General features: G+C 36.9%; 3 protein-coding genes and 1 long non-coding RNA gene across 6 annotated transcripts; 1 reads left to right on the forward strand and 3 right to left on the reverse strand.

Annotated features, from left to right (window-relative positions):
- Positions 1-24,584: 24,584 nt before the first annotated feature.
- Positions 24,585-26,493, reverse strand: LOC116189838 (berberine bridge enzyme-like 26). The gene has a single exon (XM_031519577.1). The coding sequence runs from the start codon at positions 26,379-26,381 to the stop codon at positions 24,759-24,761; it is 1,623 nt and encodes a 540-aa protein (XP_031375437.1). The 5' UTR covers positions 26,382-26,493; the 3' UTR covers positions 24,585-24,758.
- Positions 26,494-29,322: 2,829 nt separating this feature from the next.
- LOC116189841 lies at positions 29,323-31,873 on the reverse strand. 2 transcript variants are annotated; one of them, XM_031519579.1, is made up of 4 exons: positions 31,213-31,873; positions 30,910-31,137; positions 30,100-30,469; positions 29,323-30,005 (listed from the first exon to the last, which is right to left on the reverse strand). In XM_031519579.1, the coding sequence occupies exons 3-4, from the start codon at positions 30,274-30,276 to the stop codon at positions 29,415-29,417; spliced, it is 768 nt and encodes a 255-aa protein (XP_031375439.1). In that variant the 5' UTR covers positions 30,277-30,469; positions 30,910-31,137; positions 31,213-31,873; the 3' UTR covers positions 29,323-29,414. The 2 variants fall into 2 exon arrangements, with proteins under 2 accessions (XP_031375439.1, XP_031375440.1); XM_031519580.1 differs by having other exon boundaries at positions 30,100-31,137.
- Positions 31,874-32,865: 992 nt separating this feature from the next.
- LOC116189839 lies at positions 32,866-36,157 on the reverse strand. 2 transcript variants are annotated; one of them, XR_004152490.1, is made up of 3 exons: positions 35,629-36,039; positions 35,120-35,533; positions 32,866-33,377 (listed from the first exon to the last, which is right to left on the reverse strand). It is a non-coding gene; the product is annotated as an uncharacterized LOC116189839 (long non-coding RNA). The 2 variants fall into 2 exon arrangements; XR_004152489.1 differs by lacking the exon at positions 32,866-33,377 and adding an exon at positions 36,062-36,157 and having other exon boundaries at positions 33,953-35,533; positions 35,629-35,950.
- Positions 36,158-46,421: 10,264 nt separating this feature from the next.
- On the forward strand, positions 46,422-48,294 carry LOC116189840 (cytokinin dehydrogenase 7-like). Its single transcript, XM_031519578.1, has one exon. The coding sequence runs from the start codon at positions 46,466-46,468 to the stop codon at positions 48,002-48,004; it is 1,539 nt and encodes a 512-aa protein (XP_031375438.1). The 5' UTR covers positions 46,422-46,465; the 3' UTR covers positions 48,005-48,294.
- The last annotated feature ends 23,795 nt before the right edge of the window (positions 48,295-72,089 follow it).

Here is a 72,089-nt window from a genome sequence, read left to right on the forward strand (position 1 = left end):
CTTGCGTGAACCGGAACCGCGAGATCTTGGGATTACTCTTGTATGAACAAGCATTGAACCGATTCGATTAGTTCAACTCTCGGACCATTCGCTCACCGATTGGGATTCTTACAGAATGAATGTATAAAATAAATCCTTACAATGCTCTCAAAACAATAAATACAAATTACAAATGATTGAATCCCAGTCGATTCGCGATCGGTTATTATTCCGCTTCGACATGCCGTGAGTTCAGGGAAAAACCGAAAAACTAAAATTCAATTGAGCCCTCAGTGAATAGGGCGTTGGACCCCGTGACTGATGGTTAGGGCATTGAACCCTAAGTGCAATGCGTCCTATGGGTCGGGCTCGACTCGCATGGACAAACAATAGAAGAAAAGTAACAAACAACATGCAGATTGCAGACAATGTGTTTGTTATTGCCAAATGTACGTAGATTAACAGATTATTAACCCAAGGGTAGTTTTGCAAGCAAATGCCATATGTTAAACAGGCAAACGTGTACAAAGCATTTTGCATTCGGCTTTATTTCAAGGACCTGACAGACATGGTGTCTGTAGTCAAGTCCTTTGTGTGTGGATTGCTTTTAAAAATTATTATGTACTGTGACACTGAATTACCACTGAATTAGCCAAACTCATGTTTTGACTCTAGATTTGGAACCTAGAGTTCCCGTAACCATTATCTAGTGTTTGGTTAGGCGAGTGAAAGGTTAATCCGCATTTTGCATGTTTTGTGACAGATATAACCGTTCTAGTTACCCGAGTCTACGATAGGATGACATAAACTCATCAGTAGATAAGAAAAAGCTTTGCAGATGAACTTGCACCTGAACAGGTAGCCTATTCTTATTCTGATACCGTAGTGTTTCTGTCAAGCTATCCCTAGGGGTGTCGCTAAATTGTGAAAAGACCATTTTGCCCTTTATTTGAAAATTATTCTCAGAAAAGGAAAACATCGCAGTGCGGGCCACCTCAGCCTGTAGCCGGTGTCTACCAATTCCCTGAATCGTCCAGGGTTATGCAAGAACCTCGAAAAAGTCAAAGAACCAGTCGATCTTACCGGAAGTGATCTAAAAAAATCTTCTGTATCCTGACCCGAGTTTATAAATCTTATGTAAAAACTCAAGTTGAGACGCATAAGTCCTTTCTAGACGTCCATGCTACATCAGACTATGCATTTCGAGTTTTAAAATAGAAAAGTTTTGAAAAGGGCATTAACGTCATTTGACAACTCATCGACACGAGTTATCAGTTAGTTGCCGATTCATGCAAACTTATCAGTGCCAAGTGGATTTAATCGTGTGAACGTCCTGATTAACCCTTGGTGGATTTATAGCTTAAAATTAAATGCCGAATGCAGTAAATGTGCAGGTTACAGACAATTAGATAGATTATGGATTGATCCACTGAATGAAGTCCGAGTACCCGAAAAGCTTAATTTAATAAAAACAATTCATGACACGGCGACCAAGACGGGTCCAGGAAAGTCGAGGATAATTTGGTCAAAATGACCAAAATACCCTCGGAACCCAAATGGCCCCGAAAGAGTCACCGATACATGAACCCATGCATTTTACTTTAAAAACAATGTTTTAAAGTTGTTAGCATGCGGGATTTGCGACAATATTGAAATTTACAATTTGCACAAAATTCGAGAAATGAATATCATCGAGGCAAAGAGACCGTTCTTGACCCGAATAAGGTTGAGGAACCTTCGGCTCTTTCCACTTGGGAATAGCCGTGAGTTTCCTTGACCCGTTTCGGGTTTCAAACGTTCTCTTTAACACAATTTCGACTATTTGTTGCATGCTCAAATGTTAAACACAATAAATGACACGTATTTAACAAAGCCGGTATCGCCATGAGTTTGAAAAACGCATTTAAACATACAAACATGCACAAACACGTTATTTATGGAATCGATAAAACAATACCGGCTCCATGGATGTGGGAAAACATAAAGATTCGGGAAACAACTCTAATCGGGGCAATGAAACCAGTTATAACCCGAAGAACCAATAAAGGGCCACGATTACCTTTCCTCAAGTGGAACCCGTGAGTTTCTTTGGTTGTTTGGGTTTAAATCGGTCTCTTCGACTTCGATTTAAACATTTCCCGACATGCTAGCACGTCAAATGATGATAATCATGCATAATATAACATGGAGATTGCATAAAAATTAAATCTTGCAAGAAAATCATGCATGGAATCAACTTATAACTCCATAAACACAACAAAAATTGTAAAAGTCATAGCTCCTCTAAATCGAGAATGTTTATACCAGTCCCGGGATGCGGGATGGGACTGTTAGAAGTTGGGTTAGACCGTTGGTAGGTCGGGTTTGGGCTGTTTTGACTTGAACAGACCCGAATGGCAGCAACAGACCCGACTGAAAATTTCTGACCCGACTGAGCAATTTTCGGGTCGAACGTCACCACGGTGGCTCCCGATGGAAATTTGATGCAAGGTCAGTGGCTCCTGACTCCTAAGAGACCCCCGAAGGTGGCTGTGGTGGTCGTTTGGCAAAAAGAAACTCGGGTCGACCCATATAGCCCTGCAAAGATCAAACAAAACAGAGCGCGCCCAGGAACAAACCCGACTGGGCAAGTTTCGGGTTGGACGTCATCACGGTGGCTCCCAATGGAATTTTGATGCAAGATCGGTGGCTCTTGACTCCTAAGAGACCCCCGGAGGTGGCTGTTGTGGTTTTTTGGTCCTAGAGTTATCGGGTTGACCCGTATAGCCCTGCAAAGATCACGGAAAGAGAGTACGTCCTGGAAACAGACCCGACTGAACAGTGTTCGAGTCGGACGGCACCGCGGTGGCTTTCGATGGAATTTTGAGGGAAGGTCAACGGTTCCCGACTCCTAACTGACCTCCAGAGGTGACTGTGATGGTCGTTTGGCGAAAAGGGTCTCGGATTGACCCGATCTGCAAGAAAATCGCAAGATGAGACAGAAAATCCGACCCAATTGGGCAGTAGGGCTGTTTCTTCGTGCTGGGTTAAAACCAACGGGTTTTTTCTGGATTTCTCGACTCCTTGACACCCTAGGGTCGTGTGCGGAGGTGTTTGATGGGTTTTGAAAACTCAAATCGGTCTGGAAATGCTTGAAACCCAGGTTGACATTTTTGACCCGAAAAGGGCAAAAAACTGTTTAGTTCTGTACTGAGCTGGTTCTATGGCTTAGATGCTTCAAAATTACAATCTAAGCTCGGAAATGGATAGAGGGCGTTGAAAACATGTGAGATATGAAGTTTGGTGAAGTTTGGATTTAAGCCGGGATGGTGAATACCATGATTCCGACTTAAGTCTTGAGGGTTTTTGCTTTGCTGAAGCTTTCTGCGGTTTCTTCAAGTCTTGGAGAGCATTTGAAGAGTGAGAAAGCTTGAGAGAGATGGCATGAAGGTGAATGATTAAGTTAATGACATTTGGACAATATATAGGCGAAGTTTAAGTGCAATTAAGTGAGAAAAAGAACAATTAAGAGCAAGAATTAGGGGGATCCGAATTTTTAATCAAGATAGGGATGAAGACTTCTTCAATATGCATTAATGAGGAAGAGCCAAATGTATTGATGGTGAGTTGAAGTTGGAGTGTAAAATTGAAAGACTTATATATTTTTTTGGGCAAGTTGATCAAGAGAAGACAAGAGGCAATGGAGAGGCCGGTCATGGAGAATTACGGCTGTCCTAGGGCAGCCCGTGCGTCATTCGGGACGAAGTTTGGGTCTCGATTGATTCCGTGTTCGAGGTTCGTGGCTCAAACAAACGTCGAATTGTCAATGTCCGCGCGAAAACAATTCAAACGAGCCCGAAATCATCCATTTTGCCCAAAGGAATGTCCGTGTGGTTTTTTGGGCTCGAAAGCCGGTTTTGCTCATTTCAGGCGATTAGAGCAAAGTTAACCATTTCTGAATGCACATCTCGTGTCTACGTTCCGTGTTGGTCGTTTTGACATGCATTGTCGTTCAGACTGAATAGTTGACCCTTAAGCCAGTATTGCAAATGTGGAGCTGGAAACGTCCTAAGAGTCCGCAACCGAATTTATCAAAATGCTTTATGAGTTGCTTGGATGATCCGGAGATCGTTTCGATCTCTGTTCGTTGAGAACAGACCTCGAAAGATTAGAAAAATGCATCTGGGACACTAAAAGCACTGTTCAGGAGGTCTAGCTGAATTGTGTAGTTCTATCTGAGGATTTCACATTGAGCCTTAGCACTAGGTTGGCCAATCATCCGGCGTCAATTTTCCGCGAAAAGGACATTCGGTTATGAATTTCCGTTAAAAACGGTCTTTTCTGCTCTTTGGAGGTCATTCGCGAAACTGAAAGGGATTCTGCAGTTCGATTTACCTAATTGCGTTTGTCCATTGTAGTTTTTGGGGGCAATGCATGGCTAACTTGGATTGTCGATGTTCTGTCAGATCAGTCTCCGGATATGGTTTTCAGTTGAAAGGTATGCTTGTTATATCGTTCGGAAGTCATTCGAGGAGTCTATATGACTTCCGAGAGACAATCTGAAGCAATGATCATGCTTTGTATAATTGCTAGATGTGACTGCATCTGACATCGGGTATTAACTTTTCTTTGGTGAACCGGCGTTTTTGGACTCCCACTAAAAAGTTGTCTGTATTCAGAAAATTGCTTTGTATAGAGCAGATGATCTGCGAAATGTGATTGAAGACACTTTTCATCTGTTTGGCACCGCGAGGGATTTTTGGAGTCTAATATTGACTATCTTCTGATGGCTGAGTGAACCAGCGAAAAATAGCACTTTCGGCGTTGTATTCTATAAAATGCCGACTTGGGGATTGTTTGGGCTCTTTGATTGCTCTGCATGAATGTGATGACCAATGAAGTTCTTCTGTTGTGCGCTCGAATCATCTGACTGTCTCTGCTGACTTAAAGATGAATAGTGACTCGCTGCTCTGTCGAGTCTTCTTCTGTATCGGTACTCAAGTCATGGTCTGAGTTGCTGCTGATGCACATTACTTGAACTAGTTGACCAAAATGGGGTGCTAACACTCATGTGTAGAATATTTTCTCTTTAATAATTTCTTATTGTATATTATATGCTCTGTATTTGTACCTCTTAAGAACAGTAATGAAGTTGAGTTGAAAACAAATTCACAAATACTCAGTTTTCTCGCGTTCATTTGGCATCAGAGCCATAGGAGAAGATATCTTCTTCCTTTTTACTCATTTAATGGCCAATGCAAATAGCCCTTACCCTTAATGAAGACAATTATTTGCTATGGGAAACACATGTTGTGTCTCTAATTTAAAGTTAGAACCTTCTTGGTTTTCTCATCGGAAAGACTACAGCACTAGCATAGACCATTTCGGGAGCCGATGAAAGCGTTGTTGTTGCAAATCTAGATTTTTCTGCCTGGGTTCGTACGTATAGGCCTATAAAGTCGTGGCTTGTGGGGACTTTATTTGAAGAAGTGTTAGGGCTTGAAGTTAGGTTAAAAACCACTGCACAAGTATGGAAGGCTCTAACTGAGCGTTTTGCTTAGCACTCTATCACACAAGAGTTTGATTTGCTTAATCAACTTCAGCATATTGAGAAAGAAGATCTTACACTGAGTAAATATCTTAGTAATTTTAATTCTATCTGTGATCAGCTCTCTGCTGATGGAAAGCCAATTTCAGACGTTAATAAGGTATTTGGGCTATTGGAAGGGCTCGGAGACAAATATGAGTCTTTCAAGACTACCATGCTCCGTCCACCGCTCTCGAATTATGCTGATCTTGTCTCATGGCTCAAGGGTTATAAGTTGCGCAACAAGCACGTACTCTATGCCACTCCTTCTTACCTTGTTGACTTTGTGTCTCAAATTATGAGTGATTATCGCAGCTCTGACAAAGGCAAGGGTTACTCTCGTGGAAAGGGCTCTTCCAACCGTGTAGGGCAATCTCAACAGACTTAACAAAAGAATCAGGGAGGCTCGAGTTAGAGAAGCCCTCACAAGCTCGGGATTCCTACTTGTCCAATCTGCAAGAGACGAGGGCATACTGTATTGAAGTGCTATCACAGGTTTGACAATAGCTATCAAGCTAACAACATCCCTCAGGCCTTGGTTGCCTTACATATCTCCGATGTGGCTGATGAGGACTCGCACCTGGATACTGGAGCCAATGTTCATGTTACTAATGATCTAGGTAAACTCCATGATCTGACTTCTTATTGTGGCTTGGATCACTTAATGGTTGGAAACAGTGCTGCTCTCTCTATTACAGATACTGGAATAAGTTTTATAGGCCAATCGTCGTATCAGCTCAAATTGAAAAATGTTCTAGTGGTACCCGAGATTAAGAAGAATTTGCTGTTAGTCTCTCAATTAACACATGATTATCCTTGTTACTTTATCTTTGATAATGCTGGATTTTTTTTTATCAAGGATTTGAAGACAAATCGGGTCCTAGTAACGGGAACTAAAGATCGTGGGCTTTACACAGACAAGAACAATGGATGGGCAGCTTTCTTCTCACATCGAAATAAGTCTGTATTCGTTGACATGTGGCACCAACGCTTGGGACACTCCCATGACCACATCCTGCAACATCTATGGAAGTTCGGACAAATTTCTAATTCGTCCCAGATTTTTAATCACAGATTTTTATGATTGTTGTCAAATAAGCAAGAGCTCTAAGTTGCCCTTTAGTTGTAGTAATTCCTAAAGTGAATTTCCATTAAAGAAACTTCATTGTGATTTATGGGGGCCTGTCCCCATTCCATCTATGCAAGGGTTCCAGTATTATGCTATTGTTGTTGATTATTTCTCACATTATTGTTGGATTTATCCCTTAAAGAGGAAGTCCGATTCTTGCCAGAATATTTTCTCTTTTCAAAAGATGGTTGAGAATCAAATCATCGCAAAATTAATATTTTTCAATATGATGGTGGAGGAGAATTCATCGGATTAGATTTTCAGTCACAATTAACCAATTGTGATATTCAACATTTTATCTCATGTCCAAATACACCAAAACAGAATGCCATGGTTGAACAAAGACATCGACAAATTGTTGAACTTGGCCTTGCAATGATGTATGATTCTTTTATGCCACTAAGTTATTGGGTTGAGGCTTTCACCACAGTTGTCTTCATTATTAATCGACTCCCTTCTGCCTCCTTGATGATGAAGAGTCTGTACATGGTGTTATTCAGCAAAAATCCCGATTATTCCATGCTTCGAGTATTTGGTTCTTGATGTTATCCACATCTTCGACATTACTTGAAGAACAAATTTGAGTAGCAGTCTCTTCCATGTGTTTTCTTGGGATATAGTGAGAAGCACAAAGGTTATTGGTGCTTGCATATTTCTAGTGGCCGAGTCTATATCTCACGTCATGTTATATTTGACAAATGCTCTTTCCCTTTCAAGCATATCTCACAGGGGGAGAAAACTACTTCTCAAGAGGAGTCTTTGACATGGACAACATCACGAGAATGGGCTCGACTTTTTAATTCAACAAATTTATCATTTGATACAACTCCAACTGGGCCGCCTTCTCCAAGTATAATTCCTGCTGATCAGCCTGCTGCTCCTAAATCCTCTAATGAAGAACAAGCTGTAGTGACCTTTCTAATTGAGCCAAGTAATTTGACCAATGTTCTTCCAACTCCAGATCCTCTCGGATCAGCCTCTTTTGGTGATTCCACTGCTGACATTGCTGATCACAACATACCCGAGGCATCCACTAAGCAGCAAGCTATTCAGCCTCCTCTTCCATCTACTGCAAGTTTGCACCCGATGATAAGTGTGCCAAGGCGAGCATATCCAAACCTAACCTCAAGTTTGCTAATCTTTCTCTCTTAGATATTCCAGTAGAACCTCAGAGCGTCAAAAGTGCTCTCAAATATCCTGGGGTGGGAAGAGGCAATGCTTGACGAATTGAAGGCTCTTCGTCAAAATCACACTTGGGAGCTCGTTCCTCATACTGATCGGATGAACGTTGTTGGTTGCAAATGGGTCTTCAAGACCAAACTTTGGGTGGATGGCACTCTGGATCGCCTTAAAGCACGACTAGTGGCTATGGGATTTCATCAAGAAGAACGGGTCGATTATTTTGAAACCTTTAGTTCAGTCATTATACCAGGTACAATCCGTATTGTCCTCACTCTAGTTGTCCTTTGGAATTGGCCCATTCGACAGCTTGATGTTGAAAATGCATTCTAGCATGGAAATTTGGATGTAGCTATCTATATAGAGCAACCCCCGACTTTCATGATTATACACGATCTGATCGTGTATGTCTTCTACACTGAGCACTCTATGGGCTTAAACAAGCTCCAAGGGCCTGGTTTGAAAAATTCAACGATTTTATTCTTCAATATGGGTTCTAATGCAGTTTGGCCAACCCCTCCCTATTTGTGTGTCATTGTGATCAGCACATTCTTATTCTTCTTTTATATGTTGACGATATAATCTTCACTAGGAATTTTGATTAATTAATACAAGACTTAATTGTCTCTCTTGGCCGTATCTTCTCAATGAAGGATCTCGGCCCCTTACATTACTTCTTGGGTGTTGAGGTTATTCGTACTTCTTATGGCATTTTTCCCTCATAAAGGAAATATGCATGTGATATGCTTGATTGTGCTCTCATCGGACAATGCAAAGCTATTGTGACTCCAATAGCATTCAAACACCCTCTCGGGAAATTAGATGACTAACCTTATTCGGAGGCTTCTTACTATAGAAGCTTTGTTGGAGCTCTACAATATTTGACTCTTACTAGGCCTGACATATATTACTGTGTAAATATTGTCTCTCAAAAAATGCATTCCCCGACTTTGGCTCACTTCCAGCGTGTCAAACGTATACTATATTATATTCGGGGTTCAGTTATCTTGGCCTTCGCATTCTATCGTCTAACAATCCTGATCTTCATGCATTTGCAAATGCCGATTGGGCCGAGTGTAAGGAAACAAGATCAACCACTGGGAGCTAACTGTATTTCCTAGGGACTCAAGAGGCAACCAATTGTTGCTCGTTCTACAGCTGAAGTTGAATATAGGGCTCTCGCAGTAGCTGCTACATAACTCATGTGGATTTCCTATATACTTTGGGACCTTGGAGTGTATCAACCGCGACCCTCATTGCTCTTCACAAACAACATTTCTACACTACATCTAACGTCAAATCCTATCTTCCATGCTTGTACGAAGCATGTGGAAATCGACTACCATTTTGTGCGGGAGAAAGTGGCTCTTGGGTCCATCGTCATGCAATTTGTTTCGACATCACTTCAAGTAGCAGATATTTCACTAAACCATTGGTTCGAGTAATTTTCTTGACATTCGAAACAAACTCAGTCTTTGGAAGTTATTAGCGGCCGGTTTGAGGGGGAGTGTAAGGGAAATAAATCACGAAGATACGAACGGGCAAGAAGGCATATCAGTTCCCGATCCTAATGCACCAAATCTCACCTAATTAAACAGCTCATGTGTAGAATATTTTTTCTTTAATACTTTCTTATTGTATATTGTATGCTCTGTATATGTACCTTTTAAGGGCAGTAATGAAGTTGAGCTGAAAACATATTCACAAACATTCAGTTTTCTCACGTTTATTAACCCTTTACCTTAATAACATAACAGTTCTACCTCCTTCTTCCCATATTGGTTACTTGTACAACAAAACAAAAACAGAACTCCTCTAGCCTAGTTAGAAGAAGAAAATTAAGCAGCCCACTTTATGTCCCGCTTTCCACTCTCCTCTTCGCAACTCAATTTATCTCTGCAGGGAGAAATAATCTAAAAGCAGAATGAGCGCATAAACTTGAAACCAATTAAAATACACCACCAGCGTTCGGCTAGCTCATTGATGGTCATAATCTGCAGAAGTGCAGATTGCAACTGTCCATGAAAGGAAACTGCAAATATCTAACATTCGAGCGCACAATTATCTGCTAACCATGATGAAGTTACGTAAGGAAACCCAGATGTACACCTGATGCCGATGCCACAGCAACCATGAAATGAAGTGAAGGCATATAGAATGTTGTGTATAAATGTAGAATGTTGTCTAAGAGAGCAATTCCATGCCATGTGCTCTTACTTACTTTGACCAAGTTCACCTGAGCTGAACCTGCAATTGAAGCTCAAAAGGAGAGAAAACTAGAGCATGTATGGTTAAAATAAGAACAAGTTTACATCTCTGCTCCGTTTCAAGCTTCGTTGGAAAAGGAAACACCTCAGACTATTGAGTTTACGTTTTCCCTCTTCTCCTCCACCATGAACGATCAGTCACCACACCAGCACGACACCCTTCTTGGTCAAGAGTGCAAGGACGGGGAGACTGGACAAAGGGGAGAGAGAGAGAGATGGTAGAGTGCGGAGTTTTTAGAGAGAGAAAGGAAGAGAGCCATCACAGTTGCAGAGAAGGGGGGAAGGAGTGGGTCCCAGACGTGTCCAAGGTGGCGTCCAGGTGTTCTCGGTTTGCCCCCAAAAACATGAACCACGTTAGCATTTTGTCAAGGATTTCACGGAATGGTGACGGAATGCTGCGGCAAGATAAAAAAAGAAAATTTTGTGTTGTCTCGTGAAATTATTTTGTTTTGTACTGCAGTGTGAAATACGAAAAAAATTACGTGCTGTGTGGCATTATTTTTCTTACTATTTATTATCCACATATATTATCAATGTTATTTAAAATTTTTAAATTTTTAGTTAAAAGATGAAATAAAATATATGAAGATATTGTTGCAATTTTGATGTAATAAAGTGACTCAGTCAATACAAAATTTCTTTCTTCAAGAAAAAAATACAAAATTTCTTTTAAAAAATATATATATATTATATATATATATATATATATTGTTTTGAAAATGTTGTACCTATCAAGCAATACAAGTAGCCGAAAATAAAATAATAAACAGTTCCTGTAACAATATTAAATTTGAGTTATATTTAGTCAATAATCTATAATCTATAATCTATAACGCATAATGCAAAGAACAATTTGTACATTAATTGTGCATAAAATAAATTACAAAGAATATTAATTTATTTTCTATAAGATAAAACTTTAACCACAACTAGTTTTGTTCTCTAGGAAATGATTCATATAAATAATCTCGAAATTTTTTCAACCAAAATAAATATAAGTTTTTGTAACATAAGTTCAATCCCTAAAATATTTTGAGATAATTTATGTAAATTTTTTGTTCTTTTATTATTACACCAATTTAAGAATATATACATAATAATATAATATATTATCAGTAGTGTAATAATGACGAAATTCATATGTAGCATATTTATTTAAATCGTCTTTATAATTCATTATAGAAAATTTTGAACATTAATATTTTTCAATAGAAAATTGAGATATTAATTTCTTTATTATTACATGTATTAAATCTTATTTTATATAAGTTGTTTGATTGTTTATATTTGAAATTGAAAGGCGAGTGAATGGTTCGCATAAAGTTTTAATAATACATATTCTATTAAGTTTTCTCATTATTTTGATCACTTTTTTTTCCATTTTATTGCTAAAATATTGCTAAGCCCTTTACCTTGTGCATTATCCTCAAGTTACAATGTACTTGGTTTACTTTTTAATTGATGAAATAGAACACAAAAAGGATTGACTTTGATATTCGGGTTTAAGTAATTTGGGTATTTCAAGTTTTAATAACTTACGAAACTACTTTTTTAGTATCTGAATTATCAAAATTGTGCCTTTGGGTAATCATATTTTAATTTTTATAATTTATCGAATGTAACCGTTCAAAATTCTTAATCAAATAAATGTATTACCTGCCTTTTTCCATATTTTAATTATATATATTGACAAATTGAAAACTAATTAATGTAGCAATATTCTTTTTATAGAAAAGTGGTGAAATGTTTTTGGAAAAGTGGTGAGTACCAATTTTCTTTCACTATATCTATTTTAAATTAAGATTATATGTTAAATGGAACACAAAACTAATCTTATTACACAAAAAATTATTGTTTTATTTTTGGATAAATTATAGATTCTTGATAATTATAATATTTTCAAAAAATTATTGGTAAAAGAACTTATCCATTGAGTGATCGACTTTATATAAAAATTACGGATAGTATTGTTGTATATTTTATTTCATCTTTTAATTACATTTACATAACAATTTTGATAATATATATTGATAATAAATGTTATAATCCTTTAAATCAAATTAAAAGATTGAACTTTTATATTTACATTTAAGTGGCTTAGGTATTTCTACTTTTAGTTACTTAAGCAACCTATTTTAATTTTTATTAATTAAGTGGTCTTTACCTTCAGGTAATTATACTTATATTTCTTTTCATTTTTATGATTTATCTAGTATAATCGTTAAGAATTCTTAATCAAATATATAATACATGTATTTTTTTAATTGTACTTACATATAATAATAAATTGAAAACTAATTAATGCATAATTAATTTAACGATTCTCCCTTATGATATGTAATAGATTATTATCATGTGCATTGCATGGGTTTATTTCAAATATTAGTAACTTTGTATCTTATGATAATTAAGTTAAAATGTTTAAATAATATAATTTTATTACCAATAATTTAATAACGGGAAAATGACACTAGTAGTCCTATAAGTTTGTCAATTTTTGACATCGAGTCCTAAATGTTTCACTTCGAAAAAACAAGTCCTAAAAAGGTTTGGAAAAGTGTCAGCGTTGGTATTAAATATGACTGACCGGTATTGTCACGCCTACATAGAGATAACGCCGTTAAGGCCGTCCATGTGGCCGTTAAATGCTGACGTGGCGCTTCATGAGTGGTCACAAGTTGGTTCGAGTCCGGATGTCGAGTACTACTCAGAATCAGGTCGGGTTCGGGTCCGGATGTCTCATTCTTCAACCGACTCCCTCCCCATGCCGGAAACCTTACCGCGGCTCCTCTCCTCCATGCAACCCAGCGCCGCCCCAGCAATCCGCCGATCACGAACACCGTAGCACCTCGAGCAGCCCCGCCAGAGCCCGATCAATTCCGTCAGGTTCGATCTCGTCTCCTCCCTATTGGATCTGGGTTTGCTTCATTTCTTTCGTCAACCTTTATACTTGTTTGCGATGCTTTTGAAAGTTTGGCTGAAGAAAGATGTTAAATTTTGTTTGCCCATATGTCTGATTTGATCTTGATGGAAGAATTGACAATATTGATTGGAACCTTGGATTCTCTTTCTGCAATTAATTTTATTCCCTTGTCTGCTTAATTGACCAGTAGAGGAAAATCCGAAAATGGGTTCTGGCCACTTTGAAGAGATTTGAAGAAGAAGAAATGTAGCAAAAAGGTGCGAAACAGAGCAGAATGTTTGGAGGAGACGTCTTCTATAGCTGCTACTGCTTGTTCTTCTTATCGATCCTTTCATTTCCGGTAAGCAAAACAATGATCTGTTCGTCTTGTGGGGAGGGGTTGGTCCTTCATAATTGTAAAGGGATGGCAAGTATGGCTGAATCCTCACTCAAGGTAAGGTGAGTGTATTCTATTATATAGACATTGTACAACATTGTTAAAGGAAAGTACATAAATGTATATTAATACATGCCTGGAATACAATAATTATAAATGGAAATCTTTGATTATATATCATCCTCTATTACTCCCCGGCAAGCCGAACGGGGAAGTCTCCACGTGAAGCTTGAAATGTATATCAGCAAAGTGGGATGAGGATAAACCTTTGGTTAGTCCATCAGCCAACTGATCACCGGAGTTGATAAAGCGAATAAGAAGTTGCTTGTTCATGAATCTCTCGCGTACAAAGTGATAATCAATCTCAATATGCTTAGTTCTGGCGTGAAAGATGGGATTCGCTGTAAGGTAAATAGCCGAAATATTGTCACACCAGAGAGTGGGAGAATGACGTTGTGATATTCCCAGTTCGCTAAGAAGAGACTATAGCCATAAAATCTCCGCAGTGGCATTGGCAAGACTTTTATACTCTGACTCAGTACTAGACCGAGCTACAGTCTGCTGTTTCTTGGAGCTCCAGGAGACTGGATTGTGTCCAAGAAAAATCACAAATCCACTGACTGAGCGACGATCATCAGGATTTCCTGCCCAATCAGCATCAGAGAAACCATGAATAGATGATGTAGGACTGGGATGGAGATGAAGACCATGAGTAATGGTTCCCTTGAGATACCGTAAGATTCGTTTCACGGCCTGCCAATGAGTAGTGGTGGGACAGTGCATGAACTGACAGACCTGATTAACGGCATAGGCAATGTCAGGCCTAGTCAAAGAAAGATACTGCAAACTACCCACTACACTTCTGTAGAGTGAGGGATCCTCAAAAGAACCTCCATCGTAAAGAGAGAGCCGCGATCCTGGAGTAACAGGAGAACTAATAGGCTTGCAATCTAACATAGAGGTGCGAGCAAGGATGTCATGAATATACTTGGACTGAGTGAGATAAAGTCCAGTGAGATCCCTGTGAGCCTCCATGCCAAGAAAGAAATGAAGTGAGCCAAGATCTTTCATAGCAAACTCCCTTTGCAAGGCAGTGATTATCGACTGAAAAGGTGCTCCTGGAGTCCCAGTCAGAATGATGTCATCAACATAGACTAGGAGGTAAACGATGTGTTGTGATCCCCGGAGTATGAAAAGAGATGAGTCAGCCTTGGAACCTGAGAAGCCAAGATGCTGAAGATAGGTGCTGAGTCGCTGAAACCAAGCTCTGGGAGCTTGCTTAAGCCCATACAAAGAACGACGGAGTTTGCATATATGATCAGGACGAGAGGGATCAACAAAACCAGGAGGTTGGGCCATATAAACTTCTTCAGTAAGATAACCATGAAGAAACACATTCTTGACATCCAGTTGTCGAATAGGCCATTGAGAAGAGACATCAATAGATAGAATTGTCCGAATGGTGACCGGCTTGATAACTGGACTGAATGTCTCTGAGTAATCTACCCATTCCCTCTGATTAAACCCTTTCGCCACCAATCGAGCCTTGTAGCGATCGATGGTGCCATCAGCTTTCTGTTTGATACGATAGACCCACTTACAACCAACGATATTCTGAGCAGGAGTTGGTGGAACAAGATCCCACGTATGATTTTGTCGTAGTGCCGTATACTCCTCCTGCATTGCTGCTCGCCAAACTGAATGTTTGCATGCTTGAGCAAACGTCTGTGGCTCCTGTAATTCTGCAGACACAGTAAAGGCAGAAGGGTGACGTGATATCACAAAACGAGGAGGGGGAAGAGTTCCATCCTTGGATCGTGTTGTCATCCTGTGCATATTCTGAGGAGCAGGCGCAGCGTCAGAACCCACAGTTTCCTCATCCGGCACTGTAGGACCTACAAACTGGTCAGGATTCTCAGGAGGAGGGATTGGTGGATGAGCGGGAGTAGTGAGAGAGTTATGAGGAGTATGAAGTGGTAGCGAAATAGATGAAGGAACAGGAATATTAGTGATGGTGGTGCCAGAAGAAAAGGGAACAGACGTACCAGTAGCACATACGGGCCCATAGGAGGATCCTAGAGCTCCCCCTGAGATAGGCAACATTGTCCTGTAAGGAAAGGAATGCTCATCAAAGACTACCTTAGTTGACAGGAAAATTCGACCTGTGATGGGATTAAGACACCTATATCCCTGATAGTGATAGGGATACCCCAGAAAGACACATGGTTGAGACCGAGGGTCTAACTTATGACGAGTGTAGGAACGAAGATATGGATAACAAAGACACCCAAACACTCGTAAATTGGAGTAATCAGGAGTTTGACCATGAAGGACTTCATACGGTGATTTAAAATTAAGGGACTTGGTAGGCAGACGATTGATAATATACACTGCAGTTTCAAAGGCATAGTCATAGAATTGTGTAGGAAGCGAGGAATGGAAGAGTAATGAGAGACCCATATCAACGATATGACGATGCTTACGTTCAGCAGACCCATTTTGCTGAGGTACATGAGGACAAGAAATTCGGTGAAAAATGCCATGACTCTGTAGTTCATACTGAAAATCTGCTGGCAGAAATTCCTTAGCACCGTCAGACTGAAAAAATTTGATTCGAAGTCCATAAATATTCTCAATTTGAAGGCGAAAGGCACGAAAAACACGAAGCACATCGTGTCGAGATTTTAGGACATAGAACCAAGAGAATTTACTAAAATCATCAAGAAAATGGATATAGTAATGATGCCCAGTATGGGAGGTAACTGGTGCAGGTCCCCAAACATCAGTGTGAATAAGCTCAAACAAAGATGTGCTCTTATGATGAGTCAAAGGAAAGAAGTTATTTATTATTTTCCCTTGTTGACAAGCAGAACAAATATAGTCAACATGGTCATTATTGAGAGAACGAGAGGAACTCAAAGCACGACGAATAATTGGAAAGGATGTATGACCAAGACGTTGATGCCATAAGACACTGGAACTAGACGTGGACAGATGAGCCTGAGGGTTTTCAGTGTGCCCGTCTCTTTGGTGAAAGCAATAGAGTCCATCCTTAACTGGACCACGCATAAGCTCCTGGCGAGTATGAAGGTCCTTCACAAGAAAACAATCCGGGTGAAGTTCAAAGAAACAATTGTTATCCTTAGCAAATTTGGAAATAGAGATAAGATTCTTGGAAATATGTGGCGCATAAAGGATATGATTTAAGTGTAAAGGACGTTGAGAAATTTTAATGGTGGAGGAACTAGAGGCTAGAACAGGAAGTGCTTTACCATCACCTACGAAGACATTATCCGAAGTTGGAGTGTCATCACGGATATTAAGATTGGATAAATCAGATGTTATATGATGTGTAGCACCTGAGTCCATATACCAGTCGAGGTCATGGAGTCCCGAAGAAGAGCCATGGGTGAGATGAGCCTGAGCCCCAGAAAAATGACCGAGCTGACAAAAAGGTGCAGTGTGGCCGGGGCGATTGCACAATTGACAAAGAACCGCAGGTCTAGGCCCAAAATGCGGAGCCGGCCCAAGAAATTGATTGCTGGGCGGAGCTGGGCCGCGAGCAGACTGAGAAGTGAATGTGGGCCGATGTTGAGGAGGCCTAGTAAGGCCAGAGAAGACTCGCGGATCGCGAGTTTGGCCCGCGTAGCGACCCGGCCCGTATGTCGAATTAAGTTGTCCAGCCGACCCGAAGACTTCTCCTCCTCCACCCGATATCTGATTAGGGTTCGTCAGATTGGGGAGGCTTCCTCCTGCACTGCTCCCCGAGCCTTCGAGGGAGAAATTTCTCCCTTTTCCTTTCCCTTTCCCTCCTTTGCCATTTCCCTTTCCATTTCTATTGCCGCGCCCTCCCTGATTGTTGCGGCTGTTGGCATAATTGATCTCGGCTGGGAATGGACCAAGAATACCTGAGAGAGGGGCTGGAGAAGACGCAACCGAAGACGACGAATTCTGCACTGCTGCATAAAGGCGTCGCTCTTCGTGACCGACTAGAAGGGATTGCAGCTCCTCAGTACTCATGGTGAGCATTCTTTCCGACTGGGCAAGTACAATTGGTTCCCAATCGGGACCAAGACCCGTATAGATGCGTCGATTAATTTCAGCAGTTGCTTTCGGCTTTCCAATCTGTGAATAACGTAGGGCGTGTTCCTTTACTGCTCCAATGAATTTTGCCATTGATTTGTCCCCTTTTTTTAGGTCACGCCATTGTTGATCGAGAAGATCTTCCTGTGCAGCTGTCTGGGTGAGAAACGCGGTGGAGAGAGAGGTCCAGGCTTCATGGGACGTCTTAGCGGAGAGGATGGTTACACCAATTTCTTCCGTGACTGCCAACATGATGCAGGTAAGAGCGAAATTGTCTCTTGACTGCCAATTGAGATAGTCTAAGGTTAATGTGATTGTTCCATCTGCTCCAGTTGTGGTCTTGCTCGGTGCTGGAACTTTGCCTTCAACATAATCGAGCAAACCATATGTAGTAAGGAGAGGAGTCATTACTCCTTTCCAGTAAAGATAATTCCTGCCATTAAGCTTGACAGGTATGGTTGGGAAGGATGAAGGAAGAGTAGTAGAAGAAGAGGAAAAAACTGTGAGGGAGAAAGAGCTGTCAGCCAATGAAGCCGAGGAAGAAGAAGATGAGCGGAAGCAAGCCAATTGGGAGTTACCCGATTATGGCTCTGATACCATGTAAAGGGATGGCAAGTATGGCTGAATCCTCACACAAGGTAAGGTGAGTGTATTCTATTATATAGACATTGTACAGCATTGTTAAAGGAAAGTACATAAATGTATATCAATACATGCCTGGAATACAATAATTATAAATGGAAATCTTTGATTATATATCATCCTCTATTAATAATCACGGGTCAATATTTTTTTTTTTGGGCTTGTAATATTGGAGTGTGGAAAGGAAGAGGAAGATCCTATTCTGGTCAACGGCGGGATAAGATGTGAGTTCTTGATCTTGTCTGTCAAACACCGCTGACCCTGTTCTTGAGTTCTTGATCTTGTCTATCTGTTTTATGAGTATTGGTGCAACATGTGCCGCCCCTTCTGTGACTGTGGCTTCGTTGAAGAAATGGTCGGCCCGGCGATGAGACACCTCCAGTGATTCAACCCAGAACTCGAACTTCGCTTGGGGTTTCACGAGCTTTTAGATTTTCCAGTCGGGTGGGGGCTGGCTCTGCTTGGAGGACCAATGCTAGGGTTTTGGCTATGGGGAGGGAGTCGGGTGAAGAAGGAGACATCCGGACCCGAACCGGGTTGAAAGATCGGGTCTTCCACTCGGGTGTGCCACGTCAATACTTAACGGCCAGCTAGAGGGACCGTTTGCCTTGTTGGCAATTCCGTTAACGGGGTGACGGATAGGATCAATAGTGACACTTTTTCAAACGTTTTAGGATTTGTTTTTCCAAAATGAAAAATTTAGGATTCGATGTCAAAAATTGGCAAACATATAGGACCACTAGTGTCATTTTCTCATTTAATAACTATCGCCAAGTGAGAAGATAATTATAAAATTATCATACTTTTTAAATTTTATATTTCAGTACATTTTTATGAGTTGCAAAAGTTTCTAAGAAATTGAAAATACATATAATATAAAGACATTAAAAACTTTGTCAAGTTTGAGTAAGGGAAAGTACACTGTCTTTTATTCTGAGGTTGATTTTTACTTTTACTTTTCCAATTCCCATGTACTTCATTGTAATTCAATAACATTCATAAACTCGGTTAAAATGATACTATAACTCTGATTTTATTTATTATTTTAAAATATGTCTTAAAATAATCTTTTCCGAGTTTTTATTGTAATTTTTTTATTTCTAATATTAATTTAGGATTTTCTTTTAACATGTTGATTAAAAATTCCATGGTTTCTACGAATTGGTATAACTTATTTCCTTTTTTAAGTACTTTTATTATCATTTTTCATGTTTGAAATTTATTTGCTCAAATTTTATTTTAGTTCATTTATTAAAAGTTTAATTATGGTTTTGATTCTCATATATATATTTTTCTTGTAAAATATATATATGTGGATATATAACAGAGATTCTTAATTAACTTTTTTTTGGAAAATTAAAGAACTTTTTTTAAAACTTTTTAGTGTATTAATTTAAGCACATTTAATACTACTCAAGAAGGTTTCTGTATAATTTTTAATTTCAAAAATTAAAACTAATTTTTCTTCTATTTTTCTTGTTAAATTTGTATGTGGATATATAATATAGATTCTTAAATATATATTTTTTAATTGGGAAAATAAAAGTAATTTTGTCAAAGTGATTTTTGTGAAACTCACAGTAAAAGCATTAAGGTAGTATGTTTTCTTTATAAAAAGATACTATTGAAGTGAGTTTTTCTATAAGTTTTAATTCTGAAAATTAAAATTAACACATTTAATACTACTAAAGTAAGTTTTCATATTATTTTTAATTCAGAAAACTAAAATTAAGTTTTCTTCTATTTTTTCTTTTTCAATATATATGTGGATATATTATATACTTCTTAAGTAATTTTTTAATTTTCCATATTAAAACAATTTTAAAGTGCATTAATTTAAGCATATTTAATACTACTCAAGTGAGTTTCATTTATATATATATATATATATATATATAGTAAAACAAACTACGCTTGCAATAAATACACGTATTAAATGTTATCAATATCTAAAAAAAAGATAATTATGTATTTCATAAATGAATTATTATGCTAAAATAAGTATTATAGTTAATTAATAAGATTCAACGAATAAGTATATATATAAAAAATAGGGCAAATTACAAAAAAAAACCCAAGTTTTGTAAAATCTCAGTTTTGTCTTAAATTTTGTTTTGTAACAAAAAAACCATAAGTTTTCTAAAATGTCTCAAAAATGATCTCCGTTATAACTTCCGTCAATTTTTGTCTACGTGTGACCTACGTGGACTATTAAAAGGACCCACTAGCCTACGTGTGACCTACGTGGACTGTTAAAGGGACCCACCATCAGCAGCAAAAATTGACGGAAGTTATAACGGATGTCATTTTCTAGACATTTTAGAAAACTTATGATTTTTTTTGTTACAAAACAAAATTTAGGACAAAATTGAGACATTTTACAAAACTTGAGTTTTTTTTTGTAATTTACCCTAAAAAATAATATAAATTAAAATAGGATTATAAAAAGAAAATAATCGTAAGCTATGTAATAATTAACAAATTTGGCTGATAAAAAGGCATTAGTTATTTATGCCGACAAAAACAAAATGGGGGCAAAGGAGAAATGCTTTTCATAAATACAATATTATAGTAAATAAAATAAATAATGGAGGATTCACCAATTTTTTAAAAATATCTCATTATTATCATTCATTTGCAAATTCATTGCTAATTGCTATATCGTCCTCCATTCTTTTCATTTATTATTGAAAATAATTGTTCTAAATATTACTTTTTATGGTATAACAACCCATGCAACCTATGGGCAATATAACTAGTATATAATAAATTAAACTACACTAAGTAATAAATACACCTAATATATGCTATTAACAAACTAAAAATAACTATTACAGTTCATTTCTATAAATAAAAATAAGTATATGATACAACAGAGTTATCATATTATCCATACAATTCCACATATAAAATTGAAATATAAATTAATCAAATTCACTTTTTAAATAAAAATATTATCAAAAAATTTAAATTAAGTATTTTAAAGGAGAACATCCCAACATACTATTAGAAAATATTACGTTAAAAAATTACAAAATTAGGTTTCTATATTTCAACCAAATATATATAACAATCTTGGATGATATACGAAATTTTAATTAGATACTTGCAGAACAGATTAAATATGAGAATCAATATACAAATAACTAATTAGATACCTGCAAAACAAATTAAATATGAGAATCAGTCACAGAATTGTCACTAAACCATTTTAAATTAGTCTAAAATCTAACATATTATAAAATATTCTTCAAAAATAGAACTTGATTATTGAAAATTCTAACTGATCATAAAAAGTAATTTTCTCTTTAAAGACTGTGAATAAATTACTATATGTAAATAAACTCATGCAATGCATGAGATTCAAAACGAGTTAAGTTGTATTCTATTTTTCAAATATATTAATTTAAATAGATTTAATGCTCTACAAGTGAATTTTACATTATGTATAGATAGATTATAGATTATAGATTATAGAATTCATCGGGTGCTAATGAGAGTCCATGAAGTTGAAGACAATGGAAATCATAGGTACAGTAGCAGTAATATTGACATTTGTAATTAGTTTTATAATTTTTTTTCCTTCAAAGAAAATCAAATAGCACTACTGTGTTATCCCTCATGGCATGCTTCAATTAAAGCAAACTTGTCGTTCTATTGTAAGGTGATAAAGAATCGATATAAAACATTAGCCATGAGCACTAGCACTAAGAACTTGAAGGTTTTTTGGTAGGATAAAAAGTTGAAGTTGACTGCATATTAAAATGTGACAATGGAAGTGCTCTTAACAAATATCGATATGATCACACATGAGAAAAGAAGAGAGAAAAGGTAATGCTTGAGTAGTGGATAACTATTTAAATTTCAATTCAATAGCTCTTGTGGATTAGATTATGCGCATCATAATGAAATTAAAGGTCCTTTAGCCAATTAAAAATAGAGATAGATATATATTAATATTGCATTTGCGTTTTTCTATTTTATGCGCTTAGGGCATAAGATAAACAATCATTAATGAAAGAACTCTAATTCTCTAATGTCTAATGTACCCCTTAATCTCTCTTAAGAAAAAAAGAATCTAACATTAAACCCACATTCCTCTTACCAAACAAATACTCAACGCTAAAGCCCCCCACATGAAATATTACAAAACATTCATTCCTTTTTTCCTCCTTTTTTTTTTTTGTATTTTGTCGAGATATTCCGGTGTCAATGTTTCTCCCAAGAGTATGAAGAAAATCTTCAATATTCCTTCCTCACAGTCAGGGATGGAGCTAGGAAATTTTTTCAGCAGGGCAATATATGTTACACTAATATCACTATCATAATCATAAATAAAAATTTTATTAATTAAGTATATCCAACAACAAGTTAATCCAATATTATTAACTAATAAAAAATGATATTTTCATCAGTATAAAATGATATCACAAAAATCTAGGTCCAGTATTACTCGTTCCTTTCCTACTTACTCTCCTAGTACTAGTAAGGCCAATAGATATTTTCTAAGGAATACGATAATTACTCATGTGATTCTTATGTTTAGAATGTGTTATAATATACGCTAATAATCAATAATATTATACTGGTTAACACATGATAAATATAGATATATGCACACAATCAACTTAGTTTTCTAAAATACAATCCATTTATATATATGTAGATCTCTCCAACATCTTAGCATGAAAATTGCAAAAAAATATCATTAAAAATATTATCTTCTAAAGTAAGAATATAATTTCTTTCTCACAGTGATATGATGAGGAAAATCAACAAGATTATTTCAATTAAAAATAATTATAATAAAATTATAGTAATAAGATCACTAGAGATTATCTCCAGAGTTTCGCTTTAAACTCTGATCCATCCAATAAAATCCCGCAAAAAGAATAAGTAATAAAATATATCATTATTTTAATTAAAGTGGATATATATATATATATATATGAAAATGAAGGAGGATATGTAACATAATTTAAATAAAATCATGCCAACCACAATAATTGGAAAGCATTATTTCTGTTATGTGACTTTTTCCATGGTCGACAAATTCTTCTTGGCAGATGACTTATTGCACCTAATATATACCTCTGTTTTTTTCTTCTTCTTTTTTGATGTCAAAAGAAACCTCCCGACATTTTGTCCCAAAGATTTTGCTGCCATGTTCTTCCAGTTTCCTAATTTTCCCATTGCAAATGTCTTTGTAGATTATTTTCCTTATTCAAGAGCCGGCACAATTGTATGTGGGCTACTATATGTCCATTTTCCCCTACATTCCTTTCCCATTTATTTTCATTGTCATTAGTTTTTACTTGCAACTGTCTCTTTCTGTTTTGCTGATAGTTAAGGCGATATAAATTTTCTAATTATTGTGTTGTGTGGATTTACTGTTGGAGACTTGTTCGGTAAATGTGTTGGGCATTTATTTGGTAAGGAAAATGAGTATATTTGGCATTAGAAAATTGGTGCTCATGCGTTAATGAGAATTAGATCAATTTATAGGATAGAAAAACCCTTTTACATTCTCTTTGCAGAAACTACCAAAAAAATAATGGAGTAGATGATATTGGAAATTATACAACAAAGATTAAATTCATTCAGAGAGATATTTATTAACTTTTTATTAGTTTCTTTTATTTATACTGAGAGAGTTATCCCCTTAATATAGACTGACTTGATTTGAGCTGGATTAGTCATGGTCTGTTATACATTCAGGTACCAAACTACATATCGGGGAAAAAAAGAATTCTGGGCGTCAGAGTACACATAATTAGTAAAACTTGACGTCGTCCGTAATTTCTTGAAAATTAATGAAATCTTTTTTTTTTTCAATTGTGATGCCGATTGGGTTTCAAAGAAGATGACAACAAGGGGCAAAGAGAGAATACAGAGAGATTGCGAGCCCAAATCAAAGATCTGTGGGGGTGCCCTGCACTAATCACAACCTCCTTGGTGATGATGACCGCGACCTCATCAAACATAGTGGTGACCGGCGTGGAGGCATCCAAACCTTCTCCTTCATTTTCTCTCTTTATTTATTTATATTTTTCATTTTTCAAAATTTAATCATTATTTAAAGACTTCTAGAATATTACCATAAAAAAAATGTCTAGATAACTGGAAAATCAACAGAAATCGGAAAAATTAGACTAAGAGTAATAGTTTATGCCGTTTAGATTCGTGAACGAATGTCATTTCTATTGTACTCTTTTAAGTCATTTCTGGCACGTATGATGTTATAAGATGAAACGATTGACCTTCATTCGCGAAGCAACCATGGTTATAAGTAATGACGCCCTTATGATTCCATCCATGTCGTCAAAGTAACCTTTTGGAATAATTGCAGGTTCTATAGACGATTTTTCTCCCTAATCATTTCATGTGAGGGCTTTTTTCTTAATGGAAAAGGGGGGATGGTGAACCTCATTCCAACTTATAAAAAAAAAAAAAGAACCGAATTCATTTCCTTTTATTTATGCTACAAAATTTGTTGGGAGAAGCTATAACTATAGAACATCTACAGGTGTTCAATAAAAGCATCGTTCGCGGAGGCGTGCACTCATGGGGAGACAGAAGGGAGATATTATAAGGAGAATGGAAAATGGTCCAGATCAGGTCTGCCCCTTGACAAGCAGGGGTGGAATGCTTTGCTCGTGCCTGAAGATGTTGTCGGGATCGACTCTACTCTTCACTTCCAGCAGCTTATAGAAATTCCGCTTGAAATACTTAGTTCCCCAGGCACTCGCCTCTATCAGATCATAATCGGTTGCATTTTTCAAGTTCCGATTCATACCCAAATCGAGGTCCCTGTAGTTCACATAGGCCTCCCTAGGAGAGCTCGACACATAAGGACCCATGTAATTGTAAAGCCTCTTGATCCAGTTCATGTGCTTTGATGGGTCTTCATCCTTCTGCCAAGACGTACTATAGAAGATCTCGAACAATATTCCCCTTCTGTGCGGAAAAGGAGTTGCATCCTCGAAAATCCTCTCCATCATCCCCCCGTAAGGGGTCCATTGCATGAATGGGCTCTCTTCTTCGAGAAAGAGCTTCCACAGCCCGTTCAGCCCGCTCTCGGGGATGGGTACCCGCACAAAGTCAGCCTTTGCTTTGAAGTAGCCCGGCGGAATTGAGGATATGACCTGGCGGAGGACCTCGAGCCCCGTGGTGTTAGGGAACAATGCCATGTACAGGACAGACTCGATCCAGCTTGTCTCAATGCAGTCCTGGCTAGTTAGGCCCAGCTCTGGGAAGCCTTCCTCCATCACCTTGAGAAGGTGCGTCCTGCTCCCAAGGAACAGGGCGCGGTAAGTTGTGGTCACCGTCCTGCTGGTTCCATTCCCAGTTGGGGCTGGCCGTATGGCGACATTTAGGAAAAGGTTATCGTCGAGCTTGGGGGCAACTTCTTGCCACCGGAGTAGGAGCTTGGTCCCATCTTGATCCAATGTTTTCGAGACCGTGAAGACCGTCACAGTCTGTGGAACATTAACCAGCTTTATCCTCCAAGCAAGGATGATCCCAAAACTACCTCCCCCTCCTCCTCGAATAGCCCAGAAGAGGTCCTCCCCCATAGCCGCTCGGTTTAGGATCCTACCCTTCGAGTCCACGATTCGGGCATCCAACACATTATCAGCCGCGATGCCGAACTTCCTCATCATTGAACCAATGCCTCCTCCAGTGATGTGACCACCAATGCCAATGGTTGTGCAGACACCCATGGGGAAACCATGGACCTTACTCCTCTCTGCTATCTTGTAATAGACTTCTCCATCTGTGGCCCCTGCCTGGACCCATGCAGTCTTCCTTGGAATGTCAACATCAATCCCGCGGAGCCTCACGAGGTCTATGACTATGAAAGGGGTCTCGATCTGGGATACATATGACACCGCCTCATAGTCATGACCTCCGCTACGAACTCGAATGTGGACATTGAGCCTCCTTGAGCAAATAACAGCTGCTTGAACATGGGGTTCCCCGAGGGGGGTGAATATGATGTCGGGTTTCGGCACCTTTGGGCCCACGTACCGAAGGCTCTGTGCTGTGGAGTCGAGCAGAGAGGTGAAGGATGAGGCGTTGTTGGGGGTGTAGTATGAGGACAGAGGAATGGCAAGCTTGGAATTAACCGATAAACATCGAAAGAAGGTTTCTTCGATTGGAGCGGTGTAAGCTCTCAGTTGAACCGAAAGCTGCAAGACCAAAACAAGCAAAAGTCTCATAGGACTTGAAGACTCCATGGCGTTGTTTCACTCTGACTCTGATCTTCCCAGTTCAGGTTGTTCTTATAGCAGAATATACAGATATCTTTCTTTAAATATATTAAAACAGTTGCCTTCACGGGGTTAGCCCACTGTGTCCTTGTTACATCTTCTCTCTGATATATGAAACCGGGCCCGTCATGAGGAGAATACTAACAAATGAAACCTGGTCCGTCATGAGGAGTGAGAGCGGGGGACATGTGCTCTCGGCTCCACCTTTTTTTTTTTAAATTGTTAAAATTTATTTATTTTTAATTTCGCCAAAAGAATATCACATAATTCGATCTACTTGTTACTTCTTTTTAGTGATTTCAGATCTGACCCTAATAAAGTCCCACGTAATTCGATCGATGCATTAAGCCAAATGATCCAATCGTCAGGTCGAAATGTTATGCCCTTAGGGCCTGTTTGGAAAATAAAAAATGTTCAACTATGTCCAACTCTGTTTACTACCCGACAACTGAAGGGGGAATTTTCCCTTTCTGTGGGACCCAGCTGCAGCACATGGGCACGATCAAATCCGGTTGAAGCTTATTTCAACAAATGCCAAAACAAGGGATGGTAGGCTTCTGCCGTTTTTTTTTTCTTTTTCAACTTTCCTTGTCCTTTTGCCACATGAAGGTGTCGCAACTTTTCAGAAGAGTGGAGTAGACTTTCACACATTTTACAAAATAAAGCAACCACGTTAAAGACACATACAAAAATAATTATATACATTAATTTTTGTCATTTAATATAATGCGTATAAATTCATTTATCACATCATAATAATAAATAAGACAACTCATAATACAACACGTAAGTGCATGTCATCGTCATCTTCTCTCTGCACGCCATAATCGATTAGCGATACGATCGCATACAGCGTTCATTTCGTCCCTACTCATATCTACATCTACTCTAATTCCTTCTTGTAGTGGAGGATTGTGAAATTCATCGTAATCAACTCATGCATCGCCGTACTCCATAAATAATATGTCATGGTAATTATTACGGCGTATAAAATTATGCAAAATAAAACAGGCAAGGACAAGTTGCCCTTGTGTATAAGGTATGTAGTTCGTCATTAAACTCAGTATGACGAATCTCTTTTTCAAAATACCAAAGCAACGTTTGATGACATTACGCACTAACGTATGGCGCTAATTGAATAGCTCTTTTTCCGTTGTTGGAGGATTTTGCCGAGGAAAATCACTCTGGTGGTATCGTTCTCCCTTGTATGGAGCCAAATATCCTGGTATATTTGGAAACCCTGCATCAATAGCATAATATTGTTATGCAAAGAACATAAGAAAAATTACAGTTAATTAAATTAGGGTTGCAATTACATAGAAAACCGTCGAATTTATAAGCAAATACTCACGACCACGCAATGCTGGAAAACCTTCCACTCACGCAGCTTTGGAAAATATTCTTGAATCGTGTGCGGAGGCCTCCTAACCCGTCATCACTTATGTAAACATCATGTCGTGTGAACAAACAGCCAATACATTTTGAAATATTTCGGCATTCCGATCGCAATAAGGTACTCTGCTCACCTATGGCACACATGCAGCGACATGGGTTCCATCGATAGCTCCAATACAATGCTGCATAACAAACGCAAATTTGTATGTACAGAACATAGTATACCAAAAATAATTTTGTACATTAAGAAATTAGTAGAAGACATACCCTAAAGAAACGCTCGATCCTCTTTCATTAGCTGGCTTTGTATTCATAATAGATTGAGTACAAAAGATAGGCTTATGAGTTGGAGAATCTCGATTACTGCACCCGAATGCGAATTCTGTAGTTTGGAATTGGAGACCCGAAATCACCTCTTTTTTGAATGCCCTATCACCCAAGGGATTTGGAGAAGTTTATTAGACCGTGTTGGAATGAACAAACACAATGTTGACTGGAATACGGAACTTTGCTGGGTCTCCTCTCTCCGTGGAAAGAAGCTGGATATTATTTGTCTTAAACTTCTCTGGACTCACTACATTTACTGCATCTGGAGGGAGAGGAACGCCAGGCTCTACCGGAATCAAGTCTCGCCTCCAACAATTATAATACGAAGGATCTTCTCGGATGTGAAAGCAAAGTTGTCTGTTCTCCCTCGATTCTCATGCAAAATTGCACACTCTATCATTGCGAGGCATATGTTTCACCATTTTGATACTGCAACTAGTTGACTTGGGAGTAGCTCTTGGGTATTTTTTATTTTACTCCGTATAGAGGAAAATGGTATTGGTTTCTGATGTAAATTCATCTGTTATCAATGAAGTTTCATCATTTATCCAAAAAAAAAAAAGAAACGCCACCTTTCTTCATTTTCAATTTCTGGCTGGACAGCAACGTTCCGCGGTGTTATAAAATATTGCGATAATTGTTGTATTCCGCGTGCAATTTTTTTGATAAATCGTGACACCGTCTCGTTCGAATACTGAAACATTTCCGCCACCATTGAAAATCGCATACTGTATGAAATAACTAACAAGAACATACCGACTTGCTCTTCGACAGTAATACCTCTACTGGTATCTGTGATGCCACATCGCAATCGAAGTGTGTCGCATAGATTTCTAAACACGTAGGGTTCCATTCTGAAACTTTCAAAGCACCGAACGTCACTCCCTAGTAGTTCAACAATGTACTGTCTTCCTTGAAGTGTTGAATTTCTACAAGGCCTGTTCCGTGGAATGGACTCATTGAGCTGATCATATTGCATCATCAAGTGGAAGAACGCTCGTCACCTACTGTCAGGCTCGTTGTTAATAGAGTTATTATCATAGCTCGAGTATGACGCATTACGAGACATACTGATTGACAAATGATCGCCTATAACTGCGGACATAAGTTCACGAACACGTCGGTTAAAAGTGAAACACATTAGTTATAACCAAGCAGTCATTAACATGCAACACAAACATAAAACAAGAATTCATCAACAGAAGAAAACACACAAAACAAACAAAAAATACCCCAGTAGTTAGAAAAAATATATATAAAGATGGGTTCATGGATTCCTCAAGAATGAGGAAGCTGCATTATCCATTCCAGTCGATCGTCCTCCTTGAACCACATGAAAAGCCTCCGCGCTGTCGGATCAAGGAGGGCTTCGGCGGCTTTCACATACAAGGAGTGAAGGATTCTCGATTTCAATTTAGCCAACTCCTCGAGGCCTTCGTCGATGCTATTCTTCTCAGGTTTCTCAGGGCTTGATACCGACTTGCTTCTCTTTGCCAACGGTGGAGTTTTATGTGGTTGTTGCTTCGTGTAACTCTCCCTGAACAGGTCCATGCACTCTTGTATTTGTGAGCTCTTGCTTAGACCTCTTTTCGGCACTCGACGTCGAGACTCGGTTATAATGGGCTCCGCAACATGGACGAGGTCGTCACTCTCGTCGGAGCCTTCTTCGAGGTCGACATGTAGTTTCTCCTTTCCCTTCCCCCTAGATAAGAATTCCTCATTTAATCGGCGTTCTTCTTCTAAAGTTGGAGGTGGATCGGCCGAGGAGATGCGAAGAGCAGTGGTAGGCACTGAGGAACTAAAGAGTTGCTTCTGCAAATCGTAGTGGCTGCAGCCCTTGCTCCGGAATGCCTTGTATGCTCTATTCTTCTGTACGATGAAGTACAACATGACTCAAAGGATATCAGTGACAATTCATTCAAAACAACCATAGAACCCAAACATACAATTTATGAGAATGTACCTTTGCAAACATATCCCAAACATCTTGGTCGGCTGTGATAGTGTTTGTGTCTGCATCCCACCCGACGCCTATATGCCTGACTAATTCAGAGAATCGGGTGAAATTTGTCTTCATTCTCTTATGCTTATCCTTTACCTTTTGCAAACACAGTTGCTGATCGGGATAAAGATTTGTCATCTCAACTATGATCTCCTTTCATGTATTTTGCTTCCATGTTGTAGTATGTGCTCTTCTCAGCTTCTCAAGCATTATGTTTATGAAAGTATACTCCATTTCATCACTCCAGTCGATGATATTTTCGCCTTTAGGAGCCATGACGCATGCGGTTGGTCCAGAATAACAATGGTCTAATAGTGCACCTATCAATGATCTATCAGCAACAATAGTCACCAACATTAAACACCGAAATCAGTCATTCTTTTCTTGAACTACAGAGAACATGCATCATGCTATCCCACAGAATGCACACTAAGATGACAACGGCCATAAGCCAACATAATGCACACTGAGCAGACAAGGAAGAGAAGCACAAACAGGGCGAACCAGTAATCCACAGCAACATGGGCATTCTGTTAACAAATCAGGAAGAACATGCTCACAACTTCGGCCTATTCCGGAAAGGACACCAGACAAGGCTTTTTCATTGAGATGAAAAACAGATTGATGAAATTAACACAAATACGCCACCTTACACTAACAGGATAATGGTAGCAGATAACCAAGGAGGTCTGTATAAGCAGATAGCTTCGAAATTCCACCGAAATCAATAATCCAGAAGCATTAATCGAGATAGCGAGCAGAAAATGTTACCACACTGCCGATGCCTCTCCAAAACAACAACTTCCTGTGGTTCTTAAACCCCAATCCTAGTGGATAACAGCGATCTGAAGGGGGCCCCCGACAGCGATCAAAGTCGAGAATCTCTGGCAACCGGTGACAGACAGGACGTCCTTCGTGAATCACTCCTGAAAAGCTCATGCTTTTCACTGTTCTTCGCACCAGCTCCATTGACGCAAGCCTTCACGGACGAACGGGGATCTGCAAATAACGTATTGATAAGTCAGTAATCAGTGAAATTGATAACTCCGACTCACCAAACGGGCAGTTTCCGACCTCGATTACAAAGAAATCCTGCCGATTTCGGCCGATGCCTATGCAGACAAACTCTACAAGGAAGAAGAGGGAACATGCAGGAAGGAGGAGAAGATGGAGAGCATCGAGTCGGCTTCTGTTGTGTATCCTCTCACTCAACGGCTCCCTGCAACCTTTTGCCGACAAAAGCGAAAAAAAAAATTATCTGTAACCCTAAAGGAACGACTAGTTAAACACACCCATGCGGGATCTACTGCTCTTCAAATGTTGCGGGCAGTTTTGTCTTATAGCAAGTTGAACAGAGCAGAGTTGAACATTTTTCATTTTCCAAACACACCCTAGTATTTTCAAATCTAACCCGAATAACATATTACGTAATTCGGTCGATGAATTACGCCAAATGATCCTATCAAAATCCTTTTATTTTGTTTTTCATTTTTTGTAATCCTCATTTTTTAAAAAATTTCCACCCATTTTTAGCATTTTCGGATCTGATCCGAACAAGGTATCACGTAATCCGATCATGCATTATGCAAAACATTTTATCGTAAGGTCAACAAGTTTATGTCTTTATTGCGTTCTCATATCATACCCCGATCCACATAATTCTTTCGACGCGTTACATCAAATGATCCAATTCTTAGGTCGAAAAGTTATGCCATTTTAGTTTTTTTGTTTCAAATCTGACTCAAATAATGTATCGCGTAATTTGGTCAGTGGGTTATGCCAAATGATTCGATCATTATAGTCGAAAAATTTTCAAAAAGTACTTTTGCCCAACTTTTATTTGGAAAATTTAGAAAAAAAAATTCGTACTAAGAGTACTAAATATACAAAATGGAACACATGTTATATTTTTCTTCAAATTTTTGTTTGAAAGTACACAACTTTCTTCATGTCCCTTTTTTTTATTTCTTTCTTTTGTCTAGTATTAGTGGTGGTGTAACCTAATTGATCCACTGGATCAAATGACCCCATCAATATGATTGATCAATTATATTCCTTAAAAATATAATGTCATGTTTTATGCCATATGGAGTATAAGTTTTTCTCATTTTTTCCCCAATCACTGTAAGATTTGACACCATCATGTTACTCTATTTTCTTTATCTATTTTACCTTTTTTTTCTAAAGAGTTATACATATATAAGTACTTATTCATAGGCACAAGTTTTCTTCGTCTATAAGCAATATTTCTTAGAAAATTATACTAATTAAACACATATTTTTTGAATTACACACAATATTTTTTCTTCCTGTATCCATACAAAGACCCAATAGTGAAAATTAATTTTGTTACTCATTTATTTTCATAAATTTATAAAATACAAACATTTTCATACGTGTTATATAGGGCATTGTATAAATTATTATCTTAATATTATTGGCCAAAAAAATTGTCGGCATTTGCCCATGCAGATTGATGAATATATCTTACCTACTGCCGAAGACTTTATTGAAATGGACAAAAACTAATATATATATATATATATACATATATATATATATATGCTGGCTTGATTTTTTTTTGAGACACCGGGCTAAACCCAATGCATTAAGTAAAATAAATATTTACGAGCACTGATTTAAACATTTTCGATACTTATTCTCCTTGAATAAGGTATCGAATTTCAATCTTTTGAATAGAGAAAATCTTTGATGGGAAGAATTTTACTGATCGGTGAGCTAACATGACTCCAGTTGGATTAATCAAAGAGCCGACAGATTTTTGGACATAAGGGTAGAAACCGAAAACGAGGAAAATAAAAAAAGAGAGGTAAAGTAGCACCAGTGGCGTTCAAAGCAATCATGCGAGTAATGCCATTAGGCATAACCATGGAATATGTAAATCGAAAGAAGAGGAAAGTACAAGATTCGCCAGCCGGCATATTCTCGCGGTTGGTGGGGGGCCTCTTCACTGTCACTCATCTCTATCAAGTCGACGCTGCCAAATCACTCAGAAAAGTGGCCGTAACCACCAAAGCTATCTGAATGTCGCACTCCTCGGGCTCGATCAGAGCGTTTGCAATCACTTGAGATTCAAACCTTCTAGAATTAGGAGCACGAATCCCAAATTCCATGCCATTTCCAAACTCGATCTGAACCCACACAATTCAGCCTCCACCGATGTTCCGTAGCCAATGTTTGCATGAAAGCACGCCTCCTGCACCAGCCATTTTTTCATCCTGCAAAATGGATTTCTGGTTTAGTTTCCCCTTTTTTGGGTCAAACAAATTAAAGAAAGAGGCATGTTTTGGGATAAACAGAGTAATTATTAAATCAAGAACGAAGATTAAAGTGGGCGTTTTCTTTTTATTCATTTGTTTATGCATAACCGTTTCACGGGGGGAGATTTTATGAAATCTGTCTAAATTATTTAGAAATTTTTATCACTTATTTCGAATTCGAGTAGTTTATTTTGAAACTTGTGTACTTTATTTTTTTGTTAGTAATTTATTAAAAACTGAAATAATTATCGAGTCAAATAATACACTTTTCATTGTATGGTGCAAAGGCCTCCCCCTTCGCATGGGGACAAGAAACTGATATCAGCACCTAAAGTCAAATTGATCTGACTCAATTGTCGGGAATGGAGTTCAACTCTATTTTAATGTCACTTCACTTCATTTTTATTCAAATTTAATAGCATAATAATAATAATTTTATAATTTTTTCTTATTTAATAATAAATATATATATATATATATTTTTCATTGCTATACAAGTAATTTTTAATAATAAATTTCTTATTTTCACTCAATTTTTTCATAAATTCAATAATATAATCGATATTTTTTTTCTATTTAATAATAAATTCGTACACATATTATTTTTTAATGATCATTATAATCTCATATAATCAAAGAACATTATAATCTCATATATATATATTTAGAATGGAGACGAGTTCAATTTCACTCCATTACCAATCACAATCAAAGAACGTTGAGTGGTGGAGTTAAGGGACGCTATTAAAAAAGGTGCTATGATAGGACAAGTAACTTTATCTTCCTTGCTTAAAAGATGATCCATAACTTATGAGGAAATGTGACAAAAACATTGAGGGTATTCGCCTAGCCAGCACATTTTCGCTGTTTGAGGTCGTGGCGGTGTCAGAGAGCGCCAAGGAACTCATATGAGGGGTCATGGTTGCCACTGTTGCCCAACGTGCTCAAATCAGTCGACCTCGGTGCTTGTTGGCAATGGCACCAAGAGAGGATAGCATTATGTCCAATTGAAACAGTGTCATAACAGAATTACAAAAACATATTAATAGCTATTTAATTTAGCACAAAACGCATATCAATTTAAGTTCTAACTAATTATAACACAAATAAAATAAGCACGCAAGGTTTTTTTCTCTAGATTATACTGGATGCTCATGGATATAGGAAAAGAAAAAATACAGGGGTACGAAAGTTCACTGTTAAGTATTGAATCTTAGACCTATTATATACTGAATCAAAAGAGGGCATTGTTGTACTAAACTTCATTTCTCCTATATTGCTTTAGTCAATACTACCCTTACCTTTAGATAATGAAATAATCAATATCCCCAATCTATTCATTTGGTGCTATGCACGAGATGTTTTTAGTATATTTTGAACTCCTGCATTGTACACGAGAATAAGAAAGCTGATGAGGATGTGACGCCAAATTAACCTAATGCCATTGTCACCTTGAGTGCTGATTTGTTTGAGTCAACTAATGTAATCGGGTTACTTGGTGTAATGATTGCAAAGTTGAGTTAAAAGACCACATTAGGCATAATGGAAAGTCTTTTCCTGGAGGTCGAAATCAGCTTTTTGCACATCTTTGTTATGGACAAGCATACCGAAGAGTAATATGCCCAAGCAAGTCCACGTCGTGCACTATCAACTATCTTTTAGGAATCAAATCAAACAGCTAAAAGCCCAAAATATGGTACCTGCCTGTTGCCGGGATTCCCTCACAATGTCAGAAAGAAATCGCTATGCTTGTGTCGCTCAGGCTCTCTCTTTCTCGAGGTCAAAGAATTCATCGACCTTCAATGCTTGCACATAAGTTGATGTAAACAACTGAGAAAAGCTATACTTAAGAGAATACTTGAAACTCACAGCAATGGAGAAATTATATCTTCAAATAAGCAAAATTGTAGGATCTTTGGAAACAAATGCAAGTTATGGGTCCCGTTGTCTCATGATTATCCATCCAAAGTCCGAAGAGACCAAATCTTTCTTGAGCAACTAATTGGACCAAAAGAAAATGAATCACAAGGCCAAAGAGATAAGTTTGGCGAAGAGCAGGACACGAGGATTTCCATAGACAAGTAGTAGTCAGCTCCTTAAAGATAAGCTTCCACCTGCAGCTCAGAGTACAATCAGGTTACTTCAGCGTGATCCAAGTAGACAAGACCTGCATGTAAAATTCGCCCAAGAACAAAACCCAAGCCCATACCAAATTATTCAGGTGGCCAGCGAAAGAGAGATGGAGAGTGACAGAAAGGAAGCAGACTCTCCCTCCAATAGCGTGAACTCAGTGGCCCGGATTTCATCAACGGATATGGGACCATCGGGATACCCCGAAGCCGTCGCTGAACTCCTTCAAGAACTCCGCCTTGTCTTTGTCCATCGCTTCTCCTCCTCCTCCTCTTCCTCAACAGAGGAATTTGATTGAACAGGAAAATGGGAACTTTTTGATTCTGGCGGCGGCCCGACAATCTTATATATCTGCCGTTCGATATTCGCGGGATGCTTCTTGAATCAGCTCTCAGCGTCAGCTGAAGGAACAATGAGAGATTGATTTCCGATAGGCGCCTAAGATTGAGAATCAAGCAATAACAAAAGACGAAATCTTTATAGAAGCGGTTGCTCCTAACGAAAATGCTAACCTTTTAGGATACCCAAAAAATTTGACACAACATGCAAATTGGTCTCTAAAATATATACTCACTATTGAAATTCATCTCTATAAGATTTGTGTTGTACAAATTAGTCTTGTGTGTTATAAATGTAGATTTCATAATTATTATGGAATCGATATTTATATGTATATTCTACTATTATATATTACATAGGGAAAAAGACAAAAACTCCCCATGTGGTTTGTGGTTGAGACAAATCGCACCCTATTTTTTATTTGGGACAATTAGCCCCCTGTGATTTGCTCCGTCAGATATATGGGGTTCCGAAATTATTTTTTTCATTTTCAGTCCTCAATCTTTAGTTTTTTAATCATTTTGATCCTAAATCATTTTCTTTCATCATTCTTATCCTCAACTTTTCATTTTATTTCATTTTAGTCCTATAACGAAAAATCGAAGGGGGAAGGGGTTGGGGCCACCAATCGGCGACTCCGAACCCTCCATTGAGGGCGCCGGCACCCACAGAGAACGTTGGTGACCTCGGTGGAAAGGTCAGGATCGCTGATTGGTGGCCCCGACTCCGGCAAATCGACCAAGGACTTCGACTCAGGGTCCCCGGTCGATTCGGGGTCGGGGCCGCCAATCGGCGACCTCAGCCCCTCCACCGAGGTCGCCGACATCCTCTATGGGTGCTGGCGCCCTCGGTGGAGGGTTCAGGATCGCCGATTGGCGGCCCCGACCCCTTCCTCCTTCGATTTTTCTTTATTGGATTAAAATGAAACAAAATGGAAAGTTGAGGATAAGAATGATAAAAGAAAAAGATTTAGGATCAAAATGATTAAAAAACTAAAGATTGAGAACTGAAAATGAAAAAAATAACTTCGGAACCCCCATATATCTGACGGAGTAATTCACATGGGTTAATTGTCCCAAATAAATAACAGGGTGCGATTTATTCCAACCCCAAAGCACAATGAGGGTTTTTGTCTTTTTTCCTATTACATATGCAATAATATAGATGCCATGTGGTACTTTGAATAGCAGAATTCTCGAAAATGTTTGGAGAACATACCTTTTATGTGCTAGATGCTTTCAATATCAACTATATATTGAATTTCCTATTGAACATACACTATATATTGAATTTCATTATATATAGTGAATTTCCTATTGAATTTCCATAGTATCTATAACATCCACTATATATTGAATTTCATTTCCCGTTATATATTTCAATATATCACTCTATATATATAGATGCTGATATAGAAATCGCACATATTTCTTTGATAAAAAATGTATAAACGATGACATGGTAATGCGAGGGAATTTCGTTGTATATCTTTGATGATATGGTCGCATGAGAATTTAGCTCGGGTCTTTGTTATTATATATAAATAAATATATAATATAATATAATATAGATACATATTATAATTATAAGGGTTAATTGCCTAAAAAAATACAGGATTTTCACATTTTATCAATTCTAGTACGAACTTTTTTCTTGACCTAAAAATACACAAACCACCAATTTGATATCAATGTTAGCACGACTTCCATTTTTTCAATCGGTGGGCCTCAACGACAACTACTGTCAGCCCAATTAGTACGAACTTTTTTCTTGACCTAAAAATACACAAACCACCAATTTGATATCAATGTTAGCACGACTTCCATTTTTTCAATCGGTGGGCCTCAACGACAACTACTGTCAGCCCAATTAGGTTGTCCATGAAGGCAAAGGTCTCCGGTGACCCCAATTAAGGGATGGTAGCCATGCGCCGATAAGACTTTGACCACCTACCTCCTTCATTCTTCTCTAAGCTTTACTTTTTTTTCAAATTTGGGCAATGAGGACCTCATCGGGGCCCAACACTACCGTTGTAAGGTCGTTGGCAATCTCAGCTACCTCGATCGAAAGGTGTAGCGAAATTGATGCAGTAAGGAACTATAGATCATATCAATAGCACAAAAAGAAATATTTTTGTAAGTTGTATTCATTCAATTAATTTGTGCCTTATTTTAAAATAGATAAACACGTGCTCGCTAACCAATTGGTCCTCAAATTTGAAGAAAGCCAACATATGGGTCCCCAAAAAAAATTTTTCCACCAATTTAGTCCCTGAATTTTTTTAAATCCTAACAAAAAAGCCCTTTTACACCTTTTTTTTTGCCAACATTTTGATCCTGAAGACCTTGGAAAGGACCATTTTGTTATGATTTTTGAAAATTCAGAAACTAAATTGGTGACACAATTTTTCGGGGACCTACGCGTTGGCTCGCTACAAATTTGAGGATGAAAGTGTTAGTGCATTCAGTGAAACACTCTAATTTCAAAATTGTCTTAATTTGGTAAATATAGAAGTATGGAGAAAAAAAATGAGAAACTTAATTAAACGATATACTAAGTTAAGTATACGAAATTTTAAAATAGTGACTAAATAGTTTCTCATGAGAAGAAGAGAATTGTATAGATATTTTTATATAAGCTAGAGATGTAACTAATTTTACAAGATTGAGAATGTGCGGACAGAGATCTGGCACCTCGTGACGAAAGGAAAAGGGAGGATGCGCAATAAACCATATGAAGGGAGTCGCCAATATCTGTTTTAGATCCGAAGACCTAGGGCCGATGAGTCGCCCTTCTAGAGTGTATAACTATACCTCCTCAGTCTGTTAAGATCATGGTCTTACGGAAACAGGGTTCTAGATTCAGGGGTCCTGTACAACTGAGTTTCCTCGATCGTCCGAGAATCGGTACTCAGCATGTCACTGGTTGTAATATTTTAACTTCTTTACCGAGTGATTAGGCTCCGTATATGTCACACAGCGTGAGTTCAAAATGGAAAACAGGAGAATCAAGCCGAATGGACGATTTCAAATCACGGAAGGGGTGGCTCAACTCATTACTATAAAGTGAATATGAGATTAAAAATGATTAGGCTTAATCCAATTAACAAAATGCAGATATCAATAGGCCTGAGCACTAGAAATGCGACTAAGCATGCGTCTTTCGATTTATCCATGATATGACCTATTCAATCCAATTGAATGTGGATCTAGATTGCATGCTTATTGATTTCCTGCTTACTCTCAAATGAAGTGAATTATCCCAAGTCTAACTAGTTTCTTTTTCATGGGTCACCATCCTCATGATCGAAATAATCTGCTTCGCACAATTCTCGTGTCTCTCGAGACCTCACATGTGTTAAGCGTGGGATTCTTACAACATTGATCAATATAAAAAGAGATGAATTTTCACTCATTCTCACCTACCCGACTCGAATACATGAATCGCTCAATCCTCCCTTTTATATCTCTTCCCCACCTAAATTGCTTGGAAACACATAGAAAAAAGAAAAATAATTCAAATCCCGGGATTAACACGCGCATGCCACTATCATCTCGTGCTCGGACTTGACACGATGTCTAACAAGTCGAATTTAATTACGAAAATTGTGACAAATGGGTTTTGATCGAGGATAAAATATTTATGTTTGATTTAATTTTAAAAATGGAAAAGGAGACTCGAGCCGGCCTAACTGGCTTTAATTGGGCCGAATGGGCCTAATTAGGCCCAGTGGGCCAAACCAAGCCCAAATTGGTTGTCGAGTCACCAGAACGAGCCTAGCCCGACCTAAGTGACTCGATTGGATCCCAAGGGTCCAATCGGGTCTGTGGTAGCTAGACAACTGCTTTCCCGATTGTGATTGGGCTCAAATTTTCGGATTTTGCTCCGATTTACATCAAGTCATAGAAACATGTATCCTAGATGGTTCGGGCCCAATATCGCGACAAATTAAAATTCGATTTTAGGCCGAGTTTACGTGATTAATCTGGTTCATGTGAGGTTTCAATTGGAAATGACATTCAATTCTCAAAACATACACACATTTAGCGCATGTGCACATCACCATTTAATTTATCAAATTTAAGTCCAAGTGATCAAATAGGCCGATTTAATGTTTTTGGTCAACTTTAATTTCATTATGGCCGGGTGTACATGATGTCTAGTTTGTGTGCGTTTGTTCCAGTTTCAATCAATCCAATCCCTTTCAAGTCAATGGGTTCCTTGTCACACGTCCCGATTCTTTAAAAATTCAAGTTCAATCATTAAACTGATTCGTGCTTTTCTAATCAAAATTCATTTAACGATATCATCTCAATGCAAGCATCGAATCAACTGAACAATAAAAGCCCTAAGCATACCACTAAGCTCGAGATTTATACCTCTCTCAAACTAGTGTCGAGAAGGACCAGGTAAGTCTTCTGGCCGTCCACGAACCAGGCCTTGACCCAATCGTCCAGAATCACCACAGCCGCGAAAAAGGGGGCAGTAGCCTCAACAGGAGTTTAGCAACGACAAAAGCTCTGAAAAAGGGGCAGCAACACAGCACAGGAAACACCAGTAGTGCAAGGGCAAGGTGGGACAGTGGTTAAGCAGCCTGACGGAGATAAGGGCAGCACACAATAGTGGCAACTAGTCGAGGGAGCTCGAGGAAGGGCAGCCATTAGAGCAGGATAAACAACGATAGTCCTTTAAGGATCTCAGAGGGGCCCTAGAAGCAATAGTCATAGCTCGGGAGCTCAGCGGGGAAAGGTGGCAACCATGGCCACAGCGGGACAGCTCCAAGAGCTCAAGATGCAGCAGCAAAATAGCCCAAGGAGCTGTGGGCAGTAGCAAATGGCAATGGCTGGAAGCAAATGAGGGGCAGCAACTCAACCATAGCAGCTTCACGAGGGAAGAATAGGAGCTGAACATCATCAGGGGACGGAGGAGGGAAAGGAAAAGAGGGTCGACTGAGAGAGGGAGGTGATAGGGCAACTGTGAAAGGAAGATGAATAAGAGAAGAAAGATGGAGGAGTGGCGATGGAGTGATGAAAGAGGGAGAAGGAAGGAAAGAGAGTGATGGAAATGTCAGGAAGAGTGTGAGGGATAGCAGAAGGAGATGGAGGGAAGCTAGGAACAAGAGTGACTCAAGGAGATGGAAGGTGATGGCGGTGGAACTGTTGAGAGGATGGTGAGTTGCTGGTGTTGATGAGAGGGTATTGGTGGCAGTGATATAGAAGGAAGAGGAAGAGGAGGAAGAAAGGGAAGGTGAGGATGATGATGATGGTTACTAGCGTGGTGTGAAAGAGGCCAAGGAAAGGGTGATGATTTGAGGATGAGAAGGGATGGTGATGAAGGAAACGAAGGTAGGAGAAGCTGAAGAGAATGAATGGTAATGAATGATGGACGAGAGAGAGATGGAGATGGAGATGGAGATGGATGGTCAGTAGAGGGAGCTGAAAGAGTGAGAACCGAGGGAGACATGGGAAGAAGGGAAGTTGTGTGTGCCGTATGGAGGCCGAGAGTGAGAGAGGGTGAGCTTCTATGTTTTCCCGAGAGAAAGAGAGAGAGAGAGAGAGGGAGGGTGAGGGAATGACGGCTGATGGTGTGAAGATCAAAAAGAAAGAAATCTTTCTGTCTACTGCTATTCCTTTTCAGCTAAGAGAGAGCTACTGACTTGGAGTTGAGAGAGAGAGAGAGAGAGTGAGAGGGAAGATCGAGTTGCTATCGAGGAATAGAAGGAGTAGGTTGGCGCCGGAATAGAATCTCGATCCTGCAGGGTAGGCGGCGAGTCAGGGCAATTTGCATGAGATGCAGAAAGAAAAGAAAGAAGAAAGGAGGAAAAGGTCTTCCGTGCAACAATATTATTACGTAAAATTATGTCACAAGACATATAAAGAATGTTATTTTTGAAAATAATGAATTGTTTCTGTCAATAATTTTTTTTACATATTAAAAGTCAAAATGACAAACAAGTATTACTACGTGATATCATTATTGCATACAAGATTTTTGAAGATGGAGATGAAGAAAGAAGAAAAAATAAGAAAGAAATGAGGGAGAGGTTAGCTCATGGGGGGTCAGCCACTTGGGCCACTTGTGGCCGACCCTCATGCCGCATCATATATTTTTTTTTATTTTTCTGTCTTTTATTTTATTGATTTATCCGTACGGGCGTTCTTCGGGCTTAATTCGATATCTCGATATGAAATATTTTGAATGGGTATTTTGAAATTGAAAAATTCGAAAAATAATCGACTCTATAAAAGATTCAATTTGTGTTAAGAAAGGTCGAATCTCGATAAGAATCGATATCGAGCCTTCGAAATACATCAATCGTAATTGCTCGATTATTTTCGAATTTATATCTCGATGATCAGATATTATAGAAATATTCTTGGACCATTATCGTGTTCAAAAAAATACAATGATTAATATTACATAAAAAAAATTTTCGATCCCGCGTATCGTTCCGGATTTTAAAAATCGAAATTGACACACGTAAAGTTTGAAAACATCCCGCGGAGCTTCTTTTTTCCCTTTTTTTTCTTCTTTTTTCTTCTTTCTTTTCTTTTCTTGAAAATTGAAATTGGAGTTTAATTAAAAGAAAGAGATTTTTACCTCATATATCCCATGGTTAAACCGTTTTTTAAATCCATATCCCATGGTTTACATTTTTCTTCAAATCTATCCTGCCGCTATATCTCCATCAGTGTTTTAACTGTCTTGTCACTGTGGTCGTTTTATTCAGGATAGATTTGAGAATAAATTAAAACCATGAGATAAATCTAAGGAAATAATTAAAATCATAGGATAGATTTGAGAAAAAAATTAAAACCATGGGATAGATTTGAGGAAAGAATTAAAAGCATATGATAGATTTGGGAAAAAAAATAAAACATGGAATATATTTGGAGCTTACTAGTGTTTCATTAACAGACAAGATAACACCAAAATATATTTGGAACAAAATATAAACCATTAGATATTTCTAACAAAAAAACATATGATAGATTTAAAAAACGATTAAACCATGAGATATATGAGGTAAAAACTCCTAAAAGAAATGTCTCGAGTTTAAAAGCAATAAATGCAGCAAACAATTTTCGAAATGATTTTCCTCGACGAATGGTAAATGGCCATTTCTCCCTTCTTCTACGTGGTCATGCTATGTTGTCGGTCTTAAATCCTCATCGTGGTGTGGTCCTTTGCGCATAGGCTCCTGGGCCAAATTGAGGTGTCTACAAAAAAAATTTAGTTTTCTATAGATATACATAATATATAATGTACCAAATCTATATATAGTACATATAAAATTGCCACTATATTTATTTATATAGAGCATATAATTCTAGATAATTATTTTGCATTAACTATCTCATTTATTAATGTTTTGCTATTGTAAATTGTCCTTACTACTGCCTCAAATTATTTATTAGATATATGTAATTTCAATAAATTAATATTTCTTATACCCACTTATTTATTAATGATGGTAAGATCTTAAGGTAATTTGTCTGTAGTTTTTATAAGTCCCTAAAGAATAACTTCTAACAGTGTGAGAAGGTTTCCCATTGGCAACCTAAATTATTTATTTTTTTAAAAAAATAACATATATCCTAAGATATATATATATATATATAACTATATATATAGTATTTATGATACTAAATTATTCTGATTTTATTGACAAATTTGGAGAAAAATATTTTCTAGAAATAATTGATCCGACCACAATAACCATATTATTTATCTTAACGGCCGACCGCATTACCTGCTAGTTTTTTGGGTAGAACTTAGAATATAACAAAGGACTTGAAAATGTGAAAATTAAATAATACGAAATAAAAGAAAAATCGAAGCAGTCACGAGGGCACTGATTAGCAATAACGAATATATCATTTGTCTCGATGGTTGATCGAATTACCTATTACTTTTTTGGATTAAAAAATGCTAAAAAATGGAAAATTATTTCAGAAAAAGTGAAAATATAATAAATTGGAATTAGATAATTTAATTAAACTTGGATAAAAGTTTCTTTAAGATAGAAGAGAAAAATTCTTAGGATGACATTTGACAACCCCAAACAAGAGTTTTACTTGTATTAAAAGATTTTCTCTATAATTCCAATAAATCTTTAACTAGCCAGTTACACCCGCATTGCACGCGATTTTATTACTATCAAAGATTTATTTTCATATATATTATATACTATGAACTTATTACCTGAACTTTGAAAATATCAATTAGTTTATGTTATCGGAATACTTTTAAATAACGTCCAAATTGTTCAATTTGCATAACTTAATCAAAGCCATATTAAAAGAATATTAAATTTATCATATTGAGTAAGCCCTATTGAAATAAAAATTTGAAGAGTTTTGTTCAACATGATGCTTGCATGGGAGAAAGAGAAAATGAGGAATATGAAAGAAGCTTTACTCTAGTTACACTCGGCAATTTCGGTGTAGATCAACAAAATATTAGAAACAAAAAGCAAGAAAAGCTCATTGTATTTTGTGGATTATTAATTTGAAGACCTATCTAATTATTCATGTTGATTTAATCCCAAGTGCAGGTAAGTGAGGAATGAAATAATGAGGAGCTGAGGATTTGAGAGTTTAGAATATGTGGCGATTAATGGGGAATAATCTCGCCATTATATATTATAAAACTTAAATATATCGAAAAGCAAGGTTAGTATTAACTTCTTAAATGATTATTTAATATTTTTAGGGATTGTTTTTATAATAATTAATTAGAATGAAGCTACCTAGTGGGTGAAGTCACGTAATAGAGGACTAAGGGCTTGACACATTGCACTTAGCACAATGTTATTAATCTTGAAGTTGACACATGGCACGATCTTGTTGAACATGTTTTTTTCGTTTCACTGTTATATACTATATATAGATATATAGATTAGATATCACTCTAATAAATTGTTATAGTCTCTTTAAATTCTAGTAAGAAATTAGAAAATGAAGCATCTTTTATCATCATCATGCGTCAAGAACATTTAAAGACACCAAGGGTCACGTCTAGCCACTCTAAGCACTAAATGAACCAGAAAGCTCTAACAAAAACGAGTCAAAATCAAACTGCCAATTTGACCAATACAATTAATATGCTAATTTTCTTAGAGGAATTTCATTTGACTCGTCTATTGGAGGTACTCTATATATATTTACTCTAAGTAAAGAAATTGCTTAATTTTTAAGCAGTCATAATAATTTTCTAATTTCTCATTCTGACATTTAATTAAGTGAAATTTCTATAGCTAAACTCCTATTTTTCTATTTTCTTAATTTTCATTTAAATTGAGTTCATTCATTGCAATCTCAAACTCAATTTTATTATTGTATACTATTATTATTTACGTGCATTACATGGATTTATTTTCATATTCTATTACATATTTTATAATAATTATTTAGATTTAGACTCTAAATTAGTGCTTAAGAATTATAAAAATTTTCAAACAATTAATTTCAACATTCAAAACAATAATATTAATTTGGGTAAATAACCTAAAAAAGCACGTATTATTCAAAAATTTAATAATCTAGCACGAACTTTAAAATTTTTCTAAAAAAACACAAAGTTTCAAAATCTTCCATAATTTAGCACGCCGTCTCCTTCCATCCATTCTCCGCCGTGAATTGCTTACGTGGCCGTTAAATTTGACTAATTGACCGTTAATTGCCACGTGTCACCATATTATTGGCCGTTAATGAAAAATGCACAGGGTTAAAGGGAAAAGGAAAACCAATGATATGGTGACACGTGGCAATTAATGGTCAATGAGTCAAATTTAGCGGCCACATAAGCAATTTAATGGCAGAGAATGGACGAAAGGAGACGGCATGCTGGATTAGGGAAGATTTTGAAACTTTGTGGTTTTTTAGAAAATTTTTAAAATTCGTGCTAGATTATGGAATTTTTGAATAGTACATGCTTTTTTAGGTTATATACCCTATTAATTGAAAACAATAATAATTTTATGCTGTTTGCTAATAATTCTGCTGCTAATTATCTTACTTAATAGATATATTGCACTTTTAATTAATTATCATTATGTTACACAAATTTATTCCATATTCACTCCATACAAATTTACCCTTTTCCAGTTTCCAAAAAATATTTTATTAATATATTTTATGTTACCGTAAATTTCTAGAAATAGGGCCTTGTACTTTATTCAAAACTATATATATGTGCTAAATTAATTATCTTTAACTAGCATCTAATAATATTTCTTCGTTATACTTATACCTAAGATCAATTATTATATTTTAATTGTGTTTAGAGTAGTTTTGGCATTTATTATTTATATTAATTGCATTCAGGTCAATTTCTTAGATATAGATATAGATGTAGATATAGATATAGATATAGATATAGATATAGATGTATTTTCTTAATTTATATTTAAAATGAAGTTCAGATGTTGCAATCCTAAGTCAATTTCTCGAGTGAATTTTACTATATACACATGCATATATTCTTTTGGCATAATTGCCTTGTATAAAGATTGAGGTGTTTTTTTGAGTGGTATATAAAGATTGAAGTTGGATATTTAGATTGTCATCCTCCCTATGAAATCCTTCCTATCTACTAAAACCATGGCAATTAGAGGAGGAACATTGATCTTAATGCTGTGTCTGATCGTGGCCGTAAATGCCCAAGATATCGGCACCGATAACAGCACAAACTACGACGCAGCTGCTAAGGATTTCGGTGGCATCATCTCGGTGAAACCATTGGCTTTCCTGGCACCTTTGAAGTCCGATGACTTAGCCAGGATCGTTAGGTCCGCTTACGATTCAGATAACTTGACTGTGGCAGCGAGAGGCAATGGCCACTCGACCAATGGCCAGGCCATGGCCAAAGGTGGTCTCGTTATAGCCATGCGTTCTGTGGAGTCTGGCCACTTCAGGCTAGTCAAAGCCAATGGGTCTGCTTATTACGCGGACGTACCGGGAGGGGCATTATGGGAGGATGTGCTCGACTGGTGCCTTGGACAGGGCCTGTCCCCAAGGTCGATGACGGATTACCTTGCGCTCACGGTTGGCGGGACGCTGTCCAACGCTGGGGTCGGCGGTCACACCTTTAGGTATGGCCCGCATACGTCGAATGTGGTGGGGTTGGAAGTCATCACGGGGAAAGGAGAGCAGGTGGTCTGCTCCGAGAAGGAGAACATGGAATTGTTCTTCGGAGCCCTTAGCGGGCTTGGCCAGTTCGGTATCATCACTCGGGCCAGGATACTGCTTCAACCGGCACCCGAATATGTGAGGTGGATAAGGCTGGTCTATGCCGAGTTCGATGAGTTCACTCAGGACGCTGAGTCACTGATCACTGCCCCGGAAGGACAATCTTTCAATTATATTGAAGGGACTGCAGTAGTGAACAGCGATGACCCGATCAACGGATGGCCCTCGGTGCCCTTGCACCCAAACCAAACATTTAACTCGACCTTGATACCTAAAAGTGCCGGCCCGATGCTATACTTCTTAGAAGTTGCGCTCCACTACAAAAACAACGACAGCCGAACAGCAATCGATGCGACCGTGGACGTGCTGCTACGACGGCTGAGATATGTCGACGGCTTGGAATTCCAAGCGGACGTGAGTTACAGGGACTTCTTGCTGCGGGTGAAGCAGGAAGAGCAAGAGGCGAGGGTGCAAGGCGCATGGTACAAGCCCCACCCTTGGCTGAACATCTTCTTGTCGAGGACGGACATCGCCAAATTCGACCAGGCCGTGTTCAAGACAGTGCTAAAGGACGGCATCGGTGGGAGGCTGTTGGTCTACCCGGTTTTACGTCACAAGTTCGATGATCGGACGTCTCTGGTGTTACCCGAGGCTGAAATCTTCTACATAGTGTCCATTCTTCGGCTAGGTCTTCCCATACCAAATGAGCCATCGGTTGAAAGCATGATCGCGCAGAATAAGGAGATCATCAAGGTATGCGAAGATAATGCATTCGATTACAAGCTGTACCTCTGGAATTACGAAACGCAAGAGGAGTGGAAGACGCATTTTGGGAAGAAATGGGGGATATTCGCAGGGAGGAAGATGATCTTCGATCCGAAGGCGATCCTCTCGCCTGGGCAAAATATTTTTACCCGAGTTTAGATTGTACTAAGTGACGAAATTTTAAGCACTTATTAAAATAAGTACTTAATTGATTATATAAAAATTATTTGGGGAAATAAATAAGAAATTAAATTCATTTTTTTTTACAAGGGAGGTTTATGATGCTAGTGCATTGAAATAAAAATCCTAAATATCTAATAAATGGGTACGTGTAGTCCCACTAGGTATCGAACCTGAAACCTTTTGGTCACCAGGCGAAAGGTGCACCACTGTGCTATTCCCTCTTTTAATAGAAATTAAATTCTTTGATAATAATGTATTTATTTGGTTGCCTTATATTTCCTGATTCTATTTTGACTCAATCCTTTTATAATTGATCATTTTAAATGAGTAGGTCGCCGGTCACCGCAGAAACCGCTAAAGGTGAAAAAATTTATAACATTATTGACGGATGTAAATATGGTGAAAGAATATGATAGTTTCTGATTATATTTGCCAAAAAGAAAAAAAGACTGTAGTAACGGTGAAAGTGAGCAACATTAATGATTTATTGTGTTATGAACTCTATTTTAATATTTTTTAATTATTATAAGATAAGATATAGTAATAATTCTCGCAATAGAGAGTTAGCATAAAGTTCTTTATTTTTACAGTGTATAGAATATTAATCTGAATAAAAATTTGTTCATATTTTAATTTACTAGTGGATTGCCACGTGCGACGCACGTGATTTGCAACTCCATGATTTTACTATCTTAATTTATGATTGTGAGTTTTGAGTGCGCAACAGTAACAAAATTGTGTGGATTTGATGTCAGTAATTATATTTATATATATATGCTATTTTTTTATTTATCTCTTAACTTCATTGTTTTCCACAGTTAAAATATCATACGCCTTTATATTATGCAAAACATATGGATTAAACTTTAGATTGACATTGAACAATGGTTGAAAATTGTTGTGGCCCTTATCTTTTGGGATTTTTATGGGGATGCCATGTCCTGTAAACATAAAATTAATGGAATTGCAGTATATATAGACTTTCAAGTAGAGTTTTAACAGATTCTACTAGTATAACTTTCAAGTTATTGCAGAGAGTCAAAGCACTCGGAAAGAAAGAATTGGCACACGGTCTGAACTGATCAAAAGAAAAGGTACATACATGCCTGCAGGCATTTCAATACACGCTTTGCATTAGAATATTCCGGATGATTACAAAAGTTTAGGTCTGAAGTTAGTATTTACAAAGAAGTAATAAACTCTTCCATTTATGCTATATATTTCCAACAGTATTGCAAGTTTCACTGACAACTTCACTCTTTATCGGACAGTTTAAATGATCGACTTAGCGGCAGCAGCAGGGGGAGATGTCCTTGACATGAACTTTTCTAGTTCCTCTCCGTACAAATGCAGTAGAGTTACACGGGCGAATATAATTTCATAATAATAACAGCTACTGGTCGTCTCTTCATTTGAAGAGCTGTATGAACTTATTCACCTGCAACCAACGAATGTCTGAAAGAAAGGTCATACAAGATTCTCATACCCCTAAATTTATATGTAATGTAGATAGAAATACGAAAACAGGAATATACATACCCTCCTATTTTTCTTCTTGAGGCTTGTTTTGAATATGTGCGCTCGTTTCAACCATATCAAAAAACTTGTTTTGCCCAAATGTACTGTAATGCAATAGACTTTTCAGAGAAATGCATTCAAGGCATATAAAATAACTTTCACATGAGCCACCGCTAATTTGAATTTGCTACAGTTAAGGGATGCAATTTATATGCCACTTTAGGGATGGAAAAACTTCTTCTTGATAGCGAGCCTATAGGATCCGATGCACCATAGTTGTATTTGTGGATTCTTCATAAAAGTTTTGATTCCTTTCCTTCCATGCGCAATTCACATATGACCTTTGAGGAGTTTATACAAAATTGAATTCATCATGGCCATTTTGGACCTACAATGGAACTCAGATAGGAACATATTTAAAGCTCGATTAAGATTTGAGCCACACTGTTTTCCTAAGCAAAACCTCTTTCTTTGTGCACTTTACTACTAACAATTTGACGGATGAACTACAGATGAGAAGTGGACCTAAGAGAAAGACGTGCTTTGGAGAAACAAGATTTCCTCCATTAGGTTAAGAAAATTTGTGGTAGAGCTTAAAACAAAGCACTGCATCATTCCAGGTAAATTGTCCATACGGTATCCAAAAATAATTTGAGAAGCTTAACTTCGAGAGTACATATATAAAGAAGCGCAACAAAAACAATGCATCTTTATTATATTATCTAATATAAAATTTTCAGATCCAGAAAAACAGAAATGAGACCGTACCTACTTACTTTTGCCTCGTTTGCCTTTGACCTCAATAAATGTGTCAATCAATGGAAACTGATAATAAATTATCTGCAATATTTTTTAAGTACAGATGTATAAACTTTACCTGATCTGTACTTATCCAGATGCTCATAAAGAGCCAATAAATGCTCATAAACACAAGAGGAAATAATTTGCAACCAAGAATGGTGAAACCAGCAGATGCATGAGCTTTCTTTTAGGCGGCAAAAAAATAAGCGATTGAGTCACCAATGGCGGCGTCAGACTCCACTCGCCGAGGCAAGGCTGACGGAGTAGTGCTAGCGCCGGTGCGAGACTGAGAAAACGGTGCGTGAAAAACACGCGCCACCCCACTGCTGCTGTTCGTAATAGGGGTGCTGCTGCCTGCAGCACAGCCACACACGCACGAGGGAGCGTGCTGGCAGCTCCAGCCTCCGTTGGCAACGCCGTTTAGACCATTGCATTTCAAATATGATTTCCTATTTTCTGAATATTTTTCCAGACTTTTTGGAAGTCAAGTAAAAATGCTGAATTTATTTTGGGTAGCTAGAAAATGAAATAATTATTCTTTTGATAATTCGCACATGATTGGGATAGCGTGATGTGTTCTTGAGCCCAATTTTTTTCTGGTGATTTGGAATGTGTAAGTATCATATGATAAATTTTCCAGATTTTTTCGAGATATTTCATTATTTAATACTTATTATTTGCGTTTTAAAATGATAAATTTGGTATAAATAGCTCAGAGCTCGAACAATCTTGAAATCTTTTTTTGTAACATCATAATGTTGTCGGAGATGTTCGGTACTGATTTCCGAATTTTTGCACATAGTCTGATATTTTTTCTGAGTTTTTTGCAGGAAGTTGCTTGATAAATTTGGAAAATTACCAGAATATTATGAAAAATTCTGAATGTGTCAGAATAATATTGTTGTTTTATCTGTAGCTTCCGCATGAATAATTGATGACTATTTTACATGTTTTGTTGATGCATGTTTTATTAAGTGGGAGATTTTGTTGAGTGAAATTTACTTTTTCGCTCCAACATATTTGATCAGCATTAATTAAATTTATTAGTGGTTATGGTCAAAGAGATACAGAAATGATTAGGAGCAGAGCGAATTTTCGATCTCTCCTCTTTGATAATTTCCATTGGTTAATTTAGATCATTGCTGCAAGAATTATGTGTCTGTCTGTTCTACTTGGAAAATATCCATGCGCAATTTCATGATGTAGTTATCAATGGCATCAAAATCCATTGTTGCTTATTTGGTGAAGGATGAGAAACTGGATGGTGACAATTACGAAATGTGGCGCCAAGACATCGGGTGTCTCCTCAATGAGCAGGAAGTCTTGGAACTATAAACCAGGCTATAACAACACCTGGGTGCAATAACTGTCATAAGATGGAACACTTTGCTCGAAACTGCACGGAGGCAAAGAAGGCACTTCTGGACCTAACCATTCACTTCAGTAGATTCAGGCACAACCAACCACTTAGCATGGAGTCGAGATGTGTCCGTAGACTATCGTCGAGTCCCCGCTGGTAGAAGGGTCAAGATGACAGGAGAGGATCATTTTATTTTATTTTTGACCGTATGACATGGGAGTTTACTTTTCTTGAGATCTTGATTCAAATCTTACTGGGAGACCATGGGAAATAATTTCCATAAGGGGGTGTTCGGATTTTAGATTTTTAAAGTTCGAACTTTACATCGTATTTTACAACATTTGATTGTAAAAGCTGTAAAAATTAATTCATTGTAATTATTTTTTCGAGTTAGAACTTTACAACATAGTTAGTCAAGACTTTGCATTTAGAACATGTTGAATTATTATATTACAAGACAGATTATGATCGTGGGACCCATATTATTCTATGTTAAAATAAATCATAGTTTTCCGTAATCCAACATAATTTATCAAATACAATAATCTCACATTTCGATCTACAATCCAAAAAAAATTCCCCAGCTGAAATTTCTTTTCAATCTTCACTTTTTCTTTAATATAACAACACTCGAACCAATCGCTCCCTAAATGTCATAGGCCCAACATAGATGGCATTCTCGAACGGGTCAAGATAGGGATTAACACCCAAAAAAGAAAAATTTGGTGATTGAGGCCCATCCGCAGCTTTGGACTAAATAGGAGACCGTAAATTGCACTCAGTTACTTGGGCCCAATCTCTGTTGCAATGTGGCTCGCGTCAATTGGGCTCGCAATTTTTTCCCCCCTTTCTAATTACAAATTACACTTAGGAAAATAAATAGAAAAGGAGAAATATAAAGATGCAGTAATTCTTATTTGCAATAATCGAATGAGACCTCTTATTACTAGGTCAATAATGATGTCACTGCAGGAAACTCTCTTTATTTTAGGGGAGTTTCTATTTCGTTGGTCGATTTGCATGGCCATAATTCAAACCGAAATCATCAAGAACACCATGCAAGGGTGAAAACGGCGGTCGGAGATGTTGACTAAAATTGCTAATCAAACGTTCAACCATTTCATTCGAAATGCGGCGCTTCATGTGCATGCCATCATGTAATGTTGACGATATAAGTTGAATCCTCCCTCCATTTAACTAGGTTGTAACTTTAGCTAGATAGCTCGAGCATACTTTACGAGCATATACAAAATTACTTTTTCGAGCATAAATTTCACCGTATGTGTAGAAAGAATGACAATTCGTATCAAAAGTAGCTCAAATGATTTGAAATTGGTAAAAACCACCCCGGAACTTGTTTTGAGAATGGATTTTATTACACATATTTCTACTCATTTTTCGCAATCAATATGGGCCAAAGCTAGCGCGAGGCTGAAAGAAGCAGGGAGGCTCATTTGAGTAGTGGCCGAGTGGGAGCACGGTTCAAGAGATGGGTGTGGGTCGCGAGAAGAAATTGGATGTGAATCGGATTGAGAATATTTTCGATCAAGTAATTTCCTTGTCGAATTCGATTGATTTGTACAATTCTCATAGTATAAATCTGTATTATAAATTGGTTTATTATTAATTAGTTTAGGCAATCAGTATTTATCTTCATAATTTTGTTAAATATTTTCGGGAGTATCTAAGTAGTAGATGTTATCTAGAGTTCGTGTAAATAACTATACATACATATATGCATTGTAGTAAACTCACTTCAGCATATCAATCAACCTCGATAGTCTTCCGAGCCGTCCAACAGGCTTCCGGGCTTTCACCGCCTTCCCATTAGATCTAAGAAATATCCAAACACTGCATGCGCCTTCACATGTTTAAGCAAAAAAATAGTGGCAAGAGCCCCTTTCAAACCGCATCCATGGTCTAATTTACGTTGTTTACTTCGAAAACCAGTTGTCGATCGATCGTACGGAACTCCAAGGCCGTTATGTAATGTGTTGGGTTATTAAGAAGGCCGGCTGGTGTTTGCAAGCAGTTCATCTTTGGACAGCTCTCCGGCACGTATAATAATCACGTGCAAAACCCACCCCCACGTAGAAGCTTCATGAAAGCCATGTGAGGTTGTGAGAATTCTCGTCGAACAATATGATATAGCACTCTCGTCGATTTTGATTTTGATTACCGTTGTGTTCTTTCACACTCCTTTAAACTTGCGTGTCATATCTCCTGTGAGATCCATAGCCATTGACCTTATGGGGAAAAAAGAATTTCACGACTTTCTCCCGGAAAGGTTTGAGGTAAAGCAAATCGGAAGGGCGATTTCTAATTGACTATCATTACCACAAGACAATTTGACATCTTTAGGCAAATTGCCCAGCGAGAGAGAGAGAGGGAGAGAAATATGCACATTGATTTAACATCATGAGATCTCCCCAATTGACCAATTGTTTAATTATTTTATATTGATTTTCTTTCAGCAAAAATCATTCTTATTAAATCTATCATTCAACAAAGTGTGGGTTGAATGGTAAACGACTTCAACTCTATAGGGAGAAGAACACAAGTTTGAGCTCCAAGAGCACTTGTTGAGAGGAATAATAATATTTAATATTCCATATCTCAGAATTGCGAGAGCAATGTCAATAATTCACAAAAAAAAATCTTCCATTCTGTAATTTGCTAAAAAAAGTTTTTTTATACTCAAGTGGACTACCCGTGTCCTATATTTGGGATTTCAATTTCATTATACGTACTAGCCCATGGTCTACCTCGTAACCAAAAAAAAATTATGAGACTAATGAATATGATATTAGAAAGTTAAATTAAAATAATAGAGATAGTCTTGTTAGCGAAAATTACATTTGAACTTTTTGATTTTCAGGTGAAAGTATGTGCTACTGCACTACACTCACTTTCTCACGTATCACACATATCCAATATTAAGCCACATGCGGGGGGTGGGGGACATCGATTCTTTTCATAATTACATAGTCTAAATCTAAATCGCGCTCGAGGATCTTAGGAATGATGCCCTCTAGTCTCCCACCACTGATAATATTCTTTATTGTACATATTTAATTTCATGTGACCAAAGACAAGTCGATTGGTGGTCGTGGACCATTTTAAGATATTCCTTGTGTGATGACCCAGTTTAATTAAGATCTTCCTTGTATGATGAGATGGTATTGGTTTTCCTCGCAGAAGGATTTAGCATATTACTTCGGATATACTACGTACTATTCGAGAACGATGGGGACAAACACCCAAGAAAATTGGCATATATTATTAACATAAAAATTTGAGGACTATAGGAGTATCAGTGATCTGACTTGGGCAAAATATGAAGAGAAATACTATATGCTGAAATGACAAAATCACAAAATTTAGAGTGCATTGTCCTAGACTAATGTATATGTTACTTGACATTTGTAGCTATAAATAAGGTTTGTACATTAATCCTAGAGCCAATGTAACCCCCACTATATATATTCAAATAAGCACTGAACTTACAGCCATATGGAATCTAAAACATGTGCACTCTAACCAACGTCACTGCTTTACTTGGTTCCACACCTGCTTCTTTTAAATGAGGTCTCGGATTCGAGTATTGTGAATAGAGAAAATCTACGTTTATGAGAGTTTTAACTCTTAGTTGCCCGACTTGACTCGAACTTGGAGTAGTTGAAAAACATTGGCGCAATTAATTTGTTTTATAAAGAAAAGAGAAAATTTACACTTATGAATTTTTAACTCTTAGTTGCCCGACCTGACTCGAATATACATTGGCGCAATTAATTGTTTTCGTAAGGAATGTTGCTTGTGCTTGTTTGATCGTCATGTTGACTTCTTGTGGTATAAGTACCACCACATAATGTTGATCCAACGGCTTGCACATGTATGGGATATTATACTATGATGAGTAGGGCTTTTCCTGACCATTTTTTTTCTCACTTTGGGCAACGCAGAAAACATCGGCATAGGGTATGCCGACATTACTCCCTACGTTTTCAAAAACGTCGCCGTTGACCTAGTTGGGAGAGGCATCCCGACGCGATTTGAAAAACGTCGACAAAAATCTTTCTATGTCGACGTTTCCGAAACATCGGCCAAAATCCATGTCTAGGCCGACGTTTGGGAAACATCGGCCAAAACCCATGTCTAGGCCAACGTTTCCGAAACGTCGGTCAAAACTCATGTCTATGCCGATGTTTGGAAAACATCGGCCAAAACCACGCCTAGACCGACGCAAGAAACATTGGCCAAAACTGTGCCTAGGGCAACGATGATTAGGTCGCCAAAATCAGGCCTAGGCCAATGTGAAAAACATCGGCCCAAACCAAGTTTTGTTAAAAAATGACATCCTATTGTCAACAAATCGATAACCTGTTGTCAATGATAAACGTACAGGTTGTCAACTTTTTAACAGTAGGTTGTTATACCCGAGAAATCACGAAGATTACCAAATCATTCGAGGAATCACACCACAAATCGATATAAACTTATAATTATCAAAGGCAGTATGATGAAAATGAGCTAATATTCACTTGAACAAGTATCAGAACTTGAGTACCTGATATCGAAAATTGCGTACAATTCAAATGGGTATTGAATCACTTGAGACCTTCACCATCTTCTCCCTCTCTCATGGCTATCTCTTTCTCAACCGGACCTCTCACCTCCTGTTGATCTCAAATGAAGAACAACAGTTGTGCGGCTCTCCTCGACTTTCCTCGGCGGAGTTGATGACATGGGTGAAGGAGACGACAACCTTGGAGAAGGAGACGCAAGCGGATATGTGGCCGACGGTGTAAAAGAGGCTGTGGCCTCCACACCGGCAGCCGAGGAGGGCAAACAAGAAGCGCTCGGAGAAGACTACCTTAGGGCAGGGCTGGAGGTTCAAGGACCATAGCAAAGCCATCTAGACGAACCCTACTAGGAGCTGAAATGTCGCGGGGAACCATAGCCCGAACACCACCCCCAGCTGTAGCGTCCTCAACTTTTTGTTCTACTGTTTTTGCAACTGCTTCGGAACAACTGCTAGTTCGCCTTCGGGGTTGCTTCCGCGGAAGCCTTTGACGGTGACGAAGGCATTGCGGTGGTGGAGGAGGGGTGTGGGATCTGAGAGAATGGAGGTGGGAAATCTGATGGGGGAGCAGTATGGAGGTGCAGGTGAGGAGGGGAGAAGAGGAGGAAGGGTAGCCTTGACGTTTTTGAGGGGGAAGGGGCAATTAATAAGAAGTAGAAGGGAGGGACAATTTTTAGGTTTTAAAATTTTCAAGGGTTGAGGGGAAACTTTCCTACTCGACCTTTGAATTTTTTCTTTTTCAAAGATAGAGATCAACATTTATGAAATGTCGGCTCAAATAGTTTTAGTCGACGTATCATGAAACGTTAGCCCAAACAGCCTTGAACTGACGTTTAAAATGTCGGCCATATCATTCTCAAGTGACAATGTGTTGTCCACCAAGGAGACAGTATGTTGTCTCGTTTATTAAGATGCACGAATATCAGTGGCAATAGATTATGTAAAGTGGCAACGTATTGTCCAAGACCATTATGACACTCTACTACACCTCAAAAGTTTAACATCGACTTATTTTTCTTCAGGTTCTCGTTAAGGTTTAATTTTATTAACATAGCATTAACTAATATTTGTTTGGATTTGTTCTAGTTAGAAGTAATTAGTTCGATAGGTTCATGGATTAATAAGCGATTAAGAGTTCGAAGTACAAGGATAATCTCCCTATATGCAGAGGGCATCAAAATTTGACATGAAATCTAAGTGGCCCAAATCCTAGGCATGAATATTATCTTTATTCCTTGAAATCCAAAAACAATTTCAATTCGAAAAATGAAAAATAAAATGAGAAATATCCAAAACAAGAGATCGGGGCCCGTTTGGTTACAAAAATTTTTTTAACTCCGCTTCACTTAATTTTAGGGTTGGGATTGCTTTGACAAGCAGCAAAGCATTGTTCTCAGTGCAAATTTTAACCAGTCCTTATCAAGGGCTATGGAGACTACAATATTGAGGACTACTTGAGCTATGTAATATGTGGTTATGCTTCTAGGAAACTTTTTTCTTTTCGATTTCGTGGAAATTTATACATGAGGAATTCAAGAGTCGTTGTATGATTGGAATGCGGCCAATTACCTTGGTGTGGTCTAACATTGGGTCCAGTCAAGCTAGGGAGAAACAAGTCTCTTGCAACTCAATTCCGTCATTGACAATTGGGTTTCGATTAGGTTCATAATTTTCAAATTCATGTAAACTAATTATCTTCTTTCATCCAATTAAACATGAAAGAGCATCAATGTGTTTAGTTATGTCTTGAATTATCTCGATCTAAGCATACATGTGCCCAGTTTCCAAATGAAAAGTGGAGAAGGTAATCACAAATGTTGAAAATTCATTATTTTGGAATGATTTTTCCAAACATTACATGATATTTTTTTTCTTAGTAAGATAGTAAATTATTCTTTTGATAAATTAAGAGCCAACATGAGTTTGCACAATAATGCCTTCTTGACTGGGCCTATCGAAGCTTATACTCCAATAGCAGAAATTGTGATCCCATAGAAGGCTCGAAGCCATTTAGTTTCCTCAATAGAGCATATTCAAAGTTTATTTGAAATATTCTTCATAAGTAAATTTGTCTTTTGATAAGGAGCAACTGTGAATTTGGGTTGATGATAACTATCGAAGAACCAACGTAAATTTAATCTGAAAGATTTATTTCATTAACATCATCCTCGATAACATATTGTATTATATAATAACATATTTTCATAAGAAAATAACACGTTACCCTTTCTATTAAGAGTCACGAATACCAATAATAACATATTGTATAATAAGGTGACAACATTTTTTACAACATTCAGTGGCGAAGTGATAATCTTTTGACAGACTTTAATAACATCCATAACAAAGGCCGATGTTTGAAAAGTTGAGAAAAGTTCCAAAAATGTCGGGATAGATAAATAAAAAGGTGACTTTTCAACATGTCGGCTAAAAGGTAGTCTATCCTGACGTTTTTTCAAAACGTCGGGAAGGCCACAACGTCGGGTTATGCCTTTTTTCTATAGTATAATTGAAGAATAAAAGCTTTCAGCTGGTGAGATAGAATAGCATATACACAGACAACAAAGCGAGAAGACCTGGAAATTGAAGTTGAAATTTCTATGTTATGATGATGAGATACCTAAAGACGCATGATTCTTATGCAGCAGCATACATGCATATATTAAAATCAACAACAATGGACCAGGTTACTAGCTATGTCACCCAGGAATTGTACGGGATTATTATTTGTAGCAGAAATTGTCTATCTTATTATTTAAATGGTTATTTAAAAATATTAACTAGTATATGATTGTTGAATTAATTCTTTAATAATTTTTAAGTTAATGAGAAAAAATGTTAAATTCACCGTACTAAGATAACTCTAAAAGTACTTTATTGACACAAAAAGAGAGTAACTTATTCACTTAAAAAGTATTACGATTAGAAAAGTTAAATGAATAATATTACCTTAATCAAAATTGAGAATTGATTCAATTTTTATGGTTTCTAAAAGAAACTTTAAATTTTTGATGTCGAAATAGATCTTTTACATCTTTTATACAATAATATATCGCTCGTAGGATTTAACATTTCAACTTAAGATAATATAAATTTATTCCATGAATTATGCAATTTACTTAACAATTTTATTAATACATTTATTTTGCAAACCTGATTTATTGCTTGCCCCTAACAACGAGGTATTGTCAGTGGATTTCAAACTCCTACACTATGGATAAATTCCATTAACTGAGAGTTTTGATTTATTCTTAATCCTTAATTTAGTAGTAGATAATAGAAAAAGTGGTCTGAAGTTTGTGGCCAAGACGCAAAACGCTAATTTTTCTTTTGCTTGATTAACATAAAATCTGCGCTTTCATCCCTGAAGCAATTATTTTTGCCCTCCAAGTTCGCCGTTGTAATTAAGTAGAGATGAGCCCCCCAAATCCAATCGTATCCATTCTCCATCATTCCACGATACTTTTGGTATATGATGGTTAATTGATTAGGCTTTAAAAGAATCATTACCACAATCCCCTGCTTCCTGATTATCAACATATCACAACCTTTGTTTCATTCGATGAGGACTAATGAGTATGAGGTCGAATTTTGCCTTCCTTATTTTTCTTTTCTCAGTGAATAATTTCGCCTTTTTCTTTTGACTTGACATATTCGTAATCATATGCGATAATCAGAATACACACCAGAACTAACAACCAAGAAGAGTAGTAAAAATGTGATTGATTAATTAAGGATTAAAAATTAACACAAGAATTTTATAAGCATTCAAGTCAGCCGCTCAACATCTCTCAATCTATAAATGCCAAATGGAATCTTCTTTTTTTTTAATTGGTGCAATATGATCAAATGATGGATTATTAGGTAGCAATTTTTTTTTTTTTACTTTGACTGATACATAGGTTGAAGGGTCATAGATTGAAAGGTCACCAATTTAGAATTTTATGGGGTAGGGAGCAAATAGATAGTATAAATGTAATGGTGGGAAATTCTCTACTTTTAAGTGGTCATTTTCCCTTTCATTGCTGCATCAATTGAGGAATCCAAAATCTAATTAAAGCTTTCACTTTGTGCAAAGAGATCCGTGATGTGACTAGAGATATGATATTTTATATGGAATTAAATAGAAACTCTTATACGTAACGAATATATCACGTGATAATATTACAATTTAATAGGGTTCTCCAATTCTTCTTAATTTTTAGTAATATCATAAAAAAATTTATTGTTGACAAAAAAAAATTATGTGTTTAATAATACAGTGTCACGTGACGTACCGGTTACGCCTAATATCTTCTTAGAGTAAAAGACAAAAATCATTAATTGATTGTTAATCACCATAAATAATACTACAATGTGCAATTCTTTTATCACAATGTCACACTTTTGATCGAAGAATGAAGTTCACATAACCCAATAATCTGATATTTCGATAAACTGTAATTGATAATAATGTATGTTCGCATGGTGCTTGGTCAACAAATCAGTCATCGAGGACCCAAATTAACTTTTGCCACTTGGATTCCTCAAATAATTGATGGATTTGATTGGAGAATTAGTGCGTCAAACATCCCGGTTCAAAAGGAAAAGGGAATACAGAAAAGCTAGAGAGGTTTTTTTTTTATTATCCTATCACGTAACATGAGGAAGTACCTATTATTAAATTACTATAAATTTAATAATAAGTGCTAATAATTTGATTAATTATAATAAATTTTCTTAATTAAAATAATCTTATTAATCTTTCCTCATCGCGTAATTATGAGGTATAATAATTTAAAATTTTCTTCTAAATGTTAGGATTCAAATGATACACAAACTTTCACCCCTTTTATCGAAACTAAATCTTTTATTGCAAAGAAAAATGGTGGTAGTGCAGCACCCTCACTTAAAAATAATGAAATTCAATTTTAGTTCTAGATAACTAAATTATATGTACCACTTTATTTAAACTTAGAGCACCCCTTATAATCAAAACGAAAGTTTTTATTTGTAAAGGTGATTAGTGGAAAAGGTTGAAAGCACTACTCTTCGTCAGATTCTTATTTCTTTTATGACATAATGGAGGATGTTCTAAGTATATATAGAGATAACATTGTGACACGAAAAGAAAAAAAGTAAAAAGAGATGATAACATTAGATAACATTTATCTGTTGAATTAAAGAGCTGTGTACTAAATCGATATTATTACAAACGGATCTAATTACAATTTTACTTATGTAATTGAAGTTGATTTTGTATATGCATATGCATGTATATAAGTGTATATGTTTAGTCTATGCTGGATGAACATGTAAAATTCCAGTAGGCCTATAAGAAATTGGACACATCTCCAATCCAAAAGTTAGAGTCGATAGATTGTGAAATCCATTTTTTCATAAATCCATATTTTTCTATTCAAATTTCCGTGTGAGATTAAAGAGACCACGAGCTCCACACTCGGACCAATACGAGCGCATTTTGGTTACCCTCGACAAAGAGACAATTACAGAAACTTGACATGATATGAGTTCACATAACTGCGAAAGCCTAATTCGCTTTAATACCGTGTAAAATTTTACTGACCTTATAAGCAATTTGACCCATTTTCAACCAAAAACTCGAATCGGTTGGTTATGAAACTCAATCACTTATAAACTCATATTTTTCTATTTAAATGATTAACCCTCAAATTTAACATTAAGTGGTTGGCATTTCTGGACACCATAAATGATTGGTCTCACGGAATGATGGACCGATTTCTTTAGACCATCTAACTTGTGTCTCAGGCCATGGGCATGATCTGTGTATTGACATTACTTGGAGACCATCTGAAGTCGCTTGCTAGCGATCAGTCTAATCGCAAGAATCAACAATGGCGATAAAATTAGGTATCTACATTCAATATGATACCAAGAATATCAAGGTTGAATTCTCACCATACTGGAAGCAGGACTTTTCACGTCCCTTTTTCTTTTTGGGTGACATTGGGGCCCGTAGCCCAGTCCACGTCCCTTAATTTATATATATATATTATCTCCTAATAAGCAATTGGCTTTCTTTGTAATAGAAGAAAAAGAAAGATTCAATAATGTACCGCTAATATTCTTATGCTCCTAGTACGTACTTACTTCCACTAACCGAACACTCACACTGTAACACAATCATAATAAACCCGTGCCGAGATGTTTAGCAATTATAGATCATTATGAAGATTATAAATAACCGGTAGATTGTCTAAAGTAATGGAGAAAGGGTTCTGGATCCATATGCATGCAAGACTTGCATATTTAGGCACGTGTCATAGGACAGAGAAGAGAAGAAATGGCACCAATTTTCATCCACTGTTTAATTCAAATTCAACAAAAGCCAGCTGGATATATAATACTTGCTCCACGAGTCCAACTCGACAAAGATGGAGAGACAGATTAAAGGGCTAAAGAATTCTATGAATCAGGGTACGTACAAGCAAGCTGGTGTCCTTTACGTGTGGGATCGAATCTCCATGCCCATAATTCCTTTGCTTGACTTTATAAATGACCCTTTTTAGGGCATGTGTGCGTATGTTCCAAAAACAGTATCTAGAGGTTACCCTAAAAAATTTCCAACAAAGAGAGACTTGAAAGAATTAAAAAAATAATATAGTTACGTGGATCAGTCCAGTTTAGGTGGTTCATCATCTAATTTTTTTTAAGTAAGTTATTGGTTTTGAGTCTTGTGAAGGAAAATATTTATGATTATAATAATTTTACCCTTTAATGAACCGACTCGTGTCAAAATTGCATTAGTTAGAGCCCGTTTAATTTTTCAATACTTAATGGTGTTCCAAAAAAAAAGAAACCAAAAGAATTCTACCAAAAAATAAAAACAAACGAAGCATAAAAGAGAAAAGAATTGGTCATTGAGAGAATCAAGAGGTTATGCATTACATTTCATGGTGACACTTCTAGTGCATGTCCTTATATATATTTAGTACTCGTATCTATGTCTATGTTTACGGAACTCCCTAATTTATTATAATAATAAAAATGAAAAAGAAGAAGAAGAAGCTCAGTATAGACCCCCAGCATGCATGTATGCCCCCAATCCCACATGGGACGCAATATTTGGGCACATGGTCGTGAGATATTCTTCTTCAAATCCGACGCAACCTCTTTATTTTTTAAGTTAATAACCGGGGGCTTCACTGGGAGCTTTATTTTGCCATTTATTGTTAGCAAGATATTGAACTTGTACTATTACTATTAATGAACAGAAAAAATCCATGGAGAAAAAGAATGTTCAGAGCTGCAGTGGCGCTCGCGCTCTTGATCTTAAACCAAGAACTCCTATGTCTAATTCTTATTTATGAGACTTTTGATTATCTTACTCCATCATTGGTAGGTTGAAGCCTGACTCACCATTGAGTAACTGGTCGCCGAGGATTATTCGAGTGTTTGTTCATAAACAAAATCTTGAGTATGGTATACCAGACTGAGTTGATTCCAGGTGATTCAACATCTCTTTTCTTTAAATAAAATCTCAATTAAATTCAACTTTCGTAAATAGAGAATATCCACGATCAAGAAAGCTTTACCCCTTAATTAGCGGGTCGAACTTGAATTTATCATAACATGTTGGATTTGCAAATGCCAAGTGGTGCGCACCGAAAGAAAAAACATAGATATATATTTTTTTTTTGCTGTCGATGGTATCCGGCGCCATAGCAACCGACTAATCCACCGGACGATGTATTGTACTGCTCGAGGCCTGCCAATTAAACTCCAAAGACCCCCGAGAGAAATCGAATCCTGAACCTAAAACATAGATACTTGAGTATGGGATATATTGTCTTGTTTTCTTTTCTTTTCGAGGGGATGTAGATTTGAGTATGGGATATATTTTTGAATATGGGATCTCTTCCTCTATATGCCTATAAATTAAAATGTACTGTTATAATTCCACTGTGTTTGGATTCTTTGTTCTAAATCTTTTCCATGAGCCGCAATCTAAGGAAGTACGTAGCCAAATGAACCTAATCATTCCCCCACCAGGGAAGCAAAGTGACTGAACTGAATTTATATAAATGGAGCAGAACAATATGATCCAGAGACTTCAGACTTAGGGGGCACATAATAGGGCTAGTACATATCAAGTTTCGAAATGTCTTTATGTAGTACACTGTTCCATAAATGTTAATTATATCTTTTTGCTAATATAAAGTGTATATATGCATATATATATATATATATATAAATGTGTATTTATACTTTTTGGTGCCTTGAGAGTAATTAAAAAAGTAAAGTGACCGAAAGTTAATTTTGTTGAATATCATTCAAACCACTGCCAAGATGAGGACTCCGTGCAGAGTCCCCCTTTCAGTTTTTTTTTTTTTTTGCAATTTTTTCTGTCACACAGGTCTTCATGTTGCCTTTTTTTGCTATATATGTCTCCCTTTTTTCCATTTGTGAAAAGGGATCTGAAAAGTAGCTCATTTGTAAAAGGCCAAATATGCCCTATAAAGTATTTTGTTGATGTTCTTCCCTGCCCTAGCTGGGGTGCTGCCACGCGTCCTTTACAATTTCTTTCTTCTATTCTTATTTTAGCATTTACTTTTATGTATGGTTTCCAAATGCAAGCAAACAATGTTTCTAATGGTGCAATGGTCAAAAGAAGAAGTAAAATAACATCAGAGATCTTGTAAAAATTGAACTACCAATGGCTAGTCCACTGGTTATTTGCACATTAATTAAGTGCCTAAATCCAAAATTCAAATCAACAATATTTTTGTTGCATTTCTATATTATCTGCTAACTCTGTTGCGAATAATTACAATAAATATGCACCCCCAATTAAATGAATTGAAGCATTTATTTGCGAAAATTTTATAGTTGATTTTTTTTTTGGGTGAGATGGGGTGAGAAGGGGGCCTTTATTTTTCTTTGTTCTTTTTACAAGGAAGTCAACTAGCAATAGCGGAAAAAAAAAAGAAGAAGAAGCAATAAATGGCCAAGAATCAACTTGCTTCAAGAGTTAAAGAAATTCTATGATGATCATTTGTATGGTTCAATTAATTTTTTGACTGCTGGATGACCAAAATATTATTTGTTAATTTATCAATAATTGCAATTCAGTGACAAAAAAGCGGTCGCACCAAAAATTGATTGCATCAAGATTTATGTTTCAATTTGGACGTTGAATGTCAGGCCATCGCGAAACTAGTTAGTTTTGAACAAACTAAGTCCATTGAACTCTTTAGTCTACGCTTTGTGTCTCAACAACTGCAAGGGTTTCCTTTGGCGTTTATACGGACTAGTACACGTGCGGTTATTCATAAGAAGCAAATTTTAAAAATCAAATGGATATTATCTTGGACGAAACAAATGACGAAATCTTTTGGCGAACTGTAAGGCCTAATTATTATCCTTCAGCTTTGCAGGAAAATTCTACGCAACTCTTATTTGAATGGGGTTCGGCAAAATAGTTCGGAAATTAAGCGTATGTTATTATCAATGAAGTTGCATTTGCCATAGAATTCCGGTGTAGGATTTTATACAACACTAACTATGCGGGGAGGGATTATTTAATCACTTAGCAGAAAAAGGAAGCAAAAGGGCTACTTTTATGTTTCCTTGAAGAGCGGTTTGACATCTGGCTTAATATCTTTCTATTAATTTCTTGAAAATGACCCTTTTTTTGGAATATGTGGCCGAATTTCGAACGTAATAAATAAAATTAAGCAATATCAAGAAAGGGTCTTGTGCAGTGATTTAGAAAAATGTCAAGAACCAAGAGGTTCTGAGTTTGATCATCACCAATGGGACGTATGTTTCATTTTATTTAGCTTTATTTTCTTTCATTTTATTTTGCCGAAAAAATAAACTTAAGCAATATAGATGGAGTATGAAAACTCTTACAACATCTCCAATCAACAGATGATCGAGCCTAGCAGAATAGGTGCTTAGTCTATTGATTGCAAGAGAAAGCAAGAGCACAAAGTTTACAAGTACTTATTTGATTCAGGGCCAGAACAGGTGCAGGATAATAGAATCAACTACAAAATAAATATAGTCGATTAGAGTAAAGTGTAATCAACTATGTTATATTATAGTTAATTATGTTACCTTCAACTGATTTTGTATCGGGACTGAATAAATTTTCTATCTTTTTTTCAAAGGTTGTTTTCCTCAAAACCCTAACATGAGGATCCTTTGACTTTTCATACGATAATTGTAGACATGTTCCGTCAGTCAACTCGGAAGAATGCCTGGAATTCTATTAATGAGGGAGCTTGTTATCCGCTACTCTTTTTTTTTTTTTCTTTTTTTCATGAAATGGTATGTTGTCCTTTAATTTTGACGGGGAAGTCAATAAGGAAGACGTCTTTAGGACTCGGTACTTTGATTGCTGTCTAAAACAGCAATATTTTTGGTTTTGGTCCTTCCGTTCTAAATAAGCAAAGACAAGGACAATGAAGGACATGGCATGGGCAGGTAGTCATGGAGATAATTGCAAGTACAGATCTAGCATATGTTTGATCTCTCAAATTAAGTTTTAAAATTAAAATTTAAGCACTTAATTTGATACAGTTTATTTGATAAATTAACATAAAAGTTATTGAATAAGTTAGGCAGAACACTTTTTAATCACGTTACATACCTAAAATCCTACTTTATTTTTTTAAAATAAATCGCCTAAATGATAAGGAATTATTTTCCTTTATATATATATATATTTGTTGCAATTCCCCCATATTTTTTAATTGTAAATATAGGCCGCATCTTCTCTCCCAGTTTTGAACTGAAGAAACAGGATTATTCTCGAACATTGACACCACCGTAAGATATGTTTATCCATTTGATTATTCGTTGTTTTTAATTACAAATTTTTTTATTTTTTTTATTTCTAGAGGAATATTAAAAAAGATTATATGAAATACTAGTCAATAAAAAAAATAACTTAAGTTGAACCTTTTTTTCATAGTGGATGGAATATATTTAATTAAAAAAAACAGAGAGAGAATAATAAGGTCAAAAGTTTATCATAAAAAGTTATCTGACATTAAGTAAATATAACACCAAACAATTTAAGATTTTTAATACTTATACTTTTCCCCCACCAAAAAGATTTCTTATTTTATTAAGCACTAATTCCATTGAATATTAAAAAATTTAGCACTTAATTTAAATCCAATAAGACACCACCTTTGTACAGATTTAAGCAAATATGGGATTGCCTTAACCTTTTTCTATTTAGTGAGCAATTTAATAAAAATATTTAAAACATTTACAAACAGGAACCTTGTATGATACTACTCAAGAGGCTCAACTTTCCGAATATCGTGAGATAAAAAATGAAATCCATTCGAACGGGATGCTCCACTACAAAATCGGCCACATAAATATATATATATATATATATATATATATATATATGCAAATATATGTCTCTGAAAAGCACAAATTATGTATTGAAAAAATTTCCAGACAAGACATGATACATACAGTGCATTACCAACTCATGATAGCCAGTGCTTATGTGTCTTATCATGTGCGGTTTTCTAATTTTTATATTTTATTTTTGAGTTTCGATTTTTTGGCAAGTCCATAAACCCTTAAATGCCCATCACCCAAATTAGCAAATTTCATATATATATATATATATAGCACAAATAATGGGGAGTAGGGCCCTTGCAGAGGGACCCACGCACCCACAAGGAGGCCAATAACAATGGCTGATTTTGGAATCAAAACCATCAAAAAAAAAAGGGAAAAAAATGAAATGGTTTGTATGGTCTAAGGATATTAATTATTATTTCCTCCGAGTGTTAAAAAAACGTTATTAAATGACCTAGACAGATTCACCCAAAAAAAAATCTAGACAGAGGATTTAAATAAATAAATGGTAAATTTCAACGATACCCTTATATTTTATAAAATGACCAGCGATACTTTTCCTTTCAAAAATTAGCCGCACGTTGCCCCTCATTTAGCTAATATGGCACCAAGAGAATATTTATTTTGTCACGTATATTCCATGTCACGAAACTGCACAAACCAACGCATTACTTGATTTTTTATTCGAATCAAATATGATTAGATTTAAGAAAAAAAATAGAAATCAACAAAATAAGAGATTGTGCGTGACTAATTTTAAAAGAAGGATGTGTCACTGATTATTTTATAAATAGAGGGTGTGGTCGAAATTTATCGTTAAATAAATAGAGTGGGAGAGGATCCAACACAACAGCAACACCTGCGAGGACAATTGCACAAGTTACTCTAAATGGAAAGGGAATCATGAAATTCTCTGGCCCTAAACCAGGCCACATGAGTCGGATGTTATTATTGATGCATATAAAATAATGAATTATAAAAAAAATGCATATAAAATAATGTGCCACTACAAGGCCAACGTGAACGAACCAAAAACGCCCAAAGAGAGAGTAATACCCACTTGTGCCTTTACAGTACATCGTAATTAGTTTATTATTCAAATGAAGCCGTAATTCTTTTACTTGTTTGCCATTGTGAGTTAGTCCCCATTGTATCTGGGATGAGGCTGCTAATTAACTCGAAACTCGCCCGTTTGGTTTTTAAAATATTTTTAACTATTCTCCAATTAACTTCACTTATTTTTAATTTAATAACAGAATTATTACTTTTTATTTTTTTCAATTCTTTTAACAATTCAATTCAACTTTTAATAGTAAATTCTCTCAACTATTTATTACTTTTTCCTCAATTCAACAACATAATTATTATTTTCTCTCAACTATTCATTATTTTTTCATAATTCAACAACATAATCATTATTTTATTTCAACTATTCATTATTTTTTCATATTTTTTCTCATAATTCAACAACACAATCATTTCAAATCAATTAAAATCAAAACTCAACTCAATTCAATTATAAAACCAAACATAACCTAGACTGTTCGTTCGCTTATCCTTAGTCAATAGGAAAATGCTTATTAGATGATATATAAACACACGATGAATCTCCTCCTTCATTGATGAATGAAAGGAAGTGGAAAGAAGAGACTGGTCCTCGCTCTAATCGTAATCACACATCATGCGTCTTGACAGACGAACACGGTATAGCCATTTTTACAATCTACACCATTAGATTTGAGAATGCTTGCTATATCCATTTATTGAAAATTTGTCTAATTAGTCAAGACTAAATTGGATCCTAAATCATTGTTATACATAGCTCGTGTCATCAACATAGTTATAAAATATGTAGATGTATGACAATTAATACTAACATATAAACAGTATATCTTCACGTAATTATTCCATCTTTCACAGTCCATGTCGACAGCTACATAATTCAAATCCTGTTATATCCATAAAATTCGGCCGTTCTTGTGTTTTACTAAACAAACTGATTAGGTGAATCTCAAGAGAGAGTAGGAGTTTGGATTGGGAAATTGTCTTAGAAAAGGTCGAGAAATTGATAAGATATATTTCATGTATCTTTCGATAAGCTAATGCAAAAGGTCTGAGGCCCCCACCGTCAGAATCCCAGCTAGTTGCATAGAAAGAAACGGCGAGACACACATAAACCCAACACAAACCTATGATAGCTCTCGTTATAAGTACCAAGAACATATAAACGTGATTCAGCGTCTGGCAACGACATTGCGGAACGGTGAGCTATCTACACCCTATTTATGACATCATATCCTAAAGATATTACAATATCTCTCCAAGGATATTTTCCCCTTTGAATATATTCTAAGGTTACAAGATATCCTGAAAAGAAGAAACAATATTTCTCATAATTTCTTCTTCCTCGTTTACTGGGTCTTCGATATCGCGACTTAATGCAAGACACACCCAACAATTCTCTACTTTGGGTTGCATTCATCCAACTACCGTGACAGTCAACTTCGCATACCTACTCTGTCACAGCCGCCTCACCAGGATCCACATCATCCAGCGCAATCGCTCTGCTCCAGTCCAAACCACCCTTGGATTTCTTCAAGGTGCCGTGCTTCCTCAGCTTTCATGTGGCGCACCCTCCAAAGCTGAACCTTTTCTTCAAAGTCGAATTCCCAACTTCAACAGTACATGAGACCACTAACTCCACAAATCCAAAATGTCTCTGCGATCTCAATTGCTCCCTCTGCCTGTCTTTTGCAGATACACAATTCCATAGGGATTCGGCCTCCATTCAAATCTTCCCATATGGATATCCTCTATGCCAAGCTAAGTATCTGGAGCTTTTACAAGCACCACCTTTTTCGCCTCGCCGCAACTGGGTTAAGGCTGTAAAGGCTTCTCCTCCTAGTACTCCCTTCAACTCGATCTGCCATCATTCGTTGTCGCTCGATCCATTGACCTTCTCAACCTTGAATCTCATAACTGACATCTTCAGGATCACGCTCGACTCCTAGCTTTGATACCAATTTGTTGTGGAAGATGCCAAATTCGAGGAATTTAGACCGAGAAGAGAGAAGAGCAGAGTAGGAGAATCCACCAAATAATGAACCAGATATTACGGCTCTCAGAAATATCTTTCATCCCAGCCCCCATTACAAAACCCACACCGAGAAGAGTCTAACTCGATCTCTCAATTCTCTTCAATTTTCTCATTCTAATACCCCTAGAGTTACAGACAAATTTCCTCAAGAAAACTTTAGAAAGATCCACCATCACTATTCCTGTGATATAAGACTCTCTCAACCGACCCCCTGAGGGGCCGGGGTTTCACAGCAACTGAGACTTATTTTACAAGTCGTACAAGATCCTATTTATAACATCATATCCTAAAGATATTACAATATCTCTCCAATGATATTTTTCCCCTTTGAATATATTTGAGGTTACATGAAATTCCGAAATATAGGAAATAATATTTCTCCTAATTTCTTCCCCGTTTACTGGGTCTTCAATATCGCGGCTTAATGCAACACACACCCAACATAAATTTGTATTTTACGACGACTTTTTGTTGTACAACCCAGAATAAAGCTTATAAATCAGATTAAGGTAAATATGTATATAATATATCAAAGTGGAAGAGCAGAATCATGGCAGCTTTATTTGAGAACCCTCAGCTCTTGGTAAGATGTCTTCGATTGCTCGAACCACTCCATTTTGATAACCATCAGCTCCACGTAAATTGACCTTTCATTTTTAGTTAAATGAACTTATACTCTATCTTATTAGTGTTATATTCAACGAATGTTAAAAATTTATCTATATTATTTGCATGTAATAATATATAATAAATTGTTTTTGAAAAATAAAAGTTTCATCGATAATCGGAAAGAACTCATCGAAATACGTGATACATTTTAAGTTTAATATGCTAAATTCTCTATAAATGACCAACAAAATTCATTTTATCCATCATCTTCTATTCGCTATGTTTTTTCCTAAGCACTTATGCATACTACAATATTACGATCTCTTTGTAAGTATATTATTCGTTTTATATGTCTAGAATACACATTTGTTTATTGTGATTGTAGTTTTACTTAAGCGGCTGTCTTTTTCTATATATTGTTGTCTATATTCATTTGTAAGTTATATGTATTAATTATTTATTTTATAAAAGAAATAAAAATTACGCGGTGATCAATTAATTGAAAATTAAGGTGATGCACGATCGTACATATGTGTCCCTCTCTACCACTACATAGTCGAGCACATTCATAAAGACGCCATAGAGTCTGCTTCCCTGTGTTTTCTCGCGAAAACGGGGGAAAAGGACGATAACGGTCAATTTGCTAACAACTCAACAATGATGGAGATGGGGAGGAGTGTGAAAGATGCGGTCCATGCTGAGTGGACAAAACAAGCCGAGCCCCTCACACTTCACAAAA

This window comes from Punica granatum, unplaced genomic scaffold, assembly GCF_007655135.1.
Source record: "Punica granatum isolate Tunisia-2019 unplaced genomic scaffold, ASM765513v2 Contig00026, whole genome shotgun sequence".
Classification (NCBI taxonomy): Eukaryota; Viridiplantae; Streptophyta; class Magnoliopsida; order Myrtales; family Lythraceae; genus Punica; species Punica granatum.

Excerpts from the sequence above, each read along its gene's own strand:
- LOC116189841 (XM_031519579.1), bottom strand. The coding sequence starts at position 30,276 with ATGACAAATCTTTATCCCGATCAGCAACTGTGTTTGCAAAAGGTAAAG. Across the intron at positions 30,006-30,099 it reads TTTGGGATATGTTTGCAAAG|AAGAATAGAGCATACAAGGC; the intron begins GTACATTCTCAT and ends TTCATCGTACAG.
- LOC116189838 (XM_031519577.1), bottom strand. The coding sequence starts at position 26,381 with ATGGAGTCTTCAAGTCCTATGAGACTTTTGCTTGTTTTGGTCTTGCAG.
- LOC116189840 (XM_031519578.1), top strand. The coding sequence starts at position 46,466 with ATGAAATCCTTCCTATCTACTAAAACCATGGCAATTAGAGGAGGAACA.